We start from the raw sequence: 72,089 nt of genomic DNA, 5'->3' as shown, positions 1-72,089 counted from the left end.
ACCCCACTCTTAGGCATATACCCAAAGGATTCACATCCATGAAACAAAGATATCTGTTCAACTATGTTCATAGCAGGACTCTTTGTAATAGCAAGAACCTGGAAACAACCTAGATGCCCCTCAATTGAAGAATGGTTAATGAAGATGTGGCACATCTACACAATGGAATACTACTCTGCAGAAAAAACTAATGGAATCTTGAAATTCGCAGGCAAGTGGATGGCACTTGAAGAAAACATCCTGAATGAGGTAACTCAGTCACAAAAAGAGGAACAAAGTATGTACTCACTCATATATGGATTTTAGACCTGGATCAAAGATCACCAGCCTATAATTCACATCACCAGAGGAACTTTGATACAAGGTGTATTCTAAGTGATTCACATAAAGTCCCTCACAGAACTGGGAAGGGACAAGTCACCCAGAGCTCAGGAGAAGTGAGGGGGAGCAAATGGAGAGAGAAGTAGGAGAAAATGAGGGGGAGGAAAGGAAAACATGTTCGACCAGGAAGATTGAGCCAGGTTAGGAATAGAAGATAGGAAAGAGAGAGACAGAGACAGAGACAGAGAACATACAAGAGGGAGCCTATATTGGTTTGAAGATAAAATTGAACACAAAGAGAGGTCTAGAGAACTACAAGTCTGCTCCAACTAACAATCTGAGCTTCCGTGGAAAGGCTATCATAAATGCCCTTCCCGGATAGTGAGATCAACAACTAACTTCTCCATGGAGCCCTCAACTAATGCCTGTTGAAAACAGGATCAAACACCCATACATTAACACTGAGTCGAACTAAAACCCAGATGCAGATGGAGAGGACAAACCATGCTGCAGAAACACATACAGACAGCTTACCTGAACAAGGAGGAGCTAACGGCCACTAGAGAGGTAGCTGGGAAGCCAGCATGGGACTGACTCAGGCCCCCCTGAATATGGGTCTCATCCAGAAGGACTGAGCAGTCTAAGAGACCTCAGACAGAGGAGCCAGGATGTATCCTTGGTGTGCAAAAGGATTCTGCGAACATATCCCCCATGGAGGGATAACTGCCTTAATCTAGAGACAGGAGAGAAGCTCTAGTCCCTATTTCATGATCTGTCAGATCTACATGACCCCAACTGGATGGCATTCCCCTACATATGGAATTGGGGTGGGGGATGGGAGGGGAGAGTGGTTAGAGTGCATGTGAGAGGGAAGACAGGGTAAAAAGGAGGGAAGGAGGGAGATAGGGATGGAGGGAGGGAGAGCAAACTGGGATCGACATGTAAAATAATAAATTAAATTTAAAAAATGCTTTGACTCAAAAATTAAGTTCAAGGACATGTTACTGGGAAAAGGATTTCTATTATTTTTTCCACAGAAAATGAAAAGATGTGCATTCCTTCCAGACTAATGTGGTTTGATCAAGCCAGACCCACCTGATAGAAAATACCAGGTTATCCTACATTCAAAACAGGTGGACAAAGCAGCCTTACAGACTACAGCCAGGATTTCTGCATCTTCATAGAATCCCCATGACAGCGCACCTTACCAGCAGGAAGTAGTTTGGAAAGATCGACACATAAATCCCCAAATATTGTCTATAAATGTTTGTTATTATTTAAATGGACTTGGTTATATAAAATGAAAAAAAAAGAATAGAAGTGTTGATTGAAAAAAATCTTTATAAAATCAAAAATAAAAATGGGGTATAGAACAGAAGAAATAATTCTCAATAGAGGAAACCAAAAAAGCTGAAAAACACTTAAGAAAATGTTCAACATTTTTAGCTATCAGGGAAATGCAAATCAAAACAACTTTGAGATAACATCTTACTCCTGCCAGGATGGCTAAAATTAAAAACACCAATGACAACTTATACCAAAGAAGATGTGGAGAAAGGGAACATTCCACCACTGCTGGTGGGAGTGCAAACTCTACAGCCATTTTGGAGATAAGTATGGTGGTTCCTCAGGAAAATGGGAATTAGTTTACCATGCGACCCAGCAATCCCCCCTTAGACATATACCAAAATGATCCATATCCCGGCAACAACGACATCTGTTCAACTATGTTGATAGCAGCAAGAAACTGGAAACAACCTAGATGATCCTCATTTGAAGAATGGATAAGAAGATGTGGCACATCTACACAATGTAATACTACTCTGCAGAAAAAAAAAATGGAATCTTGAAATTCGCAGGCAAGTGAATGGCTCTTGAAACAACCATCCTGAATGAGGTATCCCAGTCAAAAAAGGTGAACATAGGATGTACTCGCTCATATATGGATTTTAGACCTAGAGCAAAGTATCACCAGCCTATAATTCACACAACCAGAGGAACTAGGATACAAGGTGTATTCTAAGAGATTCAAATAAAGTCGCCCACAGAAGGTTGATGGGACAAGTCCCCCAGAGCACATGGGAGGTGGGGGGGTCAATGAATGTAGAGAGAACTAGGAGAAAGGGAAGGAGAGAAATGAAATTGCGACTAGGAAGATTGAGTCAGGGTAGGAATACAAGACAGAAGAGAGAGAGACTGAGAGTGAGTGAAAGAGAGAGAGGGAGACAGAAAGAGAGAGAGAATAAAAGAAGGAGCCAGTATTGGTTTGAAGAGAAAAGTGAATCTAAAGAAAAGTCCAGAGACCTACAAGACTGTTGCCAACTAACAATTTGAGCAACTGTGAAAAGGCTACCATAAATGCCCTTCCTGGATAGTGAGATCAACAACTAACGTATTCACCATCATGGAGCCCTCCTATAGTGCTGTTGGAAACAGAAGCAAACACCCAAACCTAAACACAGAGTTTAACTAGAATCCAGATGCAGATGGACAGAACAAGAGCAGGTTGTAGAAACACACAGAGACAGCTGACCTGAACAAGGAGCAAATAACAGGCACCCAGACTGATAGCTTGGAATCCAGCAAGGTACTGACTCAGTCTTCTCTAAATATGGGTCTCAGCCAGAAAGGAATGAGCAGTCCTAGGGACTGCAGACAGTGCAACCAGGATGTATTCCTCGTGCACCAAAGGTCATTGCAGACACATTCCCCATGGAGGGTACTCCCTTAACCTAGAAACAGGAGAGAAGTCCTAGTTCCTACTTCAAATGACTTGACAGATCTACATGACTACACCTGGATGGCATTGTCATACATGTGGAATTGGCTTGGGAGTTGGGAGCAGAGGGTGGTAAGGGTGCATGTGAGGGGGAATAGCATGTAAATGGTGGGAGGGAGGGAGGGAGAGGGAAATGGGATCAACATGTGAAATAAAAAATAAATAACAAAATTAAAAAATAAAATAAAATAAATACTCCCAGGCCAGAATCTTACAGGCGGCTGGTAATACAGAATACCAGTGTAAACAGCACTAGGCTCCTCCTGGTACAGAAGCCCTAAGCCATGCTTATCCAGGATCCATGCTGGGATGCTGAAGGTCCAGGTGCATTGGGCCATGTGGTGGGCAGTCAGAGAGGAGAGGAGTTCTGAATCCCTAGGGGCTAATGACAGAACCAGCTCCTCGCCCAGCCCTCCTCTCCTCAGGTGGCATCACTGTGACCTTAGGGAAAGGGGTGAGTGTGAGAATGGGGAGGAGGATGATGAGGGGTGTTGGGGAGAACAACTTTGGTAAAGATTTTTGTGTCAACTAAAAAAAAAATAAAAATAACAAAATATATGGTAATTAGAAGTGATAGCTATATGCAGACTTCTTACAATCAGTCTGAAGCAAAGAAGACAAAATAAGATAACAGTGGTCTAGTAGACAGGTCAAGTGGCCTGCAGATTTATAGGTCAATGCAACTCATCAAAGCAGAACAGAGAACATCAGAAGGAACTTCATGTGTTACGAGTATGATTCCATTTCTCTGGGCAATAAAATGTAGAACAGGAAAAAGGATTGACAAGATCCAGAAGAGTGGAAAAGAGATAAAAATAAAATTATAATACTGAAAGATAACATAAAAGAAGATCTGGTGTAACCCAAAAAATCCATAAAAGGAGCCAACAGTTAAGAGAGCAGAGTGTACAGAGAGGCTCAGGGGAAAGCACCAATGTAAGAAGGTAGAGTCAGGAATTAAATAAATAAATAAGATTTCACTTCAGGCATGCATATCTGGGTAAGAGTCACTGATAAGAAAAAAGAAAAAGAGAAAAGGAGAGACATTTCTACGCTAGGGATGTCTGAGAAAATCGAGAGAGACCAAAGGTAACGTAAAAAGTTATGGAGGTTCAAAGAAAAGTCGTCAAATGTCGAGAAAGATGTAAACTGTTTGCTGTGGGCTCTCATATCTACAAATATAAATTTAAGATTAGTAATATGAGTTAAAATTTTTGACCATACCAGGTTAATGGTTTAAAAGTTCTGTTTATTTCTCTCAAGAAAAATATATGTACTTGCTAAAAAGTTCTGTCAGTGTTTCCTGTTAGAAACCTGTTTGTAACAAGAATAGAGCTAAAACAAAAATGGTTTAAACATATTTGATGTCTAATGATAACAGCCCCCAGCTCAAAATTTACCTCTGAGCACTGGTCATTAAATTCAGATTATCAGAAAATCAGATGTCCTTTTAATGTAGATGACATAAATTCTGTTTTATGTCGAAAGCTGTTAAAAATTGAAACTAGTTAAAAAGTTACAATTATTAACACTGTAAATTAACATAAACTTAACAGGCACTAAGGTGACAATGGGTTTAACGAAATAAAGGATGCTAAAATTATTTGATATTATAAGAAGTCAGTACAGGATGTTTAATTGGTTTATCAAACAGTTTTTTATATGTTTAAATTCAGAAGGTTACATTATATTTGTGCTTTATTACATTGTTAATATTTGTACTTAAATTAAAGGGCTAAAATTTAAGATCATAGCCATACACTGTATATACTAAGCAAAAGTTGAGAAGCTCATTTTTTTTATGATACAGATGGCAATCCATCCTTGTTTTTGCTAAATTTGGTAAGCATAAGTTATTTAGATAAACTGAATCACATAGCTGTTTTATGTTTTCCTAAAAGGAGTTTCAAATTAAAATCAGTATTTTTAAAGCTAAAACTGACAATGCAAAGTTCTAGTTTTATAAAATCTGGTAACTACTATAAAATGTTAAGAAACACAAGTTAACAGCCATCCTTATAGATTAACTTTTGGTTATAGTCAAACTAAGTATTAATGATTAATAACAGGAATAAACCTCACTCTGTCTCCTATACATATTCTAAAAGTTTAAGCTTAAATCGAGTAATTGAAAACCAAGTTGTCTATTAAGACCTACCTAGAAAGACTTCTAATACTACAGAGATCTGTGGAATAAGACATTTAAATATTAACTAAAAAACTGTAATAATTTCAGACAAAGAATCACAAAAACTAACAATGACCAAAGAAAGGTCTCTAAAGAACATTGTGGGGCAGCATGGATTGTGATGACACTGACCAGGGAGCAAGATGCTAAAACACAATACCTGCAGCACGATAGAACCCAACTTGGACTGTGTAGAGGCTGCAGGGTACTGGAAAATTGTCTACACCTTTGCCTGGACAAAATAAGTTCAGACTTTTCCAATTACAGGTTCCACAGTGGGGGGGAAACACCTCTCACATTATGTACTTGGTGAAAAATTTCTCCCCTCAATGCCATAGAAAATTGGATATGGCTAAGAATATAAGGAATGGTCACTGTGATTTTTTTAATAGATTCAAAAGTAACATATAGTTTATCCTTCTCAGATCTCTAATTCTATTGATGGCTTGGCTAACCAAAACTTTGTAAACTTGGCAATAAGGCAGACTTGATATGGCTCCTAAATAAGGATTTAAAAATATAAAGATATATAAGTCTTTTTTGAACATTTATTTATTAATTATGCATACAGTGTTCTGCCTGCATTCATGTCTGCTCACCCAAAGAGGATACCACATCACATTATAAATGTTTGTGAGCCATAATGTAGTTGCTGGGGATTGAACTCAGGACTTCTAGAAGAGCAGCCAGTAATCTTAACCTCTGCCACATCTCTCTTGCCCAAGACATATACTTCTTAAAGATATAAAAAATTAATTTACAGTATAAAAATTCAGAGCTTAACTTTTAATCAAGTTCTGATAAGCTAATAGAGCAGGGACTCCCAGCTGTTTAGTCACAAACTCAACTTTTTATGATTTATATTGGGTGTCATCAAAGTGTAAATATGAAGGATGTTTCATTAGGCCTAAGGCACCACTGACCAATCTATACATGGATTGCTCTTGACAGAAGAAAAACGTTCTACCCCAAATCTGTAAATTTTGATTGGACTCAAAGGCATAAGTACATTCCTGCTGTTTTATAGATACCCAAAACCTACTTTTTGTACAATTTGGATTTCAGCACAGATTGGTGATGATAATACATCTAAAACTTTTATGTCCTTTTATATAACACAGTTCATATAGGCTTCAGAGGGTCAAATGTCATAAAGCTTTTATCCACTTCTTACAGGTCAAAAGTACTGCAGATTAATACAGCTATCCTGAGGATGGAATTTTCTCCCTGGTCTTGATGTCTTTCTTGATCACCAAAGGTAAGGAACAAAGAGTTCCAATTAAATATATACATTTTAAACTTTGTTCCCAGTTTAAACATGTCTCAGACGGTTTGTGCTTCTGGCAGATGAGTATCAATTGCTGACTACAGCCTGCTCCTCTATATGCTCTCCCTCCTTACTGTGAACCAGCCCAGTCAAAGTGAATCTTCAACAGAGTCTACAAACCGATGCCTCTGATAAATGGTCCATTTCCTGAATCCCACATCCTTTTATTGGTATTGTCTAGCATTTTAGCCTACTTGCAGCTAAGAAAATTCTGCAAAAGTAAGCAAGAAGTAGTGCAGGCATGTTGCTGGCACAACAGTGTTTTGATTTTCAAATAGCTGTCACCTGGAGTTCTATAAAGCCTCCTTGAGCAGATTGTTACTATTATGCCTACTGGTTTCCTCAACTTCCAAGGAAGTGACTCCTGGCTGCAAAAGCAAAAGGTTTTTACTGGTAAAAATCAAACCAGATGGGAACTCACTCTGTCAGAAAAGTAAGGTAGTGGCTTAAAATTGTGAGGGGTTTATAACAGGGTAAACAGAAAGGGAAACTTGAGACCACTAATCTCAGTTCACAAGGTTTCCAAAATACAGGCAGTTCATAGAGTTGAAATTTATTTACAAGGTCAACATGGAACTAAGTTAATATTTTCAATCATTTGTTTAGGCAAGATTGATGAGCACACCTGAAAGGTTGGTGTTTTTTCTTTGTTTTTACTTCTTCTCCTGAGGATGTGGGTTCTGTACTCTGTAGTCAGGGATTTATCTATTGGCAGAAATTCTTGTACCCATTATTTTTTTCCGTCTTGCAATAAGCCGTAATTTTATAACATTTAGTTATTAATTTTTCCATCACATTTCCTCTTTGCAACAAACATTAGAGGCCCATTTTTGGGCCTCCAATTGGTAAAAGACTTCTGGTGTTTTTTGGTGTACAGGTTACTCACATTGCCTCCTATGTATATTAGTTTACTTTTATTTACTTTTGATATAGCATCTCAACCAGGGAAAAGGTGAAATGTATTCTTTTCCTGTACTACTTCCTGTTTACATTTGCAGTGTTTCTTGGGCATGAGATGGCTAAAATGCGATATAAAACCAATAAAAAAAGTATTAAAGGAGGGGGGCTTCAGCAAATTGCACATTTATCAGAGGCATTAGTTTATAGACCCTGTTGAAGATTCACATTGGCTGTGCTGGTTCACAGTAAGTCCAGAGCAGTATTTAGAGCAGAATGTAGTCAGTAACTGATGCTCATCTGCCAGAAGCACAAATCTGCTGAGACATGGTTAAATTTAGAACATAAGTTTGAGATATATTATCATCACCACTCTGTTCTGAAATCTATACTATAGAAAAAGTAGACATTGGTTATCTGTAAAACAGCAGGAATGTACTTATGCCTTTGAGTCCTAGCAAAACTACAGATTTGGGTTAAAAAATTGTACATTTATCTTCTGTCAAGAGAGAGCGATGTATAGACTGGTCCGTGGTGCCTTAGGCCTGAGGAAATATCCTTCATATTTACACTTCGATGACACCCAACATAAATCATAAAACATTGAGTTTGTGACTAAACAGCTGGGAGTTCCTGCTAGATTAGCTTTTCAGAACTTGATTAAAAGTTAAGCTATGAATTTTTATATCGTAAATTAATTTTATATATTTTAAGACGTATATTTCTTGGGCTAGAGAGATGGCTCATTGGTTAAGAGTACTGGCTGATATTCTAGAAGTCCTGAGTTCAATCAACAGAAACTACATTGTGGCTCACAAAAATCAATAATGAGATCTGACTACCTCTTCTTGTCTGCAGTCAAATGAAGGCAGAACACTGTACGCAAAATTAATAAATAAATGTTCAAAAATGACTTTTATGATTTTAGATCCTTATTTAGAGCCATATTAATGCTGCCTAATACTGCTAAGATGACAAAGTTATGGTTAGCCCAGCCATCAAAACTATCAGATGTGAGAAGGATATAGTTAATTAACTGTTCAATCTACTAAAAAAACTGACAGGGACCATTCTTTATATTTCTAGCCATAACCAATTGTGTATGGGATTGAGGGAGGGGTTCTTCACTAAATGCAAAATATGAGAGGCTTTTTGTTTGTTTGTTTGTCTTTTCTCTGTGGAAGAGAGACATGGAAAAGACTGACCTTCTTTTGTCTAGGCAAAGGTGGTGCAAATAATTTTTCAGCATCTACAAAGACTAAGCTGGGTCCTGCCTGGCAGTAGACATGGTATTTGAGCATCTTGCTCCCTGGTCAGTGTCATAACAATCCATGCTGCCCCATAATCTTCTTTAGAGGCCTAGGGTCATTGTTAGGATCTGTGATTCTTTGTCTGATATTATTACAGCTATTTAGTTAACATTTAAATGCCTTATTCTATACAGATCTCTATAATATTAGAAGCCTTTCTATGTGTATATGAACAGACAACTTTGTCTCAGGTACTTGTTTTAACCTTAATCATTTAGAACATGTATAGGCAACAGAGTGAGGTTTATCCCTGTTATTATTCATTAACATTTAGTTTGATTATAATCAACAGTTAATTTATAAGAATGGCTAGTAACTTGAGTTTCTTAACGTTTTACAATAGATGAAACAGCATTTACAAAACTAGAACTTCGTATTGTCAGGTTTAGCTTTAAAAATACTGATTTTAATTTGGAACTCCTTTTAGGGAAACATGAAACATCTATGTGACTCAATTTATCTAAATATTTTACACTTACCAAACTTAGCAAAAAACAAGGAAGCATTGCCTTCTGTATCATAAAAAAATGAGCATCTCAACTTTTGGTTAGTATATAGAGCTTACAGCTGTGATCTTATATTTAAGCCCTTTGATATAGCACAAACATTAACAATATATTAAAAGCACAAATATCCTGTAACCTTATAAATTTAAACATTTAAATATGTTTTCATAAAAAATTACACATCTGATAATGTCTTTTTGTGATATCAAAAATAAAGTGCCCTTTATGTCTTCAAACACATTATGACCTGGGTGACTGTTAAATTTATGTTAATTTCTAGTGTGACTAATTGTAACCTTTTAATTAGTTTCAATTTTTAACCCCGTTAGCCAAAAAAACAGTGTTAATATCATCTACATTAAAAGGATATCTGATTTTCTCATCATCTTAATCAGATGACCAGAGCTCAGAGATGAATTTTGACCTGAGGGCTGTTAGCATTAGACCCTAAAAACATTTAAACCCTTTTTGTGTTCTCTTTATTCTTGTAATAAAACTTAGGTTTATAACAGGAATCACAGATAGACTTTTATTTCAGTCCTTTAACATTTAGTAATATTTAAAGAAAATATTCTTTTATCTATCCTATCTTTATGAGTCTAAAGTCCTATATGTAACTTTAATTCTAACTAAGGAAAACTATAACCTTAACTATCAGTCTTCAAGTCCATCAAAGAACATAGAAGGATAATATATAAACTCTAGAATTGAAAGAGACAACTCCCCAGGTCAGTTCCAACATTCTTCTGTGATGTTCCATCTCCAGTCTATAGGTCATAGTGTGTCTGGCAGACTTCTCAGCAAAGCAAAACATTTAAAAATGTCCCACCTGTGTTGGCAGTTTGTCAGGCACTTTTCTCCACATCCTGCAGAATGTGTAGCAGACTCTTTCATGAAGAAGGAACTCTGTAGCAATGTCCACCTTGTATCAGAGTCTCTTTCCTGTGGGTTCTGCATGTCCAGTTCATAAAGCATAAAGTCAAACAGTACAGACAAGAACAGTATTTTGCGCAAATGGCTGGCCTTGCTGTATTAGAGGCAAACTCTAGAACTTTTTAACAAGTACATATAGTTTTCTTTAGAGAAATAAAAGGCATGTTTAAACAATTAACCTGGTATGGTCAAAATTTTTTACACATATTACTAATCTTAAATTTATATTTGTAGATATCAGAGCACACAACAGTTTACATCTTCCTATGAACTTTCTACTACTTTTCTTTGAACCTCTAAATCTTATTACATTACCTTTAGTGTCTTTCTCTGATTTTCTCAAACATCGTTATCATAGACAATACTCTCCTTTTCTATTTTCCTTTTTTCCTCTTATCAGTGACTCTTACTCAGAGGTGTGTGGCTGAAGTGAATATCGTATTTATTTATTTAAATCCTGAGTGTACCTTCTCAGTGTGGTGCCTTCCCCTGAATTTCTCTGCACCCTCTGTTCTCTTAACTCTTGGTTCCTGTTTCTGCTCATGTGTGTACATCAGCTCTCCTTTATTGATGTTTAATAATGTTCAGGAGAAACAAATAGGCTGAATAGATGTTTATTCTGGAGAAATATCGTACAATATAGAAAGAGGAATATGAGCAGGTTCCTTCCTGGTCCCAAGGATGCCTCCAGATGTACTCCTGTCCCCATGCTGCAAGCAATAGAGCTCTCTGAGCCCCTTCCTCAGACTTATTTCCCCCAGGTAATCTCCTGTTCTGTCTCCACAACAATGTGCATGTGAACAAAGTGAATACCTCACTACAGTTCCCCTTTTAGTCTAAGAAAAGATTTAGGCTTGATACAAAAACTATATAAAAAACAGTGAATAACAATTGTGCTCTAATAACTGACTGAACACTGGGAAGCCAGCATAGGACTGACTCAGGACCACCTGAATATGGGTCTCTGCCAGATGGACTGAGCAGTCTAAGGGACCTCTGTAACGAGTATGGGTTTTCCGCCTGCCGCCGCCCGGTCTTGTCCTGCTGCCTTGCCAGCCCCAAATGATACACAGAGGCTCTGTATTTGGTACAATACTGTTGGCCCGGTTACTTGTTTCTCATCAGCTAGCTCTGCCTTTAATTATTAACCCATTTCTGCTGATCTATGTATTTCTCTTACCGGGGAGCCGGCGGCATACTGCTTTCTCCAGACTCTCCATCTTGATTCCTCCTTCCTACTTCCTATTTCCTCCTTGTCTCCTAGTCCCTCCTATCTTCCTTTCCTATTGGCCAACAGTGCTTTATTATTAACCAGTATGAGAAACATATACAGAATGACATATCCCATCATCTCCTCTTTTCTGTCTAAATAAAAAGAAGGGTTTTAACCTTAACATAGCAAAATATATCACATAACAGTTATCAAATAAGAATCACAGTTAACAATATTTAGCCCATTAACATTTAGCAAGATTTAAGAAAATATTCCATCATCTATTCTGTCTTTGTGTGTCTAAAGTCTATACCATAACTATCTGTCTTCAACTCCTTCAAAAACCACAGAAGGATAATATATAAACTCTACAAATGACAGAGATATCTTGCCTTTGTCAGTCACCTGAAGTTCTTCTGTAATCTTCCATCTTCAGCCCATAGGCCATAGTGTGTCTGGCAAACTCTCCAGCAAAGCAGGAAGCTTTAAACTGTCTTCTTGGCACTTTGTCAGTCACTTTTCTCTGTGTCCTGCAGACTGTCTGGCAGACTCTTCCATGAAGCAGAACTCTGTAGCAATATGCGTCTTGAATCAGCAATCACTTTTCTGTGGGTCCTGCATGTCCAGTTTATATAGCACAAAGTCAAACAGTCCAGACAAGAGCAGTATCTTGTCCAAATGGCTAGTCTTGCCATATTGGAAGTAAACTCCATAACGAGTTTCTTCAATGTCCATCTTCTTTTCTGGTGCAGGTGGTATTGCCAAGAGCAATTATGTCTCACTGTCATGAAAACCCTAAACCATTTTAAATGCCATATTCTGTAGGTCTTTGAAAGGTTTGAAGAATTGCTATCTATCTTAAATAAATCTCTGTGTATCTTGAAAACCCTAACTTACTTAACTCTAAGCTTTGACTATCATAGGTAATTATCTATAATCTGTACTACATTATACAATATGTTTCTCAATGAACTATATAAACACAATACCTAAACAAAAGGAGAAATATACACATCACAAAATTGACCTTAAAATGTACCAATAAATGAAAATCCATTCCAAAACAAACTATGCATATCTATACCATAATTCCCTTTTTACCTTTAAAAATAATTGGCTGTGATCACTACCCATTTATCACCAAGTCCATTTAAATGAAACCAAACATTTATAAAAAATATTTGGGAATTTGGGCCCCACATCATCGTTTTCACTTGACTCAACATGATGCATCGGAACTACAAACATCACCCTAAAACCGGTTTGAGACTGTTTTGCTCGAGACAACTCATGACTAGCTAGCTGTAATGGTGCACCTTTTTATTACACCCTGGCCAGAGTTTCAAATAGAACTACAGTCAAGAATTTTCTGCCACACAGTGACTAACTACATATGTCACAGCCAGTTCTGTTGAGAAATTTGGTTGCTAAAAATTTTCTTCCTACAGGATCCATTGGAGCAATCATCGTCCCATTTCAGCAGGAAGTAATCTTAATATGACTACGCCCCCTACCCTTGGAATTTTGGGATAATAGTCATCGTCTTTGGGTTGGTTTTAGTTATTTGGGATTGGGTGAGGCTTACACTCGGGTTTATCTTTTAGACAGGAATAGGGAATGGTTGGTAAAGGTATGGTTTAGATGGGATATAGGTAGATTAGCCTATTTTCTTGAGAATTTGAGTAAGAATGAGATAGTATTTTACAGCTTACATTGTTGTGTATTCTTATGTGGTAAGCTATGTAAAATTAAGTTTATTTTTTGTTATATTGTGTTAAATGTTTCCACTTATAATATTTATGCACATTATTTTTTACCATATTCTATGTATGTATACTTTTCTTGTGTTCAAGACATTTTGTATATTGATACAATTTGGGATATTTATCTTGCTGCCCTTTATAGTTCTACCTCTTGTCTTGACACTTATACTCTACCTCTATTTTAGGGATTTACATGTAGGTATATGTAAATAGTTATATTGTTTAAGTATTTGTTCCTGCTTTACTCAGGAAAGTTTTAATCAGTCTTTTTAGCTAAGTTCCCGAGTATTACAGATTATCTTCACTCACATTTCCTGTATCTATGAGATTAGTCAGATATAGATGCTTAATCTTCAATCACTTCATAGACATGCAGAACATGGCATTTAAATGTTTTAATATTAGTACTCCATTGACATGAGTCACTGTTGCTCCTGACAGCACCATGCACTTTCCCGAAAATATGTTGGACACTGTTGTTGCTCCTGCTGGAGTTCAATCTCGCCTCAGCTAATGGCCTGTTGGGCATAGAATTGCCCCCACCTTGACCACTGATTTGGACATGCAGTCCTATGTGCTTGCAGGAGACAAATATAGAAGACTGCTTGACCTTGCCAAGTCAGTGTAAGACAGCCATTCTATTTCCCTGCTGTTTATGTGGTCTGTCAAGTTCTCTTGGCCTTAGCCAAATCTGGGTGTACCAACGTCACTGTGAGACCTACCATGACTGTTCAGTTGGCTTGCTGTTTCTGTCCTTGCTGCACCTTTTGGAAGTTGTCCATCCACCTTTCCTGTCTACTCTAGTATGGTTAATTTCCTTCTCAGGTCTTGATGAGGTTGAAGATTAAACTATCACAACTATTATTCTGTCTTCCTAGCTAGATATATTAGGTACTAGACTTATGTTTTCCAGCTTAGGACAACTCTATTGTAAACTCCATTATGCTCTCACCCTAGGACTAGATATGTAGGTCATTTTGTTTTCGATTTTCCTTTTCTTGGAGCACACTTGTTATTCACTGTTTTATATATAGTTTTGTATTAAGCCTAAATCTTTTCTTTAGACTAAAAGGGGAATTGTAGTGAGATAGTTCTTCTGTAGCACTGACCACGCCCATTTGGGGGTGGAGCTTGGCGGAAGTGACCTGTGGAAGGAGGTCAGAGGGGGCCAGGTCGGCGCTCTCTTTCTGGCGTGACTCGGAGAGGAGAGGATCGGGTTGAATTTCCTGGTGTTCATCTGTCTAGGTTGTAAGTTATTTCTCCCTGAATAAACATCTATTCGGCCTATTTGTTTATCCTGATCCTTATTTACCGCGATAGACCTCAGGTAGTGGAGCCAGGATATATCCCTGGTGCATAAATGGACCTTGCGAACACATCCCCCAGGGAGGGATAACTGCCTTCACCTAGATACAGGTTAGAAGCCCTAGTTCATATTTCAAATAACCTGTCAGATCCACATGACCCAAACTGGATGCCATTGCTCTACATATGGAATTGGGGTGGGGGGATAGGAGGGGAGGGTGGTTAGGGTGAATGTGAGAGGGCAGAGGGGGTAAAAGGGAGGGAGGGAGGAATGGAGGGAGAGAGGGAAGAAAAGGGAACTGAGATCAACATGTAAAATAATAAAATAAATAACAAGAAATTGTGCTCTATCAAAAGGAAAATTGAGAATATACAATCTTAAGACCTAACAATCTAGTCCTAGGGTGAAGTCAAAACAGTGTTTACAATAGAGTTGTCCTAAGCTGGAAAGAATAAGTCTAGAACCTGTTATATCTAACTAGGAAGAGAGAATTATAGTTGTAATAATTTAATCTTCAACCTCATCAGAGACCTGAGAAGGAAAATACCAATACTAGGGGAGGCAGGAAGTATGGATGGGCAACTTCCAAATGGTGCAGCAAGGGCAGAAACAACATGCTACATGGACAGTTACCAAAGGTCTCACAGCAAGGTTGGTACAGCCAGTTTTTGCTAAGGCCTAGAGTACTTGACAGACCACAACAAAGGCAGGGAGGTAAAATGGCTGTCTTACCCTGATTTGTCAGGGCTCAGCAGTCTTCTAAGGCCTGAAATCTATTCAGCATTTTGTCTTTGAGTGTATGATAATGAATCACATAACTTTCTAGAGACTTCATTGAATCAGTAAGTCCCTTGCTTTCTCCAACTACTAAAGAGTCCATATTTTTAATATTCTCATTCTTAGATAAAATCTGAATGAAATGTAAACTGCCTTCCAGACACAAAGTTCTATCTGCTAGCTTTCAATTAATCCTAAGACATGGAACAGATTCTGCTACTCTTTGCATCTGATGTTCCAGGTTTTAACTTTATTAGCAGCTCTGTTCAACCAGGAATCAGCTGTTCCTGTCAGCATGTTAATGCATTGCATTGTTTCAGTTTTGATTTTTGAAGCATTAGACATAAAAAAATTCTGGTTTCTAGTTGGTCTACCTGTCAGCTCTCTATTTGCATGTCTAATATTCTGAATCTTTTTCTCTAAGTATTGTATGTTTGTCTTCTAATTTTAAGCTCTCCATTTTCATTTTCAAAATTCTAAACAATTTTTTCCAAACATTGTATGTTTTCTGTTGTTTTTCATCCTTCTATTGCCATTTTCAATAGACTGAACTGTTTTTCTAAGCATTCTATGTTTTGCCTTCTAATATTGTCATTTTCAATATTCTAAACCTTTTTTTAACAGTCTAGGTTTTCATTCTAATTGTCAGCTCTCCATTGTCATTTTCAATATTCTGCATTTGGTTTTTTAGCTCCCTATTGTTATTTTCCATATTTTGAACCCCTGTTACTAAGTCTCTGTTGGTTTTTAAATTTTTCTTATTGTTTGCTTTAAGCTCAAACCATTTAGAATATCTTAATGTTGATACCCATTGCTATTACAAAAAAATGTATTTATTTGTTAAGGCATGATTTTTCTTATGTTAAAATACATTCTATATTTGAAGTAAAAGAATTTCTAAAGTCTTGCATCATAAGATTATCCACCCTATGTATGGAACAATTGGTCTCATATTATATCATCTTAAATGGCGAAGAATGTTGCAATTACCTTAGGTATAATTCTGGTGTCCTCGAACTTTGATGGTTTTACTTGTTGATCTCAATTTGTGGTGGTAGTGCCTGGCGGTGTCCCACCAAATTGCATCCAGCAGCAGACAATCCTTCTGATCGTTCTCCCTGTGGAATAGCTCTTAACAAACTAAGGCAAGTAAAATTTTGTTAAACTCATGAGTGAAAGGAGCTTTGTGCAAATTTCTAGGACCCCCAGGGCTAACAGGTGTTGCCACTTACTGGCACCTTTGGGCCACAGAAAACACACCAGCTGGGCAGGCACCATGTGCACCACAGCTGCAAATGCAAAGTGGGGAATAGGCAAAAGATGAGAAGCAGTGATAGCTTTCTCAGTGCCACAGTGGATGTAAAGTTGTAGGGCAGAGGCAAATGTCCCACAAGGTATGGTATATCCACCTGGTTAGGCAAGGAACCCTGCTCATTCAGGGATGGTGTGGGAAGCAAGCAGTGTCTGCCGACTTGGTGAAAACCAGGTCCGGTATAAATCCAGATTCTGCTTCTGACACCAGATATTGATGTTCGATAAGGATCAGGAGAAAAAATAGGCTGAATACAAGTTTATTCAGGGAGAAATAACTTACATTATAGAAAGACGAACACCAGCAGGTTCCTGGTCCCAGGAAGCTGTTCCTGTGCTGCAGGAAAGAGAGCTCTCCCAGTATCCTCCTCAAAATTCGTTCCCCCGGTCATATCAGGCCCTGTCTCCACCCCCCCATGGGCGTGGTCCATGCCACAGGCAGGGCCAAGGTGCTTATCTCACTACAGATAATGAATGCTCCATTTAATTCATGTCAGAATTTAGTCAACCAATGGTCGGTCAATGGCAGAGGTGTTCTATGAATATATATAAAGAGCAAATAGGAATTATTTCACCTAATACTAAAGACACTCCATAACTGCACATATTATCTATGTTAAGGAAACCCATACTTGCATGTATTCCCTGCCTAAAAGGTGTCTATAAGCCTGTATGGGCCCAAATATATTGCTTTTAAATAGGAGATAAATAACCAAAAACGACCAGACAACGTATGGTAGGAAAGATAATATCTTATGGACCACAGTTGTTATTTGAGCTCTCTGTACCCATAACAAGTTGGAATGGGTTCCCGTATAGGATTTCAGATGGGACCGGCAGGCAGAATGTGTTCCAGAACTGTCAAAGCCACTCAGGGAAGATTTATATGGAATTAGATGATGAGATCTGTCTTTAACTACTTGGTGGCACTGCGTTTAATATCACAAATAAGGAGGGTGCCAGTAATCAAAAATGAAATATATTAATAAAACAAAACATGTAATGAAGAATCAGATCCACCTTTATATGAGTCGCACCATCTGGTGGTCTACTGCATGTCTAAAGGGAATTGAAAGAGGAAGTTCTTCTTCTGTTGCTGCTTTCCCTAGCTATGGCTACCAAGTTTATTAGTTTGCTAGATTTAGAGCTTTCTTCTTTGGGCTTGGCAAATATAATGATGACCAGCTGAGACATGCACCCTGGTGAACTAAACAACTGCTGTAGTCTCCAGGTGCCCATTGTTAAGCAGCCATTTTTGGACTACCTGGACCAAAGCCTATGAGACATTATAATAAATCCATGTATTACATAGATGGAGAAATTCATCCTTCCATCCCTGTCCATGCAGAGAACCTTGAATAATGCAGTTAGTTTTTGCTTTCTTTTGTTTTTAACCTGCTACTGATCATGTGTTGACTAACAATATTGCTCACAAATACAAACTTCCTAGTTTCATTCCTCTCCAACTATTTCTAGGAAGACTACTGTTTTCATTACTATGCTTTTTCCAACCATTTTCTCTGAGTTTCAGGGATAAAACTCCTACATTCTTAGAGCCATCATCCAGCTTTCTAGGAGGAGAAAGAGCTACTATCGTGTTTGCCATCTGGAGCCCGCTTCTCTTTCCTGATTTTAAGTGACTGTAACAACCAGGTAAAGAGCAAGTTCAGTTCACCTAAACTCAATTTTAAGCTACATAACAATTATCTCTTTTTGTATCCCTAAATCTCTCTGTAGTAGTTTGGCTGAAAATCATGTAAAAGGAGAAACTCCTGATTAACAAAGTACCCCTAGGCCCATCCTCATATCATAGAAGAGGTCATTCTCAAGCTGCTTAAGGGGGAATTACTGGAATGGTCTGCCAGATGGTCAAGTTTTCTTCTAGAGAAAATCATAGTTCATCCAGATTGGCAAGATGAACCCAGAGGAGAACTATTTGAAAAAGTAAACACTGTTGTGTTGAGGGGTTGACTGAGCAAGCAAGACATCTGTTTAGGTCCTGACTCACAAAGAAGGAACATAGCTCTTTCTCAAACCTACTAATGAGCTTAGTAGAGCCAGTATCATCCTGGGCACCTAGATTTAGACACTCAGGTATTGAGAATGAAATAGATCCCTTCCTTTAACATAATGAACATGTTTGGAGAGAATGAAATTGTCTGAACCAGAGCCTTTGTGGTGAGGCTGTTTCATATCCTGTGAACACTACTATTCCCACCACATGGAGCTGTGGTTACTAGTCCCAAGTGTGCTGTGGGTTTAATCACTAAAGTTCCCCAGATGCACTGTGTTCTCCTCATGATGCAATGCTTGAGTAGTATTCTCATGAGCTGGTCTCATTGAAAGATAACTCCTACTGAATTCCTAAAATCTCCCATTTTTTTTCCATCTCCCCCTGAAAGGAGAGAACAGTAAGCTATTCCTCATAAGAAGCGTACTTAGAATAAGACATAGGTTAAGCAAGACGTCCCTTTCACAGGTTTTATCTTTAATTTGTTCTGCCTTTCCTCTTTTCCTCATGTTCTGGTCCTCCACTCCAAGCCCTGTCAGTGGAGTGTGAACCTGTGTTTTATGTTACTCATGTATTATTAAATAATTATAGTACTAATTTTTCTGTTGAAAACTTTAATTGCATTCCTGGCCTTACTTCCTGTTTCTTATTACTACTTAAATTCTTCAAAGTGTCAGTTGTAATCTGAACCTGGAAGAACTTAAAAATGGCAGTAACTTTGTAATGCTAAAGTCTGTTTTAGGACCCAGGTTGTGGTGGTGCTTGCCTTTAAACCCAGTACTCAGGAGACACAGGCAGGCAGATTTCTGTGAGATTCAGACCAGTGACATAAACACAGGTAGTCTCACTACAACTAAGGCTTTTGCTCAGGGAAACCCTGTCTCAAAATCTCCCAACACATCTGTTTTAGGCTCTGTCCCCTTTGCCCATTAGCTAGAAAAGAATGCATGCTATCATTACAGAGATATTCTTTACATATCTCTTAAGTCTATGGAGTTATTTCTCATTTGAAAGGCAAATATAGAACAGCTGCTCTTCCAGTTTTTCAGAATTAGGTTTCTGAGACAGGCTCATTCTTTTTGATGTAGGTGTCCTTGATCCCAGTTTGTTGCTTCCAGGGCAATGTCCTTGCTGATCTCTTGATTATCCCTTCTTAAATAAGTGAATGTATTCCTTCAGTACCTGTTTGTGGACCAAGCATCTTAAACATTTTATATGTGGATACCAATTATTTTTACAGAAATATTTAATAAGCAGAAATCATTAATCTGTAACACTGCAATTTGATTTAAAATATAAACCACTCCAAAATCACAAATGATGTAAAGATATCAGAAGATGAAAAATTATGTCCATCATGTTTTAATTGTCCATTTATATCATGGACATCATGGAGTCAACCATGCATTGCACTTACAGGAAAAAAAAATCATGTGTAGCATGCTTTATTTCTTCAGACTAGAGTATAATGAACAGTTGTGTGTGTGTGCGTGTGTGTGTGTGTGTGTGTGTGTGTGTGTGTGTGTTTCAAGGGGAATCAGGGTAGGTAGTCAGCTGCTTAAGTTACTATCATGAAAAAGGCCCTGCTTCAGGAAATATGATGGTTTGAGTGAGATTGGGCAGATGATGTCATAGGGAGTGGTACTATTAGAAGTTGTGGCATTGATGCTATTAGGTTGGCATCTTGGGAAGAAGAGTTTAACTGGTTTCGGGCTGTCAGGGTTTCCATGTGCTGGATATGAGCAAATGTGTGTAAGATGACATACTGTGGCCTGTGTATCAAGATCAAACCAGCATGACATTCTTCTTCAAATCATTTTTTCTCTTATGATGACAATGGACTGGACCTCTGAAACTGTGAGTCACTCCAATTAAGTGTCTTCTGTATAAGATCTCTCATGCATAGAATAGTGGTGAATATCTCATTCCTGCCTGTCATTAGTTAGACCGGGGTTGGATTCCCTGACTGGGAGAGGATTACTCAGGAGGCAGAAGCAAGCAGATCTCTGTGAGTTCGAGACGAGACTAGTATATGAGACTAGTTCCAGGACAGACTCCAAAGCCACAGAGAAACTCTTTCTTAAAAAACAACAAGACTTGTGAAATTTTTTTGTGTTTATACACAGCAATAAAAAAAATCTTAACTAATTAATATTCAGTGATTTTTTTTTTTAATCCTCAGGGTGTATTAATGCATGTCACATGAATGAAGACAGACTTGATTTGTGTGATCAAAATTTTGGAAGGTTATATTTAGCTGGGGCATGACATACAGGGTTAGGTATGAAAATTGCGTGGATCACATTTTATTGTGCCTGTACTATCCTGTGCTGGGAAGAAACTACTGCATCCTTCAGCATGAGGCTTTGGGTGTTCATTGAGAAGCAAATACAGATCATTTATTGACTGTTTACCAAACACTGTGGCTGGTATTGGGGACTGCAATTAAAGAGAGGAATATGAAAGAATTGAGTTCATTTAAGAACTTTGATTTTGCTGTAAACACTGTGCAGAAAGAAGTGGGAGACAGAAGGAACATGAGCAATTTCGTGCTTTCCATCGGTGGAAATTAGCATTGTGGAAACTGTAATCAATTTTAGATGATTTGCAAAATGCCTGACTGGGAATTTCTTGGTGATAATGGACAGATGTTTTCATGAAAAGAAATTGCAGGCTCTCTTGTAGGAGCTCCCATGTAAACCACTGCCACACAGCATGTTCAGTGTCTGGGATTCTGTGCAGGAAGAGCAGCTCTGCCTAGCTGTAATTGCTGCTGGGATTGTGAGGGACCATGTGACTTGTGCTGCCCAGGGCCAATGGCCCTTGTGCTCTGAGCCTACCTGTATATATGTTCCCTGAGGAGAGTGAGATAGCTGTGATATCAGTATCCATACTGGTCTGTGGTGCTGCAAAACTGTAATCCAAGCACTTGGGAGGTAGTGCCAGACAGATCACTATGAGTTCTAGGCCAGGCTGACTGAGTGTTAATAGCACTCTGGTCACGTATTGCTGAAGGAAGATCCCCATCACCTCTTTTTAGCGGTTTCTATACTTTGAGTAAATCATGTAAGAAAACCTGAATGTTGAATGAGATTTTCATAATTTCCAGAAGCCAAACTTACAGTTTACCAGTGAATGTTCCCACAAAACACAAAAGCAACCCTGTGATGCACAAACATGTCACCTGGTCTCAAGTTTTCTTTCTGGCAGACATAATTTTCTGTAGAGGAAAACTGTGATTGTTGAAAGTGGATTTATTGGGCTGTCTCGGAAGCTGAGGGCCACATACTCTAACAATGCCTAACAACGGAAATTTGAAGCCTGAAGCTGTTGGCTGGAACTCCTTTCCCCAAGGCTGTTTTGGAACTCTTCCCATTTTTATAACACACCTCAGGACACACATCTCGTAGGGAGGAGCTCAGCCTAAAATTCCTGTAATTTTCCATTTTGCTGTAAGTTGGTATTTAAGACCATTCTTTCCCCTCAATAAACTGCATTCGGCATTGCCATTGAATGAATGACCCCCTGTCTTGTCTTTATTTCAATCTCTAGGCCATCACCTGATTTGTGGAACAAATCAGGGCACAAGCAATACCAGTGGATCTTGCCCACCAAGATTTGGAAAGAAAGGATAACCTAAGAAATCACCCTCGGAGGCCGGCCAGCAAAATTAAGTGAATGAGGGTGTATGAAGGATGGGTTCCTGTGACCCTAAAGAAAGTCTCAGTGGACTATTAGTGGCCCTATTGAAAAGATAGGGCAATAGGATTAAATAAAGACAGCTAAAGAATTCATTGCCACAATTAAAAAGAAAAATGGGAGAGATGAATAGGACTTTTGAGGAATTACAATATCTATCAGGGGACAAGAGGGATCCCAACTAGGATATGATAGTCATGCTGTAACTGATGAACTGGATACTTTGGAATCAGAAAATGAAGCTGGCGAGCCCATATTTCAACTCCCAAGGCACAACCACTTTTGTGATTCTGCTTCCTTTTGTAGGGCCTCTGCACCTCGAGGGTTAGATGAAGAGGCCAAAGATTTAATAACCAAGGTAGAAGTGTTAGAATAGGAAAGACAAGTGTTTCCAGTGATTGAGACAGTGGATCCGCAGGATAACAGAGTGAGGGAGCACAGCCCATTAAATTTTAAGAATATAAAACAGCTTAAAGAGGCTGTCACTGCTTATAGGCCCCATGCTCCTTTTACTCAGACAATTTTTGAGTCTTTCGCAGGATTAAATTGTATTGATTGGATGCAGCACTGTAGAGCCTTGCTGAGTAGGGGTGACTATTTGCTATGGAAAGACAAATTTCAAGAATTTTGCAAGGAAACCATACAAAGTAATGCTATTGCTGGATTTCCTGCTAGGTATTTAGATATGCTCGCAGGCACTAGGCAATATTCTACACTTGTAGCTCAAATTCTTTTTGACCCAGCAGTCCATGCACAAAATGCTGTTGCTGCTACTAGAGCTTGGAAAGCCCTGCCTATTAAGGCTGCAGGAGATAAACTATCTAAGGTATTGCAGGGACTGTCTGAGCCCTATTCAGATTTTGCAGACTGCCTCCTACAGCTGCCAGGCCACATTTTTGGTGATGATGGAAATGCCATGCCCATAGTTAAACAATTGGCATTTGAAAATGCAAACAAGTATTGTAAAGAGGCTTTACATCTCCATAAGGCCAACGGTCTTAATGATTATATACTTATATGTCGGTACATAGATTGTCATCACATTATAGTCCAGATTATAGCTTCAGTTATTAAAAGAGGTGGGGACAATGGAGGAGCCAGGCCAAAGACATGCTGTTGGTGTGGACAACAAGGACATGGTTGTGGCTCCAGAATGTAGTACTCAGTTTCTTAAATGGTCAGATAATGAAGGACATACAGGTCTTTTTCAGGCTTTTGTGTTAAGTCATATCCCTGTTAATCTTTGGGGGAGAGATGTGCTTCAGGCCATGGGAGTGGTCCTTACAACTGAGCCTGTTAAAAATATGCTGGCTAACCAATGTTATGTACAATGAAAAGGACTGGGTAAATTCATACAAGGTGACCCTCAGTCTGTTGTATCTAATAATTTAATTATCATAATAGCCGGAGATCACACTGGGCTGTGAAATTTTCTTCTCTTAATTTTAAAGAGCCCTATAAGAGTTATCTATGGGTGGTGTTGCCTCAAGGAATGGCCAAGAGTCCCACTATTTGTCAAATTTATGTATCATTGGCCATTGCCCCCATTAGAGAGAAATTTCAATCCCTCTATATTTTACATTATATGGATGATATTATTTTAGGCGACCCAGATTCTAAGGAAATGAATGAGGATTTTGGGGAATTGCAACATCATCTTCAAGTAGCTGGCTTAAGAATAGCCCCAGAAAAGGTGCAACAAGAATTTTCTATCAATGCTGGTCATCAATTGTTAAAGACTACTTTAAGGCTGGATAAACTGACCACCTTTAATGATTTTCAAAAATTATTGGGAGACATAAATTGGGTTCGATCTAGTGTAACCCTAACCACTGGGCATCTTAGACCATTATTTGATATTTTACAAGGGGATTCTTATCCCACTTCTCCACACACCTTAACACATGCTGTGTGGAAATGCATACAGCTTGTGCAAAAACGCCTCCAATCTGCACGTTTAAATTATATTGACTATTCTAAGAACTTGATGTTATTAGTTTTTGCTTCAGCATATTCCCCTACTGTGGTATTTTGGCAAACTGGTCCTATAATGTGAGTGCATGAACATTCATCCCCAAGAAAGGCAGTTAAATCTTATCCCCAGGCAAAGCTTTCTATTATTCAAAAGGCATACAAAATGAACCTTCAAGTTTTTGGCATGATGCTGGATGTAATTGTTAGTCCCTATACCCAACAACAAATAAAATGGCTTCAACAGTTTGATGAGGATTGGGCACATTGCTTGTGTTCCTCACCCTGCCACTTTGATAGTTATTTTCCTTCCAGTAAGTTAGCTCATTAAAAAAAAAATCACCCTGTGTGTTTTCTCAAGGTTATTTCCCAAAATCCTCTGAAGAGGACCCACAATCTATTTACAGATGGCTTTTCAAATGGTTGTGCAATAGCTATTTCTTTTCCCATTATCAAACGCTCTATACTTAAAGTGAAGTCTGCACAATTTGTGGAACTATCTGCAGTACTATTAGCCCTTCAACATTTTTCTAATCAGCCATTTAACTTATACACAGACAGTAAATATGTGTATCATATATTGGCTCCCTTAGAAACTTCTGCTTATATAGCTCCAGTCTCTCATGTACAAGAACACTTACTAGACATACAAAGCCTACTATGGAGGCGCTCTCCTCCAATTTCTGTAGGACATCTCCAAGCAAATTCTGATTTAGCCCACCCTTTAAGTGAAGGAAATGCCATTGCTAATTTTAATATTAAAACAGATAATGCCATCATGATGATGAGAGAGTCTGGTTTTGAAGCAGACTGCACAGCTCATACAACCTTCCAATTAATGCAGGGTCACTTAAGTTCCATTTTAAAATTGCTAGATAACAAGCTATTGATATAGTTAAGAATTGTCCCCTATGTGCAGAGTTCTTACCTTTTCCACACCTTGAAGTTAACCCCCGTGATGTCACACCTAATGATATCTGGCAGATGGATGTTACCCATGTTCCTTCCTTTGGTCGACTACAATTTGTTCATGTATCTGTGGATACACATTCTCATCTCATATTTGCCTCTGCTCATACTGGAGAAAGGCTTAAGGAAGTTAAAAGCCATTGTTTATAAGCCTTTGCTTATATGGGAATGCCCAGACAATTAAAAACTGATAATGGCCTTGCTTATACTAGTCAGAGTTTTAACTCTTTTTGCAAATTTTTTTTTTATCCCACATAAGATGAGTATCCCCTAATATCCTCAGGGTCAGGACATGGTGGAAGGTGCTCTTTGCACAATTAAAGCCTACTTCATAAAACAAAAAAGGTGGAGTTTACAGGGTCTTCTCATAGTCACCTTTCTCTTGTCCTTTATATTTAAAAATTTTTAACTATTGATGGTGCTGCTCGATCTGCAGCCAACAGTCATTGGCGCCCTTAGTCATCTGACTATGGTTTAGTTATGTGGAAAACTGTCCCTACTGGAAAACTGTGCGGCCCCAACCCAGTTCTAGTTTGGGCCTGAAGGTCAGTTTGTGTCTTTCCACAAGATGCAGATAACCCTGTTTGGGTGCCTGAGTGGCTGATTCGCCATATGTGGAGGGACAGTGATTGTAACAGCCAGAACGAAGGTCTGATGGGTCTTCAAGAATCTACCCATCCTGATGCCTGTGGGTCTGAGTAGCCATATGTGGCATTTTTTCCTGACTATTAATTATAATTTGGATCCAGTGGCTATAAATTTACACTTTGATCCAAAGGACAAGAATTTCACCTTTATCTCAGGCATTGTACTCTGGTTCCGTTCTTTTTTGTAACTAATGCTACTAATTTTGGAGAAAGTTTCATTTTTCTCAGCAGGTCTGCCAACTATAAAAGCTGTCGTGGGCCATGTACCCAGGTGTGCAGCAGAGAGGAAAGGAGATTTTATGATCATGACTGCTAGTGCTGCCTTCACCACTGAAGCAACAGTTTCTACCATAGCCCTCTCCCAATCTGTAAATACTGCAAGCACTGATCAACTATCAGGTGATTTGGGTTAAGCCTTAGCCACCGAAATCACACTTATTATCTAGTACAAATTGGCATTTTTAAACTAAATTTACAAACTAACCTCTTGTAGGAATACTTGAATTTTTGTGAGGAGCTCATATGGCTTCTTGTTCTCTGTCTTTTACACATATCTCTGTTAATGCATCATTTTTCTCCAGAAATACTGGAGTGATCAGTTTTTAAGTTATACACATGCTTTACCCATGCAGATCATTAACATCTATGAAACCTGAGTGCCACTTGCCAATGCAGAAGGCCTTTTACAAGACTTCAACATGTGAGCAGATCATTGGGGTTTGTAGCCCTTGCACTTGGTGCTACTTTGCCACAGCATTAGAGAGGCCCACGACAACTTTCAAACAACACAGATACTGTCTTTGGCTCAAGAGAAAATGCCTCTGCCCACTTGTGTCTGACAAACTATTCCCCAGTAATGGGTAAGGCAGAGGGGGCAAATATCCAACAAAGACAGGTAGGTTACGGGCCTGGGTGACCTCTCCAATGATGGGATGAAAGGCCCTCCAGGAGTGTCTTCCCTCGGGAGAGACCCCGTGCTCAAGTATCAGTCGAGACCACTCGTGCGGATGCAATCAGCAAGAGGCTTTATTAGGATACACAGGTATCTGGGGTGACAAGATCTCCTTGAAGACTTGCGCGCTGACAGGCTGGGGAAAGGGATTTTTATAGAGACAGGGGAGCAAATGCGCAGGTACAGAAGCGAGATGCATGGTTACAGGGATGCCATTGGTCAATTCAAATGAGGCCAGGGTTATTCTGAGGACAAGTTCCCTTAGTACATAGTAACCAGGTGAATAGCAACCAGATGAATAGCAACCAGATGAATAACAACCAGATGAATAGCAACCAGATGAATGGCTCTATCTAGGGTACACAGGGTGTTTTTCAGGTACTTTCTGTTCCTGGCTGGCACAGATATCCTGTTTGGCAGCCCTAGCTTGCTGACCCTGTCCTGAACCCGGGGCTATGTGCACAAATGTTCCTTCATAATGGTGCTGCAGCAGCTAAGCTAAGCTAATACAATATGATTGGCGGGGGTCTTTCATTCCCCCATTTCTCTTCTGGCTTTGAATGGAATCTTCCATTCATGTGGTCTATGTTAGTTCTATGAAGTCAGGGTCGGATTGGTCTATTTGTTTTAATCGCTGATACTGTTGGGTGAGAACCAGAGCCTGGATGACAGAGAGTCTATCCTTCATGAATTGGACCAAGCGGTTGAGGATGCAAGGTCCAAACAGGAGGATTAGGAGTAGGATGATCAAGGGACCCATCAAAGAGGACAATAGGGTGGTGAACCAGGGGGACCTATTGACCCATCCTTCAAACCATCCTTGCTGAGATTCGAATAGCTTTTGTCTTTGTTTTAATCTTTCCCTAAGTTTTGCCATGTTGTCTCTTACTAACCCGGTGTGATCTGCGTAGAAACAGCATTCCCCCTTGAGTGCCCCGCATAATCCTCCCTCTCGTAAAAATATCATATCTAATCCTCTCCTGTTTTGTAGGACCACCTCTGAGAGGGAGGTTAACCGATTCTTCCAGTGCCTTGATGTTAGTGTGCATGGCAGCCTGCAGTTGTTTAAATTGGCCGGTTTCTATAAGAGCAGCAGTGCCTGTACCCACTCCTGCCGCTATTCCCCCCATGGTGATACCTCCCAGTAACAAGGCCAGAGTTAGAGATACTGGTTCTCTCTTAAATCGGGGTTTCCCTTCAAAATGACTGTAAATGTGTTCTGGATCATGGTATGTTATTTTGGGCCATAATTCAACCAGAATACAATAATCATTGTATTCAGTACTTGAACAGACACACATAGGGTCAGGCCGGTGCTACATGCCCAGTAAGTCCCATCGGGGGCTGCTAAGTAATAGGCTCCTGTGGACATATGTTGGGTTGTTTTACATAAGGCCTGGTGGGTTTTGGGAACAGTCCCTATACAGAGTCCCTGCCCAGATGCTTCAGATAGGGTCAGCTTGTGTTGGGGGGGTGGAAATGCAGCTGGTGGGTGTGGTGGAGTGGTTGGTGTAATTACCTAGAATGGCCATCCCTTCATAATAGGGAGGTCTTGACAACAGACATAGCCAGCAATCTTGTGTCCTGTCGGATCTGTGAGGTTGAGAGCCAGATAGTCTCCTTGTATCAAGTTGAGTAGTCTATCCCAAGTCCCAGGTTGGCGGGGAGCCAAGGTAGTGGTAGTAGGGGTATGCACACTAGGGATGCTATTGCTGGCTAAGGAGGCTGTTGGGGCAACAGGGGGTAATAAGGGGGGCACAACTGGGGCCGGCTGGGAGGGTGGTTTTTGGTCTGCTATGACCATATTGGGTCCGATGGAATGGGTTGCTGTGTTCACTTTAAGTTTAATTTTGAAAGTGACACCTTTGTCTGTCCCTGGGAGATACCATCTGAGACCCCAAGTGTACCCCTGTTGCCATCCAGTGGCCTGCCGTCCTGGCCTTGTGAATGCGATCCTGAGAGGTAATGACAGTGGTTTCTTCCAATTGGCATTTCCATCAGTTCCTCTCTGGTAATAACAAGTGTGTCCATCAGAGTCAGGTAGAGTATATTTTCGTTTGACTGTGATCAAATCCCAGGAAGAGGAGGGGCCACCAGTAGGCGTCCCCAGTGGTCTCACAGCCCCATTCATAGCAAAAGTATGCCTCATATCCCCCACATCGGTAGGCTGTGGCTCGATCTCTATTATCTCGGGGGCAAATATAAAAACCGAATTGGGCTAATGTGCATCTAGCGGTGGGGCTGCTGCATCCATGGGCCGTCATCTGTTGGGGTCTGGCTCCCATGTATGATGATTGTAAGTTATGGGGACCCATAGTTGGGATAACCCAAGTGTCCAGGCCGGCAGCCAGTTGGCAAAAGTAGGGGGTGAATGTAGGCCACCAGGTGTTAAGCACATGGTTGCCCTGAATTTCCCAAACAACCTGCCAGCTCTGGGACCAAACTTGCCATGTCAAAGAGTACACTTGGTGAGGGCTTCCTTCCTGCATCGCAATTCCTAGTCCCAACAAGGCCCATAAAATGGTTAAGGGGCCCCACTTGTAAATCTTAGCTTTAGCGGGTTTTGGGTGCGCTGAATTCTCCATGGTGAGGTCGTGGTCAGTTTCTTCTCTCCCGTGGTGTGGTCGGCCTTGACGTGGGAAGTGTGGATTCAGGCTGCGATGCCGTCAACCTTTAGTGCCGTCAGGGTAGTCAAGAGGACAGTGTATGGTCCTTTCCACCGGGGTTCCAGGTTCTTAGTCTGGTGTCTGCGTACCCATACAGTGTCTCCTATCTGGTAGGAGTGTGGTACCACCGGCTTATCTAGCTGCTCCCGATAGGCTGCTGCAAGTGGTTTCCAGACTTCTCTCTGGACAATCTGTAATGCCTGCAAATGAGCTTCCAGAGAATGACTATTAGCAAAATCAGCAATGTTGGAATCCAAGAAATTCATAAATGGGGGCGGGGCCCCATATAATATTTCAAATGGGGTGAGTCCATATGGGCCCGGTGTGTTTCGGGCCCTGTATAAGGCTAAAGGCAGGAGGAGCACCCAGTCTCTAGAGACAGTTGCAAGCGTTAATTTAGACAAAGTCTCCTTAATTGTTCTATTCATGCACTCTACCTGTCCTGAACTTTGGTGTCTGTATGCACAATGTAATTTCCAATCAATGCCCAAAAGCTTAGCCACCAACTGACTTACCTGGGAGACGAAGGTGGGCCCATTGTCAGTACCCAGGATCTGGGGCATCCCATACCTGGGGAAGATTTCTTGCAAGAGTTTCTTGGTCACAGTCTTTGCCATTTCATGTTTTGTGGGGAAAGCTTCTACCCATCCAGAGAAGGTGTCTATGAACACCAGTAGGTATCTGTATCCATATAATCCAGGCTTTAACTCTGTGAAATCGATTTCCCAATGGGTACCGGGATGGTGTCCTCGAACTCAGATCCCTGGTTCGAGCTTAGTCCTGCCTGCATTTACCTGGGCGCAGTCTTTGCATTCATCAGTTACTTTTTGTATGGCCCCGTCTCTATTTAGGAGGTATTGTCCCATCTCCTGGCATTCTAGGAGAGTCTTCGTCTTTTTGGGGCTCAGATGGGTTAGTTTATGTAAACAGTCTATCAATTCGTAGGTTTGTCTCATGGGTCTAACGATTGTTCCTTTGAAAATCCAATGTCCCTTTTTGGGGTCATAAGTGGCCCCCATTTTATTTAGGAGACTTATGCCCTCTTGGCTATATGACAGGGAGCGTCTGAGTTCCTGATTCTCCCCTGGGCACGTCAAAGGAAGGGCTCGGGTGGTGCTGAGGGAGTTTAGGGCAGCCTCCCTTGCAGCTGTGTCTGCTAGTCGGTTCCCTTTTGCCTCCGGGCTATTGCCTCTTTGATGGCCAGGGCAATGCATAATGCTCAATTTCTGAGGCAGAAACAAGGCTTTTAGCAGTGCCAGGATCTCAGCCTTGTTTTTAATTTCTTTTCCTTCTGAAGTTAATAGTCCTCGCCTCCGGTAAATTTCCCCATGTATATGGGCAGTGGCAAAGGTGTATCGGCTATCTGTATAGACGTTCAGTCTCTTACCTTCTGCCATCTGAAGGGCCTGGGTTAGTGCGATGAGCTCAGCTCTCTGGGCTGAGGTGCCTGCCGGAAGGGCTTTTGCCCAGACTACCTCCGTCTCTGTGGTCATGGCTGCTCCCGCCTTCTGCTCCCCGTTCACCAGGATGCTGCTGCCATCCGTGTACCAGGTGTAGTCTACATCTCGGAGGGGTTGATCCCTCAGGTCCGGTCTGGTCCCGTGCATTTCTGCAAGGATCTGGAGACAGTCATGCAGTTCTGGCTTTCCCAGCAGGGGGAGCAGAGTGGCGGGGTTAAGTGCAACCACTGGACTGAATTGGACTCGGTCCGCATCCAGGAGCATGGCCTGGTAATGAGTCATGCGGGCATTGGAGAGCCAGCAGTCTGGAGGTTGTCTAATCAAGGCTTCTACTGCATGGGGTGCTAGGATAGTTAAAGGCTGACCCAGAGTTAATTTGCCGGCATCCTTGACAAGGACTGCAATGGCTTCTATCATTCGCAAGCAGGGTGGCCAGCCCGACGCTACTGGATCAAGTTTCTTGGATAAGTAAGCTATTGGACGCTTCCAGGGGCCCAGTTTCTGAGTGTGAGTACTCCTTTAGCATAGCCCTGCCATTTGTCCACAAACAATTCGAAGGGTTTGGTGGTATCAGGGAGGCCCAACGCTGGGGAGGCCAGCAAGGCCTTTTTAATATCCTGGAATGCCTTCTGTTGTTCCTCTCCCCAATTAAACAGAGTCCCTTTTTTGGTGAGAGGGTATAGGGGTGCAGCCATCTCCGCAAACCCTGGAATCCAGAGGCGGCAGAACCCTGCAGTCCCCAGAAACTCCCACAGCTGGCGGGGATTTTTAGGGGCAGGGATGTCAGTAATAGTCTGTTTACGTGCCTCAGTCAGCCATCTCTGTCCATCCCTTAATTGATAGCCTAGGTAGATGACCTCTTTTTGGCATATTTGGGCCTTCTTTGTTGATGCCTGATATTCTAATTGTCCTAGTGTCTGCAAGAGGGCTTCTGTGCCCTCCCTGCACTCCTCTTCTGATGCTGCTCCAGCATTAGACATATTGGAGCAGTAACAGGGCAGGATGCTGCACCCTGAAATCTGCCAGATCTTGATGCAAAGCCTTGTCAAAGAGGGTTGGGCTGTTCTTGAACCCTTGGGGAAGCCTGGTCCAAGTTAATTGGCCTGAGAGCCCAAGATCTGGTTCCTTCCATTCAAAGGCATGCAGCTGTAGGCAGAAGAAAGCATCCTTTAAATCAAATACAGAGTACCAAGTGTGGGAAGGTGGCAGTGTGCTCAGTAGATTATAAGGGTTGGGGACCGTAGGGTATATGTCTTCTACCCTCTTGTTGACCTCTCTTAAATCCTGCACTGGCCGATAATCCCCAGTACCAGGTTTCTTTACCGGCAGTAGGGGAGTATTCCAGGTTGAGCGACAGGAGGTGAGGATGCCCTGGTCCAGCAGCCTCCTTATATGAGGTTTTATTCCCTGATACGCCTCATAAGACATGGGGTATTGCTTAATGGAGACGGGGGCAGCTGTAGCCTTTAGTTGTATTATGAGCGGAGGCTGTCGCAGTGCTAATCACATTCCCCCAGTCTCGGCCCATGCCAGTGGGAATTTATCAAGCCAAGGAGTCATGTCAGGTCCCTGGGGTCTTTGAGTTTCATAAAGTCTATATTCATCTTCCAGATGCAGTGTGAGAATCTGGAGGGGGGCCCTTTGGGGCCCATTATGTTAGCCCCTCTATCTTCAAAGTGAATTTGAGCCTTTAATTTAGTGAGGAGGTCTCTTCCTAATAGTGGATAAGGGCAATCCGGGACATGCAGAAAAGAATGTGTCACCTTACCCGTAGCCAGCTGTACTTTTCGATCCGTCGTCCATCGGTATCTCTTACCACCTGTAGCTCCTTGGACCCAGGCCGATCGGTCACTGAGTGGTCCCGAGGTATGGGTTAGGACTGAGTGCTGGGCTCCGGTATCTACTAGGAAGGTGACTGGTTGCCCCCCAACATTGAGAGTTATCCTGGGCTCAGGGGGGGGGCTGCTGGCCCCGACTGTCCTAATCCTCCAGGGTCAGAAGGGAGGTCGGGGGCCTGGCTTCTTCGGCCCCCTGGGTCGCTTTGGACAGTCCTTTACCCAGTGTCCCCATTCCTTGCAATAGACACATTGGTCCTTCTCAACTCGGGGTCCCTTCCAGTCTCCCCCTGTCTTAAGTCCTTTTCTATCCTGACCTGAAACGACGGTGGCCAGCAGTTTGCTAAATTCATTGTTCCGTTTCCGTTCCCTAGCATTCTCTCTCTCCTCAGCTCCCTTTCTAAATCTCTCCTCTCTCTGTTCTGACTCCTTACACAGCCGTTCCTCTCTTTCCTCAATTGTCTCTCTCTTATTAAAGATGCATTCTGCTTCTTTTAATAAATCCTGTAGGGAGCTTTCCTTGAGGTTATCAAGCCTCTCTAATTTTTTTCTGATATCAGGAGCTGATTGCCAAATAAAAGACATAGAGACATTGGTAGCCTGTCCTGGATCCTCTGGATCATAGGGAGTATACATACGATAGGCTTCTTTAAGTCTTTCTAAAAATGCTGACGGAGTTTCCTCCGAGCCCTGTATGACTTGCTTTACCTGGGCCAAATTGGTGGGGTGGCGTGCTGCCCCGTGGAGACCCGCTATGAGCAACTGGTGATAGAGGCGCAGGTGGTTCCTACCTTCAACCGTAGTGAAATCCCAACCAGGGCGTTCCAAGGGGAAGACAGCATCAATTTCATTAGGCAATAGCGTGGGGCGGCCATTTTCACCGGGAACGTCTTTCTGAGCCTCGAGGAAGACCCGCTGTTTCTCTTCAGAGGTCAGCAGGGCCTGCAGCAACTTCTGGCAATCATCCCAGGTGGGTTGATGAGTAACTAGAATGGACTCGATCAAAGAGGTTAGGGTGGTGGGGTCTTTGGAAAAGGAAGGGTTATTATTTTTCCAATTATAGAGGTCAGAGGCCGAAAAGGGCCAATACTGAGGTTGGCCATTCGGCCCTGTCCGGAGTGGGAGAGCGTGAGAAGTGGAATCTGGCGGGGGCTCCCGCCGACCTCTCAGTCGCCCAGCCATCGGCGAAGGGGCAGGCGCTTCCGGGGTCGGGGGTCGCTCGGGAGGCCCACAAACTGCAGCCGCAGCTTCTCCTTGTTGTTCAGGTCCCGGACCCTGGTATGGGGGAGGTTCATCAGAGAGTAAGTCAATAAGAGGAGAGTCAGGATTGGGCGGTAACACCTCAGTGGGTGCTCTTTTGGACTTCTCCTTGTCTGCCTTAGAGCTTCCCAAAGGTTTCCCTGTCACTGTACTCTTTGTGAGGGTGGGATAAAGGGAGGATGTGGTCGGGGTGGTAAGAGGAGGGGGAGGTAAGGAAGGAGCGGTAGGAGTCAGGGAAGGACGTGCGGGGGTTGTGAAAGGCTTAACCCAAGGTGGAGGGTCAGAAGCCAAGGCTTCCCAGGTGACGATGTAGGCAACCTGGTCCGGGTGGCCATGTGGCCCTGGATCCATCACTCTGGCTTTCACCTGTGAAATAGTATCAAGGTTAAATGTCCCGTCTTGCGGCCAGGCAACATTAAAGGTTGGCCACTTGGACTAGCAGAGAGTAATCCATTTCTTCTTTCGGACATCCAATGACTGGTTGTTGGCTGTGTCTTGGACGTCGCCCCAGTGCTGGAGAGTGAGACTTAAAGGGGTTGTTATAGACTGTCCCATCCCTTCAGAGAGGAGGGTGTCAAAGATAATGCCACCAAACAAGAGACAGAGACAAACACAAAACAAATGCGCAGCGCGGCTCCGGCATAAAACCGAAAGCAAAAATACAGACGGAGACTCTGAAGAGGGTCCGGATCCCTCGCCTCCCAGAAGAACCATATGCCCCTCGGAAGAGGGCTGTGCCCCAACGAGTCCCACTCTGGTAGTGGGTTCATATAGATGAGTCCCAAAAAGTTGGGCCCCAGATACCCCTGGAACGTCTTGCAGGGCTGCAGGAGAGAAGTCCGAGTTCGTCAACTCCTTCTCTATTCCGCCAGAATACTGACCGACTCAGCTGAATCGTACAGAATTCAGATTCGCAGTGCCATAGACGAACAAATGAACAATGAACACGAACGAAGTGCTGGCCAGCTTAACTCCCGATGGTGGGTCAGTGGTCCCTGGGTGAGGGTCTCCTATCTCGGAGGAGCCCCCAAATGAAAGACCCTCAAGGAGTGTCTTCCCTTGGGAGAGACCCCGTGCCCAAGGATCAGTCGAGAGAACTTGTGTGGATGCAATCAGCAAGAGGCTTTATTCAGATACACAGGTACCTGGGGCGACAAGATCTCCTTGAAGACTTGCGCGCCGACAGGCTGGGGAAAAGGATTTTTATAGAGACAGGGGAGCAAAAGCGCAGGTATAGAAGCGAGATGCATGGTTACAGGGATGCCATTGGTCAATTCAAATGAGGCCAGGGTTATTCTGAGGACAAGTTCCCTTAGTACATAGTAACCAGGTGAATAGCAAACAGATGAATAACAACCAGATGAATAGCAACCAGATGAATGGCTCTATCTAGGGTACACAGGGTGTTTTTCAGGTACTTTCCGTTCCTGGCTGGCACAGATATCCTGTTTGGCAGCCCTGGCTTGCTGACCCTGTCCTGAACCCGGGGCTACGTGCACAAGGGTTCCTTCATAATGGTGCTGCAGCAGCTAAGCTAAGCTAATACAATATGATTGGCAGGGGTCTTTCAGGGAAAGGAATTATGCTGATGTCCTCTGCCACCTAAGGCAGGTGTTAGTTTACATTTGAAAAAAGGGGAGGACCTGTAGGGCCCTGCATGGACCCCTGAGGTGCCTTGAGCTAGCCTGAAGCTGTTGGCAGGAACTCCTTGCCCCAAGGCTTTTTTGGTACTCTTACCATTTTTTGATGACACACACCTCCTGACACGCACCTAGTGACAATACACACCTATTACGGAGGAGCTAAACCTAAAATTCCTGTAATTTTTCCACTATGATTTAAGTCAGTATTTAAGACCATTCTTTCCCCTCAATAAACTTCATCTGGCATTTGGTATTCCAACATTGCCATTGAATGAATGACACACTGTCTTTTTTTTTTTTAATTTCAATCTCTAGGCCTTTACTCAATTCATGGAAGCGATGATAGTGCAGACACTACAAAAAGTAAGTTGGTGTTGAGTACAAAGACTTTTCTACACAAAGACTCCTGATTGAAATGCTTTCCACAAGTGCAGACCATAGACTGAACTATTCATAGGTCAACATCCAGAACTGGGGTGTTGCTAGGACCACATGTGACCTCACAGAATATGGTGACAGGTTCCCAACAAGCTTGCAGGAGGCCCTGCCAAACTGTCTACTATGACCTCCCTATTTTCAGGTAACATCCTCTCATTCACAATGCTGTGGCTTCTGCACTCTTCCATGCTCAGAATTCTTCACAGCAACAATCAACACAGAAGTCAGTCCAATGGTGCCTGTTCTGCTATAAAACCAAGCCTGTAGCATGTCTCCAGGGAGTGTCCTGCAAACCCTGAGACTTGGAGGGTGGCCTTGATGCCCCTGATTGGCTAGTGAAGCTTCAGTGACAAGAGCACTTCCTCCAGGGTTAGAGTGTTCTTAAAGTCAAAGCACAGGGGTCACTGACACTGGCTTCTACTGCAGACCTACACTTTTAGAGATCTTCAGATCCGCAGAGACGCTATTCTATTCTATTCTATTTATTTATTTATTTATTTTTCATGTTCTGAGACAGGTTTCCCTTTGAGAAACCTGCTGTCCTTTAATTATCTCTATAGACCAGGCTGGAATATTGCATCCCAATTATTATAATTATTGTAATTACTGTTGTTGTTTTCAGTAGATTTTCTCTTTAATTGAATTATTTATTTATTTTTGGTTTTTATACACAGTTTTCCACAGTGTCCTGGTCCTTGGTCTCTAAACCTGGCTGGCCTTGAAGTCACAGAGATCTGCCTGTCTCTACCTCCTGAGTGCTGGGATCAAAGGCATGGGGCACCCCCACCTGGCCCATAAGGAACTTTAATGTCACTTTCTTGTCTGCAATGATGACCCAGCTCTTTTCCTGCAGTGCACAGGTTCACATTCTCCTTCGTCCTCCACACAATATGAAGAGCTTTCAGAGATGATTATACAATGCAGACTGGAATGCTTCTCTTACTTAACAGATTGAAAATGTGCTCAAGAATATTAAAAACTAAAGAGAGATTTTAGAACACCAAAAGAAGATATTTAATCTGTGGCTTCTTGCTTAGGTTAGGAGAAGTCATGGTACCTGGTTGTCACAGGCCCTTTGGACAAACATTAGAAAAATGCAGGAACCATAGCACAAACAAGACGATAAATCTTTCTCCTGCCAGAAGACTGGATGATAGGTCCATTGCATTGGGAATTTATTCCTGAAATTCTGCACAACTTCTTGAGAAATTAATAACAATAAAAATTGTTGTCTCCATGGTTAGTTGAATACTTGTAGAGAATGGGGCTGGGAAGAAAGCCTCTATGAGAACTATGGTGAACCAGCACAGCTTCCTCAGTGGGCAGATGAGAAAACATCTGCATTATTCAGTGTTCTCTACTTGAACAGGACTGGGTTCATATTTCTAAAGCAATGCAGCCTTCACCCAGCCTTCTGATTGTATAAACACGGATTTTCTTCTTTGAGATCTGGTTTTTGTATTTCTACCTTGTGAGTCTGAAGTCCAAGTGAGAACCAGGCAACAAGTACCTTTAGTTCATGTGATTTCAGTGTGAAACTACAGAATAAATATCTCCTGTTGTGTCCTGGAATCCTCTTAATTTGGGACAGGGAATAATCACTTCAATAACATTGTTTACTGTCCTGTGCAAGCTAGCTAGCCACATTGTATCCAGAAGGAAGAAAAGAGTACAGGAAGATACCAGGGTTTGATTTTGGAGTCTGGAACAAGTGCTATATAAATGCATATCTCTGCTGAACTAGAAAATATATTTGTCTGGGGTGGAAGACAGTGTCAGGAATCATTGTACTGTGTCATTAAGGACTGTGTAACCTTTGTCACTCAGGCCTCAATATCCAATCAGGCCCTTCAGGTAACCTGTCATTATGAATATTTTAGGGCATATTTTTGTTTGTATGGTTTTTGTTTTGTTTTGTTTTGTTTGTTTTTGTTTTTTGTTTTTTTGTTTGCTTGTTTGTTTTTTTGTTTTATGAGCCAGGGTTTCTCAGTAGCTTTGGAGCTGAAAGATCCACAGAGCACATATACACCCATGCCCCAACTCAGCCCCTGACAAATCACTCATGAGAAGCGGTCTTGATGAAAAATCACGAGGTTTCTTATATTTCAAGAGCATTGGGGCCTGCAGCCATATTCCATGAGGCAGTAGAGGACTGGGGGAATCTTGGGTACACAATTGAGACAGCTTTTATAGGGTTACAACAAAGCCCACGCATCCTAAACCAATAATCTCATAGCATCCAGTGCAGACCGATCAATTTGAACTATCCAAGACCGTGCTTAACCCAGGAAGTGGGTGGGGTGACAAGGCTCATTTCCTGTATTCACTCGCTCACAGGTGATGTCTTAAACAGCCCTGTCATAAACAGTTAAGAATGTGACCTTTTGCCTACTCCTGTGGTCAGTGGAGAGTTAGGATAAATTTTTCCATCCTTACAGAGTCTCTTCCCTAGAAGTAACTCTGTAGACCAGGGTGGCCTCAATCTCACAGAGATGCACCTTCCTCTGCCTCTCCAGTCCTGGGATTAAAGGTGTGTGTCTCCAACTGGTACAAGTCCCATCTCGGTGCCAGTTTCACGTTTGTCTCTGAAATGAAGCTGGTACAATGTTTTGTTTCTGGTGTGCTTAAATTACTGCCACAGGGAGTTGACTGGATATATTGGAAGAGCTGCTAACCATGACATGGTGAATGAGGTGCTGCTGTTCCCAGTTGGGGAGGGGCAGATCCTGACATTCCTGAACCAATTTGAATCTGAATGGGAAACTGCAGCCAGTTTCACTGTCCTGTGATGTATCACAAGGTCCTTGCAATTTGCTGTGCCCAGGTGTAGGCCTCTGAATCACTTCACTCTGTGGGATGAATGTGCTCAGAGCATTGGGAGCAGGGAACTGTGTGTTGCAATATGTCTCTACTCAACATCAATCTGTTTTAGTTGCATCCATGGAAAGGTTGCCAACCTTGGAGAGGCCTCATTTCTCTAGTATCTTCAAGACATTTAGCACTTTGCATTTTACATTTATTTGTTGTCATGCATTACTGTGGCTGTTGTAAAAGACTTCCCTTTTGTTCAGTGTACTCTACTTACATGCCATGATGTAGATGAGTAAAATTGTTTGTATAAATGATTTACCAAATGTTGGAAATAAATAGTAAGTCTCACAAGGTAGATTTTTGCTTACAGACGACTGCCTCTAAGACACTCCAAAAACAATTGTATAATAACCAGTTCTGTTAGAAATCAGGATGGTAGAATACACATTTATTTAAGAGGATTGTCTAGACATTTGGGTCCAAACTGTTACAAATGAGCCACCGTTGATTTATAATCTGCTACTATGCCCATTGTTCTATGAAAAACAGGCCTCTAACAAGGTGCTCAAGGAGGCATTACACTGTCAAAAGCAACCTTAAAGCCAGTTGTGCCATGAAGTTACAGTGTTCTTCTTGAGACAAGCATTGTTATTCCAGGTGGGCAATAGGACACCAGGTGAAAACTATTTGAGAATCAAATCATTGTCATTTTAAGGACTTGCCCTCTCATGCAGTTCATCACATGGCTTTCATTTAGGCACTCATTCAGGGAGGAGGAACATTCTTGGGAAGCTTCCCTAAGGGCCTAATATATTGACAAAAAAAGCAGAGCTTTCTCTAAAACCAGGAGTGTGCTTGGTAGAGCTGGTAATGGTCTGCAGTCACAGCTTTCATGGAGGGTTTGCTTTAGATCCTGAGAACCTAAGCTTTCCAACCATGTAGAGCTGTCATTATTGATGGAAGTGCCATCTTGGGCTTAGTCAGTAATGTTCTTGAGATACCCTGTATTCCTCTTGTATAGTGTTATTTGAGTAGCTGCCTCCAGAATTTGTCCCATGGTCTGATGCTTCCTGCTACTTCATAGAAGTCCCCTATTTTCTTCTATTCCTCCCACCCCCCCCCCCTTGGAGTAGTATACAAAATGCTATTCTGAAGAAGCTTAAATCCCTGCACTCTTTAGGCAGAGGTTGGCAGATCATAATGAGTTCAAGACCATGTCAATTGTGTATTTAAGAAATTACTCTAGGATGTTTCAATGCCATATGATCCTCCCATATATCTCAGTGCTTACAATTATAAGTTCCCTGCCTCTCTTTAATTTGTTCAAAGTGTAACTTGGACCATGGACCCAAAAGACATTTAAGGAAGATTGTGTATGTGGAATGTGAATGTATCTAATCTGGGTCTACTTTGAGCATTAGCTAGAGATGTATGCATGCCATCATTAAAGAGATTTTTCTTTATTAATCTCCCAAGTGTGTGAAAGGATTTCTCCCTAGGAAGGGAGAACAGCTGCATTTTCATCCTGTTAGAAAATAATGTTGCTGAGGCGAACTCTCCATGTCGAATCAATTGGCTTTGACACAAGTCTGTTACTCTCCAAAACAATGAACATCTGTGCTATATATTACATCTCCAAATTTCTTAAGTAACTATTCCACATAAGAGATTTAAAATTTTCCACTTTCCATCATGAAGTCATACACAATGTGGTCATAGGAAAACAATTCACTTGTAGACCAATTTTTTTTCTGCCTCCACGCAAGAGTAGGAGGCATGGTTTATTGTGTACACTGTAGGAAAAATTGAGAAAAAATTCAGGTGATTTATTAATCTTTATGAGAAAGGACCAGACTGTGATAGGGGTAGTGATTCTGTAATTTTTCAGCAAGTTTTTATCCCTGTCATGTGTATGAATGCAGATCAGTTTGGTTGTACAATTTTGGAAGGTTATTTTGAGGCAATTAATATTTAATTGGCAATGAGGAGACTGTCATGTGTCCAATCCTGCTTGACACAGTTATGTCAGGACAGAGGTTTGAGAAACAGATCATTGATTGTAAATGTATGTGTCAGGTTACAGTTCTCAGACAACATCTACATATGGGCAGCATCAATCTATCTATTTGTTTCTTTGAGACAGGGTCTCTGTAGTTTTGGAGCTGGTCCTGGAACTCTATAGACCAGGCTGGCCTTGAACTCATAGAGATCTGGTTTGGAACGGTGCTAACTGTACCTTGCCCAAACCACATTCTATGACCCCTCAAGGAACAGGATGGCAGCTAGGAGAAAAGTTCTTCACCCACACCTTAGATAATCCATGATCAATGGATTATTGTTCCATGATGTTTGAGTCAAGAATTTTAGACCATTTAATATTAATTATGAAATTAAATTATTTACATTAATCGTGACAGCATTGTTCACAAGTCTGGTTTGGAGCCACCTTAGGGAAGGGGTGATGTTACATGAACACATTATTTGATTATTTAATTATATAAAACAATGATTATATCATCCTTGACACCTGGAATTTGGTGCCACCTTGTGGGGCCAAGTGCAACAGATCATCTAATTACATAATTACAGTATTTAAATTGACAATTGTTGTTAACACCCAAGGCAATGTATTTGTATTATTATGTAAACCAATAATCCTCTATTCCATGAAGAGTCCTGTAAAGCTCCCTCTTGTGGAATTAATGTGCAATACCATCACATTTTATGATTCATTGTTACCTTTGATGATGTTGACATCCTTCACGACTGGAGTCTGGCCATTCTCCCCTGCCAGTTAAATGCTACATCACATATTTATTGTGACAGTTAGCTATTACCAACTTAATTATTTAATTCTTTAAATTATTTAAACGACAGACAATGCCATCACCGATTACAATCAGGGTGCAAATGTCTGTCAAGGATAAGTTTAGGAAGGCTTTAGACATGGACACAGCAGTTTCTGAATGATCTATGCATCACCCCGAGTACTAGGGATGCTGGGTGATTGATGCCAGTAGATTCCAGGGTGCCCTCCAAGTAGTACAAGGACTTCACTAAGGTAGGCATGGTGGTCTGGCTGTTTGACTCCCTGCTCTTCCTCCACTTCTTCACATTGGTTGTGATCTACCATTAGAAGAAGTAGTGACACAAAGAGGTCAGCACCATCACCAAGACCTCACAAAAGGATGACGACTGAGAACACAGAAGAGCATCTCTCTCTCAGCTCTGCTGGTGAGGCCCCTGCTGCAGCCATCTTTTCAGCTGATAGCAACATTTTTAGCTACTACTGCTATGCCAGGTTTGGTCCCATCATATCAGGTCCTTCTGCAGCACAACAGAGAATCAGGCACTGGTGATGATGTCAGGCCAGCAGAGTTCTTCAAGCAAGACAGAATGATTATCTGATTACTGACCCAGGGAATTTTAAAACTCCGTGATGACAGCGTATATTATCATGTCTGGCATGTCTGCCCAGAAATTGATGATACAAAAAATTTCAACCACTTACATAAATAAAGATGTAATTCTTAAATTGTTTCATTATATAAACTGTGAACCCTGAAGTTTGGCGCCACCCTGTGCCATTCAATTGTGACAACGATCTAAATATCTGATTATTTCATTTCTCCAATCTGTCTTCTTCTACTCCAGGAAGAGTGAAGTCTGGATCTACCTTGTTGGTGTTAATTGTCTAATGTGATTTAATTAAGTAATTAATTATTTAAATCAATTGTGATATCATTATGTTATCTCTCTATGAGTGAAGTATGAGAAGTTATCTCATAATTAATTCTATTTTTTCTTTTTCTTTTTTATTTTTTTATTTATTTTTATTTATTTTTACTTATTTGTTATTTTTTATTTATTATTTTTATTTTTTTATATAATTTTTTATTTAATTTTATATAACAAAGTCCAATTAAATGGAAACAAACATTTATACACAATATTTGGGAATTTGGGCATCGTTCTTTCCAAACTACTTCTGCTGGTAAGGGGCGCTGTCTTGGGGGATTCGAAGAAGATTCAGATATCCTAGCTGTAGTCTGTAGGGCTGTTTTGTCCAGCTGTTTGAATGTAGGATCAGCTTGTACTCTGTTTCAGGCGGTCTGGCGTGATCAAACCACCTTAGTCTGGAAGTAATCCACATCTTTTCATTTTCTGTGGAAACAAAAATAGAAATCCTTTTCCCCAGTAACTTGTTCTTCAACTTAAATTTTGGAGTCAAAGCGTTTTTATTTTTTATTTTTTAATTTATTATTTTACATGTCGATCCCAGCTCCCTCTCCCTCCCTCCTTCCCTCCCCTCCAGCCCTTCTTCCCTCCTTCCCTCCCTTTAGCCCTCTCTGCCCTCTCACATGCACTCTAAACACCCTCGCTTCCCAACCCCCCACCACAATAACAAATGTAGGGGAATGCCATCCAGTTGGGGTCATGTAGTTCTGACAGGTCATGTGAAGTAGGGACTAGGGCTTCTCTCCTGTCTCTAGATAAAGGCAGTTATCCCTCCATGGGGGATGTGTTTTCAAAGTCCTTTTGTGGTCCAGGAATACATCCTGGCTGCACTGTCTGAGGGCACTTAGACTGCTCAATCCTTCTGGCTGAGACCCATATTCAGGGGGGCCTGAGGCAGTCCCATGCTGCCTTCCCAGCTATCAGTCTGGTGGCTCTTTAGCTCCTCCTTGTTCAGGTAAGCTGTCTCTATGTGTTTCTGCCGCCTGGTCTTGTCCTCTCCCTCTGTATCTGAGTTCTACTTCGGCTCACTGTTTATGTATGGGTGTTTGCTTCTGTTTCCAACAGGCATTAGTTGAGGTCTCCATGGAGAAGTTAGTTGTTGATCTCACTCTCCGGGAAGGGCATTTAGGATAGCCTTTTCATAGAAGCTCAAATGGTTAGTTAGCAGCTAACCTGTAGTTCTACAGACCTTGCTTTGTGTTCAATATTATCTTCAAACCAATATTGACTCCCTCTTTTATGTTCTCTCTCTGTCTCTGTCTCTCTCTCTCTCTTTCCTGTCTTCTATTCCTAACCAGGCTCAATCTTCCTGGTCGCACATCTTTTCCTTTCCTCCCCGTCGTTTTCTCCTACTTCTCTCTCCATTCGCTGCCCCCCCACTTCCCCTGAGCTCTGGGGGACTTGTCCATTTCCAGTTCTGTGAGGGACTTTACGTGAATCTCTTAGAATAAACCTTATATCCTAGTTCCTCTGGTGGTGTGAATTATAGTCTGGTGATCAATTGATCTAGGTGTAAAATACATACATGTGTGAGTACATACTGTGTTCCTCTTTTTGTGACTGGGTTACCTCATTCAGGATGTTTTCTTCAAGTGCCATCCACTTGCCTGCAAATTTCAAGATACCATTATTTTTCTCTGCAGAGTAGTATTCCATTGTGTAGATGTGCCACATCTTCATTAACCATTCTTCAATTGAGGGTCATCTAGGTTGCTTCCAGGTTCTTGCTATTACAAAGAGTGCTGCTTTGAACATAGTTGAACAGATGTCTTTGTTTCAAGGATGGGAATCCTTTGGATATATGCCTAAGAGTGGGATTGCTGGGTCCTGTGGTAAACTAATTCCCATTTTCCTGAGGAACCACCATGGTGATCTCCAAAATGGCTGTATGAGTTTGCACTCCTAACAGCAGTGGAGGAGTGTTCCCATTTCCCCACATCCCCTCCAACATGAGTCATCATTGTTGTTTCCAATTTCAGCCATTCTGGCAGGAGTAACATGGTATCTCAAAGTTGTTTTGATTTACATTTCCCTGAAAGCTAGGGATGTGGAGAATTTTCTTAAGTGTCTTTCAGCCTTTTTGATTTCCTCTATTGAGAATTCTTTCTTCAGTTCTGTACCTCATTTTTAAATAGGGTAATTTGGTGTTTTGTTGACTAGTTTCTTGAGTTCTTTGTATATTTTGGAGATCAGCCCTTTTTCAAATATAGGATTGGTGAAAATCTTTTCCTAGTCTGTGGGCTGACGTTTGTTCTTGTCTACTGTGTCCTTTGCCTTACAGAAGCTTCTAAGATTGAAGAGGTCCTATTTATTAATTGTTTCTCTCAGTGTCTGTGCCCCTGGAGTTATGTAAAGGAAGCAGTGTCCTATACCAATTTGTTCAAGGGTACCTCCTACTTTCTCTTCTAAGAGGTTCAATGTGGCTGGATTGATGTTGAGGTCTTTGATCCATTTGGACTTGAGTTTTGTGCATGGCGACAGACATGGGTCTATTTGCACTCTTCTACATACCCTCATCCAATTGTGCCAGTACCATTTGTTGAAGATGCTGTCCATGCCCCATTGTATAATATTAGCTGTTTTGTGGAAAATCAGATTTTCATTCGTGTGTGGGTTGATATCAGGATTTTCAATTTGATCCCATTAGTATACTTCTGTATTTTTATGCCAATACCAGGCTGTTTTCAGAACTATAGCTCTGTAGTAGAGCTTAAAGTCATTAATGCTGATGTCTCCTAAGTTCTTTTATTATATAGGGTTGTTTTGGTTATCCTGGCTCTTTTGTTTTTCCATATAAAGTTGATTATTAACATTTCAAGGTCGGTGAAGAATTGTGGTGGGATTTTAATGGGGATTGCATTGAATCTGTAGATTGTTTTTGGCAATATTGCCATTTTTGCTATGTTTATCCTACCTATGAAAGAACATGGGAGATCGTTCCATTTTCTGGTATCTTCTTTAATTTCTTTAGAGCCACAAAGTTCTTATTATTAGGTCTTTTACTTGTTTGGTAAGTGTTACACCAAGATACTTTATGTTGTTTGTGGCTTGTGGCTATTGTAAAGAGTGATGTTTCTCTGATTTCTTTCTCTGTAGGGCTACTGATTTTTTTGAGTTTATCTTGTATCCTGCTAGTTTGCTGTAGGTGCTCCCTGGTAGAGTTTATTGGGTCGCTTATGTAAACTATCATATCATCTGCATATAGAGACAGTTTGACTTCTTCCTTTCCAATTTTGATCCCCTTTATCTCCCTTTGTTGTCTTATAGAATTATCTAGAAATTCTAGTATGATATTGAAGAGATATGGAGAGAGAGAGGGCAGCCTTGTCTTGTTCCTGATTTTAGAGGAACTGACTTAAGTTTCTCTTCATTTAGTTTTCTGTTGGCAGTTGGTTTGCTGTATATTGCTCTTATTATGTTTAGGTATGTTTCTGTTATTCCTGACCTCTCGAAGACCTTTACCAAAAAATGTCCAGGGCCAGCTCAATTCAATGCAGAATTCTACCAGACAGTCAAGGAAGAACTAATACCGGACTCCTCAAATTGTTTCACAAGATAGAAACAGACGGTTCACTGTCAAACTCTTTATATGAGGCCACAATAACCTTGGTACCCAAGCCTCACAAAGACCCAACTAAGAAAGAAAATTACATACCAATATCCCTGATGAACATCGATGCAAAAATACTCAATAAATTACTGGCAAACCGAATTCAAGAATACATTAGCGAAATCATCCACCATGACCCAGTAGGCTTCACCTCTGGAATGCAGGGATGGTTTAACATATGAAAATCTATCAATGTGATCCACCATACAAACAAACAGAAAAAGAAAAACCATATGATTATCTCCCTAGATGCAGAAAATCCTTCGAAAAATTTCAACACCCTTTCATGATAAAGGTCTTGGAGAGATGAGAGATAACAGAAACATACCTAAACATAATAAGAGCAATTGACTTTAGTCTTAATAATAAAATTTATTCATGTGGAGATTATCTGTTAGTAAGTTCACTAGATAGAATACAAATGATATATTAGGTAGTATTGGGGAGCAACTTACACGGATGATAATAAAGAACTGCGGAGATGTTCCAGCTTAGAAGGATGCAGTCCCTGCCCTTCTGATTTGATCTGCAACATAGTAGAGAGAAGTGAGAGACATAAATGTGGAAAGGGAGTGAGAAATAGATGGTGGGGGAGTGAGAGAGTTACAGACAGGTTGCGACCGAGAGAGGTTTACCCCAAGGTTCTCAACCTTCTGTTCATATACACAGAACCAAAGGCACTACGTAAGAAATAAATTCATGAGATGATCTGAGCAGAAAACCTGGATTTACAAGAACACCCCCCCTCTAAATGGTGGGTCCACTAGAGGTTCTTAGTGGTTCCTATAGCCTAAGAGACAGGACCAGGCAAGCAGAAGATACACAGCTGCTTGAGAGTGGGATTTGTAAAATGGTAACCAAATAATCCCACCTTTTGTATACACATAGAAGCCCACAGGGCTTTCACCTAAATTACCCTGAGGCCCTGATTGTGGGGGCATTGGTCTGAGTCTGGCTTCTTTTTGCTGGCAATGGACAATGTGCGGTGGAGGTTAAATGTGTTGGTGGACTCAGCAGGAGGTGTGCATAGAGAAGTTTTCTCTTAGCTGACAGGTTGGAGACCTTAGGCATGTGTTCCTTGAGTAGGTGGATAAGGTGGGTTGAGTGATGCTTCAGCCATAACAGTGTGTTGCAGGTAGCACCATTCCGTTCCACAACCTCAATGTACCTAATGCAAACCCTCATCTGAATTCACCTAAGTTTAGTCTTCCCTGAAAAAGCTGTCATTAGAGTCTCGACCGGGATGTGGAGCAGATGCAAAGGCATCCACTTTTAGATCCACCACATGATTCCTTGTTTCCTTTTCTCCAGGGCAACCCAGGACAGTTAAGCTCTGATTAAGTATGGATTCATTATTTCAGTATTATTAAAACATTGCATCAGAAACTCTTGGTTACAGTTTTCCTTTCCACTCACCAGGACTTTTAAGTGCACAGGGAGGCTTTGCTCTTGTTTTCCTGCCCAGACAGCAGAACTAATACAATATTCTTGATCCTCCTTGGAATCTTTGATCTCACATTTCACCACAGTCAAGTAGTCCAGCCCTCCAGATATGAGAGAGTGTATCCATTGTGTTGTACTTTCAAATTGATTTTCTCACTTCTTTCAATTAGTCACTCAATCTCTCCTGCTCTAAAAAGCTTACACCTTTGGAGGTGCCTACCTGCCTCCAATTCCTTTGCACCACTACTCTCTGGAATATAATCCCAGATACTTCTCTGAAGCTCTTTGTCTCTGTCCTCCATAGTGTAGGAATGAGCTGCTGAGTCAGATGATTAGTTTCAGCTTACATCTCTCCCACTTTTAGCACAAGGAGACCCAGAAGATGGAATGAGCTCCTGACACAGCAGTTACTGCTGGCAGTTTAGGAATTAAGTTCATACCTACTTTGCAGCCACTCTGGTGTTTGACTTTGTGTCATTACTTATTGGAAAAATCAATGGCTGGGTTTGTTTTCTAGATGCAACAGCTTGTTAGCCTCTAATCAACCTATAAGACTCAGGCATTATTGTAGCCTGACTCTGTTACATTGGAGAATGCACTGAAGAATTTTCTCTCCTCTGCCTAGAGTTACTTGAATACTAGTGTGCACACAGAGGCAGAAGTCCCATTTAAAAAGCAGACCTTGCCCACTTACACTCCCTCCCTCTTCTCTCTTTCAGGCTCTTTGTTCTCTTGCTGATATTTCTGCTCTCTCTCCTCTCTTCTCTTTCTGCTCATTTCTCACTATTCTCTCCTGTCACCTCTCTGTGTGCCTGTTTCTCTTTATATTTTTTTTTTCTTTTCAATTCCCTGTCTTTCCCCTTCTGTAATAAAACTTCTCACTCAAGTTCTGGCTGCCTGGCATGTTTATACCACACCTTGGTCACCTGCTCTTTCCATGGAATCTGCAATGGCTGTCCATGCAGGACCAACATTTAGGTTTATCTTAATATTGATGCAAGAGGACATTGTGATGAGATATCCACCCTACCAGTACCCAAAGATAACTGAGTGGACACCACTGAATTTACATAATGGTGGTTCAGCTGTAAAGTGGGTCAATATATTTCTCCATTATATCTGTCTTTGTCAAAAGTCAAGTTTTAGCAGAGGGAGGATGTGGGGATTCAACTCTTTTCCTGACTGATATCCAAAGTGCTGACCTGAATTTTAAATTTTCTTTTACTTCTTGTTTTGATGACATGGCTGGGCTGGAACTCCTGGTATAAAGTAGCCTACTGAAATGTATTAGTCTCTGTGGAACCAGGGATTGCTGGATCATGGTTAGAGGTACCCCACTACCCAGTTGTAAACTGAACTTGTAGGCAAAGGATGCCACTTGTCATATACATGTCAGGGTTAGGCTTTCATTTTTTTATTCAATGTTTTAGAGGATGTCTCTATATATGAGTGTGTATATATGTTACATATGCTTTTGTTATTGTTTAAAGATGACATTGCAGCTTTATTTTTTCAGTCAGAAAATACTCTCCGATTTGAAATATTTTTATGTTTTCAAAGTATGTAAGTAACAGCTTGCTAAGCTATAGTGACTAACTATAGGTATCAAAATGATAAGGTTATGCTTTGTTCTTTTGTTGTTGTTGATGATGTTTTTTGTAATGTTTGTGCCTGTCTGTATGTTTTCCTTCCATAAACAAGATTTCTTATAGTGAACACTCATCTTGCTCTCTCTTTCAGAAAAAGAGGAACTTGCAGTCCTGATAATCCAGCCTCTACCTCCTAAGTGCTGGGGGGACAAGTGTGTTTCACTTAGTTTCTCAATCTCATCATGCTTTTTACGTTGTTTTTTTTTTTTTTTTTTAAGACTCTTTCTATTTTGCTTAGACTTGCCTCAAATTCTGGCTGTCTTCCCTCATTAGCCATCTGAGATTGCAGTTACAGGCAGTTTGAGCTTGAGCTACGAGAATCCATGGATGGCCACATTTTTAAACAAAACATCACAGAGAAGTGTGGCAGTGACCTACAGTCTAGACAAAGCTGCTTAACCAATGTGCTCTGGAACTTTACTAATGTTACTTAATTTGTGGATTTCTTTTTAATCAACAGGAAAAGGAATGAACATAAAAAAGAATTTAGTAGCCAGGCATTGCTAGCACTTGCATTCAATCCCAGAACTTGGGAGACAGAGGCCATTGGATCTTTGTTAGTTTGAGGGAAGCCTGATCTATAGACAAAATTTTTGAACAGTTTACAAAGCTAAAAGGAAACCCTGTGTCGAAAAACAATAACAACACAAAACAAAAATTCATCTAAGAAGTAGTGGTTCAAGACTTTAAATGAAGCACTCCTGATACAGAGGGGGTTGGATCTCTGAGTTTAAGAACAGCAAGGGCTACAATGATAAAACATATCTCTGTGTGTGTGTGTGTGTGTGTGCGTTTGTGTGTTTAATACTTTAAATTATGTATACATATGTAAATACATATGCAAGTACTCATGGAGATCAGGAGAAACCATATACTCTAAGTGCTGCATTTACAGATGGTTTAGAGACACACGGGTTGGGGACTACAAGTAGAAATCCAGTCCTCTGGAATAGGAAGGAGTCCTCTTAACCTAAACTATTATGCTAGCCCAACAAAGTCACTACTTACAGTAATTCTGCAGATTATTATTATTTTTAATTGTTCTTGTCATACTTTGCTGAAGTTTTAATGAAAGAAACTGGATCCAAAAAACTCAACCAACCTCCAGGAGTTTATTGGGATGGAGAGTGAAGGAAGGAATAATTGTTAAACAATTGGGTGCAGAAATAGAAAGAGAGAGAAAACTGGCAGAAGGTGCTTGATTATAAAGAGGAAGGGGGCAGTTTAGAACCAGGGTCTGAAGTTGGGGCCATTGAAACTGGAGTTATGGGGGTTCCATTGGCCCAGGTCCTCGTGGACTTAGCATGCATGCACTTTATGCAGTCACTTAATGAATGCATGGATTAGCCATCCAAACTTTGAGAACCTTTGAGATGTCAGTGTAAAGTGGTCATCTCTGAATGACATATCCAGGAGGGAAGGGAAGGTCACCTGTGGCAAGCAGAGAAGATAGACTCCAGTGCATGGAAGGAACCTGAGCATTAGAGTGCCATGTGACCTGAAAAAGTTCCCTAAGAAGAAAACACAGGCCCTGGAGAGGACTTGTGTGGGATGATAGTCAGGTGCTGAGGAGAAACCACCAGGACAGGAAGAAGAGTGTTTGGGAGCAGGAAGAGGGCCAAGTTGCCCACAACCCCTCAGGAAGTAGAACCCAATAATACTATTATTATTAGGTAGCACATACATTTCTGTGTGATATTATTTCCCTTGTTAATTACAAAACATTGAAATCATAAAAAGCTACAAGGGACACTAGCTGTATGTGGAGTGACACAGGCCTTTTCATTCCAGCAACCAGGAGGCAGAGGGAAGTCTTTCTATTTGAGGCTAGTTATGATTTCCAGGACAGCCTGGGATTCACAGATAACCCAAGTCTGGAAAAGCAAACAAAAGACCCCTGCAGCAAATACATTTTCATTTATACCTCAAAATGATAAATAAAATACCCCATGTGACCTAATTGTCTTCCTACACATCAAGCCTTGCCCTAAGGGAATTCTTTTGCAATTTTTCCCAGGGGAAAACTTGTTTGCAATATGTCTTTCATGTACAACAATTTGGAGATGGGCTTTTCTCTTTTCTGACTGGTGATTTCTTTTCTCCAACAAGGAGTATTTGTGGTGCACAGTGTTATTAAACTTTAATAAACAACACTCAAGGTTTTTTCAGCTTGTTGGGTGTATTCACACTCCCAGAGGCTGTGTTTGTGTGTGTGTGAGTGTGTTTGTGTATTTGTTTGTGTGTTTATTTGTAGACCAGAAGACAACATTTGGAGCCTATTCTCTCCACCATGAATCTCAGACATTTAACTCAGGTCCTCTATACTGGCTCTGAAAATAATTTTATCCTCATTACCCTTTCAAATCTTGCCTTATTGTATTTTGATACTTTGTTGAGTTCATTATTTAATAACTTTTTAATACAAATATTTGCTTTCCTTATGTGAATTTTGCATACAATGCATGTGACTGCTTGCAGCAGCCATAAAAGTGCACTGGATTACATGCAGCTGGAGGTATACGAGTTTATAAGCCACTAGGCATGGATACTGGGAAGTGAACACACGTATTTGACAATAGCAGTAAATACATTTTGCCTCTGATCTAGCTCTACTGCTCCTAATTTAAATTTTTAATTGAAAGATATTTTCTTGTGTAGTTTAATTACATGTGTAGTTTTTTATTTATTTATTTATTTTTTTGTGATCAAGCACATGCCTGTACACATGTGCTATCATAGAGATTTAAAAAGGAAACACTGAGCAGTTGTTACTAGCCACTTGGGACAGTGGAATTTAATTCATCTTGTTCAATTGAGTATAAAGTGCCACTTCCCAATGACATACCTCAATAAGTATTAATTTTAAATTTTAGTTTTAGTTTAAATACAGAATATTGGGTTCCATCGTGGAATCTTTATATACTTGTGATTATGTGCTTTCCTTGTTTGTTTTCTTCTCACACAACTCTCCCATTTGACCCTCCCCATCTCTAGCTGATTACATTTCTTGTAGCTTTTAGTTCTAAAATGTATTTACTACTCTTTACAAGAAAGCTTCTTGAGTGTTTTTCATATCTACCAATATAGGGTTCAAACAAAAATTAATTAAAAGAAATTGGGAAGAACAATTCATATTCAAAGGAAAACAAAAATATGACATGTTAATTCTTAATATCGATGTCCCAAACACATGATCAGGAAATGTACCCAAGAGGAATAGACAGGAAGATACTATTGAATCATGGTTCAAAATAACAAACAAGAAATAAAGTAAAAAAATTATTGAATGAAAAATATATTTGACTTTTGTGAGAAAATCAACCATACCGACAAAACATTATCAAAACTAAGGAACAGACAGTATATAACAATTAATAAAATCAGAATTTAAAAGGAGACATGAGCCACCTTATGGAAGTTGATGATATTACATCAACTCCTTATTTGATTATTTAGTTATAGAAAACAATGATTATATCATTCATGACACCTGAAATTTAGTGCCACGTATTGGGATCAAGTGCGACACATCATCTAATTACATAAATTATTGAAATTGACAATTCATAATAATACCTAAGATAAGGTAAATATTTGTATAATTATGTAAACCAATAATCCTCCATTTCATGAAGAGTCCTGTAGAGCTCCTGATTGCAGAGTTAATATGCAATATCATCACATTTTGTGATTAATTGTTTAAATTGATGATGATGACAACCTTCATGACTGGAGTCTGGCCATGCTTCACTGCCAGTTAAATGCTACATCACCTATTTATTGTGACAGTTAGGTATTACTGACTTATTAAATTCATTAAGATATGTAAACGACCGACAATGACATCACCCTTTACGGTTAGGGTGCAAATATCTGTCAGGGACAAGGTTAGGAAAGATGTAGACATGGGCAGAGCATTTTCTGAATGATCTATGCATCACTCAGAGTACAAGGGATGCTGGATGATTGAGTCCAGAAGATTCCAGGGTGACCTCCAAGAAGTACAAGGACTTCACCAAGGCAGGCATGGTGGTCTGGGTGTTTGACTCCCTGCTCTTCCTCCACTTCTTCACATTGGTTGTGATCTATGATTAGAAGAAGTAGTGGCACAAGGAGGTCGGCACCATCAGTGAGAACTCGCCAAAGGATGATAACACAGAACACGAAAGAAATGCTCTCTCTCAGCTCTGCTGGTGATGCCCCTGCTGCAGACATTTTGTCAGCTGATAGCAATATTTCAGCTACTACTGCTATGCCAGGTATGGGCATATCATCACAGGTCCTGCTGCACCATAACAGAGATTAAGGTGCTGGTGATGATGTCAGGCCACAGAGTTAATCAGGCAAGACAGTATGATTATCTGATTTTTAACTTATGTAATTTAAAAATCCGTGTTGACAGCATAATTTATCATGTCTGCCCATGAATTGATGATACAAAAGATTTCAGCTATTTTTATATTTAAATATGTAACTATTAAATTATTTCATTATAAAATCTGTGAAACCTGAAATTTGATGCCTCCTTGTGTCATTCAACTGTAACAGATTATTTCATGTATCTGATTATTTCATTATTCAAATCTTTTTCTACTCCATGAAGAGTGGAGTCTGGATCCAACTTGATGGTGTTAATTGTGATTTCATTATTTATTTATTTAAATCAATATTGATATCATTTTGTTATCTCTCTAGGGGTGAATTATGAAAAATTATCTCATTAATCATTCAGTTTTTGGTTCAAATATATAATTAAAAACTCAATGATCTCTTCAGTTTTGAGCAATCTTGTAGGAGTCAGGTATAAAACATCATCGACTTGTTTAATTTTTATTCACTGAATTATGAAAATATGTCCTTATTTATTCAGTGATCACTGGAGTTTTGAGCCTCCTTTTAGGAGTCAATCATGCCACACCATCACATCATCTAACACTACACTTACTTATTTAACTGTAAAATTAGGAAATTAAATAACAATTCATCTTTTAAGACATATTTAAAATAAGGATGATGTTATGGACTATAAGTCCATTTGGAATCAGATTTTGGGAGTGAATGATGTAACATCGTCACAGTACATGATTGTTTAGCTATTTAATGGATCATTGCACCAGCCATAGATTTATGACTTTGTTGCAATCTTGTCAGAGTTAATATAAAATGCCAACTAATTAATTATCAATTAATTTTTTTAAATAAATCATTATTCCAGGAAGAGATCAGTCTGATTTCTCCATGTGGGACTTAAGTATGTACCACCATGTCATTATTTATTTATTTTAATTATATATTAATTGTTTAAATCGAAGAGGGTGTTGTCCTTCATGACTGGAGTCTGACAATTCCTCCTTTGGAGATAATCGTGTGGCATTATTTAATTATCTAATTATTACTTCCTTGAAAATCACTGGAGTTTGGTATTCATCACAGGAGAAGTCCATCAACACAACGTCTTAGTTCTGAACATCTATGCCCCTAATAGAAAGTCACCCACATACGTAAAAGAAACACTACTAAAATTCAAAGCTCATATAAAACCTCACACACTTATAGTGCCAGACTTCAATACACCACTCTCAACACTAGACAGGACCACAAATCATAAACTCAACAAAGAAACAAAAGAACTAACATAATGTATGTCTCCACTGGGGTTAACAGACATCTATAGAACATTCCATCCAAACACAGAAGAATATACCTTCTTCTCTGCTCCATATGGAACCTTCTCTAAAATCGACCACATACTAGGTGTCATAACAATCCTCAACAGATACAAGAGAATAGGAATTGTCTCCTGGATCTGATCAGACCACCATGCTTTCAAAGTGGAATTCAACAACAACACAAATATCAGAAAACCTGCAAACTCATGGAAACTGAACAATGTGCAATTGCACCACTCCTGGGTAAAAGAAGAAATAAAGAAAGAAATTAAGGACTTTCTAATATTCAATGAGAATGAAGACACAACATACCCAAACTTATGGGACACCTTGAAAGCAGTGCTACGAGGGAAGTTCATTGCACTAAGTGCCCGTATGAAGAAAACAGGATAGTCACATAAGACAATAAACATCTCAGTTGAAAGCCTTAAAACAGAGAGAAGCAAACTCACCCCTTAGGAGTAGACACCAGGAAATAATCAACTTGAGGGCTGAAATCAACAAAATAGAAACCAGGAACACAATACAAAAAATCAATGCAACGAAGAGATGGTTTTTTGAGAAAATCAACAAGATAGGCAAACCTCTATCCAAATTAACGAAATAGCAGAGACAGAACATGCAAATTAACAAAATCAGAAACAAAATGGGGAACATAACAACAGACACAGAGGAAATCCAGACGATTTTCAAGTAATACTTTGAAAATCTGTATTCCACAAAAAATGAAAATTCAAAGGAAATGGACAAGTTTCTAGATAACTATCACTTACCAAAGTTAAATCAAGAACAGACAAACAACTTAAATAGACCTATAATACGCAATGAAATAGAAGCAGTCATAGAAAGCCTTCCACCCAAAAAAAAGTCCATGGCCAGATGGATTCAGCACAGAATTCTACCAGACATTTAAGGAAGAACTAGTACCACTACTCCTCAAACTGTTCCACAAGATAGAAACAGAAGGTTCATTGCCAAACTCTTTTCTGAGGCCACAATAACTTTGGTACCCAAACCTCACAAATACCCAACTAAGAAAGAAAACTTCAGACCAATATCCCTGATGAACATCGATTCAAAATACTCAATAAAATACTGGCAAAACGAATTCAAGAATACTTCAGAGAAATCATCCACCATGACCAAGCAGGCTTCATACCTGGAATGCAGGGATGGTTTAACATACGAAAATCTATCAACATGATCCACCATATAGACAAACAGAAAAATAAAAACCATATGATTATCTCCCCAGATACAGAGAAAGCCTTCGACAAAATTCAACACCCTTTCATGATAAAGGTCTTGGAGAGGTCAGGGATAACAGTAACATACCTAAACATAATAAGAAGCAATATAGAGCAAACCAACTGCCAATATCAAACTGAATGGAGGGAAACTTAATTCAATTCTTCTAAAATCAGGAACATGACAAGGCTGCCCTCTCTCTCCATATCTCTTCATTATCATACTAGAAGTTCTAGCTAATGCTATAAGAAAACAAAAGGCGATCAAGGGGATCCAAATTGGAAAGGAAGAAGTCAAACTGTCTCTATTTGCAGATGATATGATAGTTTACATAAGCGACCCAATAAACTCTACCAGGGAACTCCTACAGCTGATAAACACCTTCAGCAAACTAGCAGGATACAAGATAAACTCAAAAAAATCAGTAGCCCTACAGAGAAAGAAATCAGAGAAACATCACTCTTTACAATAGCCACAAGCCACAAGCAACATAAAGTATTTTGGTGTAATGCTTACCAAACAAGTAAAAGACCTATATAATAAGAACTTTGTGACTCAAAAGAAAGAAATTTAAGAAGATACCAGAAAATGGAAAGATCTCCCATGCTCTTGGTTAGGTAGGATTAACATTGTAAAAATACCAATCTTACCAAAAGCAATCTACAGATTCAATGCAATCCCCATTAAAATCCCACCACAATTCTTCACCGACCTTGAAAGGATAATAATCAACTTTATATGGAAAAACAAAAGACCCAGGATAGCCAAAACAACCCTATACAATAAAAGAACGTCAGGACGCATCACCATTCCTGACTTTAAGCTCTACTACAGAGCTATAGTTCTGAAAACAGCCTGGTATTGGCATAAAAATAGACAGGTAGACCAATGGAATCGAATTGAAAATCCTGATATTAATCCACGCACCTATGAACACCTGATTTTCAACAAAACAGCTAAAATTATACAATGGGGCAAAGACAGCATCTTCAACAAATGGTGCTGGCACAATTGGATGAGGGTATGTAGAAGATTGCAGATAGACCCATGTCTGTAGCCATGCACAAAACTCAAGTCCAAATGGATCAAAGACCTCAACATCAATCCTCTAAGAAGAGAAAGTAGGAGGTACCCTTGAACAAATTGGTATAGGAGACTGCTTCTTGAACATAACTCCAGGGGCACAGACACTGAAAGAAACAATTAATAAATGGGACCTCTTCAAACTTAGAAGCTTCTGTAAGGCAAAGGACACAGTTGACAAGACCAAACGGCAGCCCACTGACTGGGAAAAGATTTTCACTAATCCTATATCCGACAAAGGGCTGATCTTGTAATACACAAAGAACTCGGGAAACTAGTCAACAAAACACCAAATAACCTATTAAAAATAGGGTACAGAACTGAAGAAAGAATTCTCAATAGAGGAAATCAAAAAGGCTGAAAGACACTTAAGAAAGTGCTCCACATCCTTAGCTATCAGGGAAATGCAAATCAAAACAACTTTGAGATACCATCTTACCCCTGCCAGAATGGCTAAAATTAGAAACACCAGTGATGACTTATGTTGGAGAAGATGTGGAGAAAGTGGAACACTACTCCACTGCTGGTGGGAGTGCAAACACTTACAGCCATTTTGGAGATCAGTATGGTGGTTCCTCAGGAAAATGGGAATTAGTTTACCACAGGACCCGGCAATCCCCCTCTTAGGCATATACCTAAATGATCCACATCCATGCCACAAAGACATTTGTTCAACTATGTTCTTAGCAGCACTATTTGTAATAGCAAGAATGTGGAAACAACCCAGAAGCCCCTCAATTGAAGAATGGTTAATGAAGATGTGGCACATCTACACAATGGAATACTTCCCTGCAGAAAAAAGTAATGGTATCTTGAAATTCGCAGGCAAGTGAATGACACTTGAAGAAACCATCAAGAATGAGGAAACCCAGACACACAAAAAAGGAAAATAGTATGTACTCACTCATATATGGATTTTAGACCTAGAGCAAAGGATCACAAGCCCTTAATTCACACCATCAGAGAAAGTAGAATACATGGTTTATTCTCAGAGATCCATATAAAGTCACTCACAGAAGCGGAAAGGGACAAGTCCCCCAGAGCACAGGGGAAGTGGGGGGTCAGCGAATGGAGAGAAAAGTGGGAGAATGCGAATGAGAGGAGAGGAAAATATGTGCGACTAGGAAGATTTAGCCCTGTTAGGAATAGGAGAGAGAGAGAGAGAGAGAGAGAGAGAGAGAGAGAGAGGACATATAATAGGAAGCCAGTATTGGTTTGAGGATAAAATTGCACACAAAGAAAGGCCTAGAGAACTACAAGACTGCCACCCACTAACAGTTTGAAGTTCCTTTGAAAGGCTACCATGAATGCCCTTCCTGGATATAGAGATCAACAACTAACTTATACATGGAGCCCTCATCTAATTCCTGTTGGAAACAGGAGTAAACACCCATACATAAACACTGAGTCAAACTAGAACCCAGATGCAGATGGAGAGGACAAGACCAGACACAAACACATAGAGACAGCTTACCTGAACAGGAAGGAGCTCATGGGCCACCAGACTGACAGCTGGGAAGCCAGCATGGGACTGACTCAAGCCCTCCTGAATATGGGTCTCACCCAGAAGGACTGAGAAGTCTAAAGGACCTCAGACAGTGGAGCCAGGATGTATCCCTGGTGCACAAAAGGACCTTGAGAGCACATCCCCCATTGAGGAATAACTGCCTTAACCTTGAGACAGGAGAGAAGCCCTAGTCCCTACTTCACATGACCTGTCAGATCGACAGGACCCCAACTGGATGGCATTCCCCTACATATGGAATTGGGGTGAGGGGATGGGAGGGTATGGTGGTTAGAGTGCATGTGAGAGGGCAGATAGGGTTAAATTGAGGGAAGGAGGGAGGAAGGGACATAGGGAGGGAAGGAGATGAAACTGTGATCAACGTGTAAAATAATAAATTAAATAAAAATGATCACTATTACAAATATGTTCAACAATTTCTCTTAAATTATCTAGTACAAATCACTTATTCAATTTTAATAGGAATTTTTGGGGTTAATGGATTGTCTTAACTATAGTGTACTTAATTTTTTAATTGAAATTTTAAAGGAATTTCAAATTTAAAACAGCATTGTGCAGTGAGTTGACTTGTCTCAAACCCTATTAAAAAGGCATTTCAAATTAAATAAGGAAGTCTCTTGCACTCCAAACATGTCTTTTCTAATGCCTCACATGCTGCATTTATAGAGAACAGACTATGTACTTTGCTTATCATGAATTAACATTTTTAGTAAGCCAGCAGGTGGAGCCATAACATGCCTAAAATAGAAATCATACTGCAAATGTCTTTCCTCAGACACCAAGTTTGTTTTAGTTTCTTCACTAAACTCTATAAATAAAGGAAATAACACCTTCAAAAATAAAAAAAAGAAATTTACTGAAATCAAAGCAAAAATATCTGTTATATGTGTGTGTCTGTAATGTAACTGCAAGTTTTCAGGCAATGCCATTTGTTTGTAGACTGGACGTCAACTTTGTGCGATCTATTTTGGTCTACAACTAGTGAAACACGGGAATCATGAAATTATAATTTTCTCAGGAAACTCATTGTGGAAAAAGACTCATGTCTTCCAAATGAGAACGTCTGTAATAAAGAAACATTGACTTCTTATCTGACTACATTATAGGAAAAACAGGAACTGAGAATGTGGGAGGGTTTTAAATATGGGGAATATTCACTATTTGGCTTACTTATATTATTTAGTTTTGCATATATTTGTCTTCTTTCAAAGTCTGTTTGGACCCTTTGGATGAATTATTAACATATATTTTCTTTATTGTTCCAAATTATTCAAACAAAATAAATATGATTTAAAATGATATTATTTTGTCATTTTCCTTTTTGTATTAATTATTCTCTTCTTTTTAAGAATAGTGTTACTGTGACTCCCTACATGGCCCAGAACACACCAATATAGATGTAAGATTTCCTAGGAGATCAGAGAGATCTGCCGATATTGACTACAGAGTGCATGTCATTACATAAGTTGATTTAATTAATTGGCTTACTGAGGATGAGTGACTGACCATCACCAGTTAGGGTAACCAGGGCACAGGCTCTGGTGGTCACTCTAGCAACAGAAAAAAATTCTTATCAAATACATCATTTTTGCCTCAAAGTTCACTGATTTCCAAATATGAGAAATATTATCTTGCTCACCATTGAGTCTGTTTTAACTCATCAAAGTTCCTGGGAAAAATACTGCCTCATCCTGCAAATATTGAAACCAAGGCTGGCAATGCTACATCACCTATTTATTTTGACAGTTAGCTATTACTGAGTTATTTAATTCTTTAAATTATGTAAGCGACAGACAATGCCATCACCGATTATGATTAGTGTGCAAATATCTGTCAGGGACAAGGTTAAGAAAGATGTAGACATGGGCAGACGATTTTCTCAATGATCTATGCATCTCCCATAGTAAAAAGGATGCTGCATGATTGAGTCCAGAAGAATGCTCAGGTCCATTGGAGAAGTACAAGGACTTCACCAAGGCCGACATGGTGGTCTGTGTGTTGACTACCTGCTCTTCTTCCACATCTTGACATCGGTTGTGATCTACCATGAGAAGAAGTAGTGGCACTAGGAGGTCGGCACCATCTCCGAGACCTAGCAAAAGGATTACGACCCAGAACACGGAAGAACATCTCTCTCTCAGATATGCTGGTTATGTCCCAGCTGCAGCCATCTTTTCAGCTGATAGCAACTTCTTGGTTACTACATCTAAGCCAGGAATGAGTCCATTATCTCAGATCCTGCAGCACCACAACAGAGATTTAAGTGCTGGTGATGGTGTCAAGCCAACAGAATTCAACATGCAAGACAGTATGATTATCTGACGATTAAATTATGGCATTTTAAAATCCTTGATGACAGCATACATTTCCATATCTGTCAAGTCTGCGCAGGATTTGAAAATACAAAAAAAGGTCAACGACTTACATATTTAAACATGTAATTATTAAATTCTTTCATTATATAATCTGCAATCCCTGAAGTTTGGTGCCACCTTGAGTGATTCAAGTGTGACAGACGATCTAACTATCTGACTATTTCATTATACAAATCTGTCTTTTTCTACTCCAGAAAGAGTGGAGTCTGAATCCACCTTGTTGGTTTTAAATTGTCTCTTGTGATTTCTTTCTTTCTTTCTTTCTTTCTTCCTTCCTTCCTTCCTTCCTTTTTTTAAAATCAATGTTGATATCTATTTGTTATCTCTCTAGGGGTTAATTATGAGAAATTATCTATTTATTTATTCATTTTTTGTTCATATCTATGATTAAGAACTCAATGGCCCTTCAGTATTGAGCAATCATTTAGGCTAAATGCATAAAACACCATTCACTGGTTTAAAGTTTCTTCATTTAATTATGAAAATCTTTCATTATGTATTCAGTGATCACTGGAGTTTTGAGCCTCCTTAGGGGAGTCCATCATGCCAGATCATCACATCATCAAATACTACACTTACTTCCTTAACTGATAAACTAGGAAATTAAATGATAATTCATCACTTAATTAATGAATTTAAAACACAGGTAATGTTATGGACCATAAGTCCCTTTTAGTGTCAGATTTTGGGAGTTGATGTAACATCATCTCATTACTTCAACATTTAGCTATATAAAGAGATCTTTACATCAGAGATATGTTTAGGACTTTGGTGCCATTTCGTCAGTGTTAATATAAAATGCCTACTTATTTATAATCAATTTAATTTATTATCAATTTAATTTATTATCAATTTAATTTTGGCCCTAGCCGTGGCCCTGGCCCTGGCCCTGGATGTTCTGGACCAATGCAAATCTAAACAATGCCGACAAACCATAGAAAGCTCCTATAAAAGGGAGAGAATGAAGAGGGATTATTTTCTTTTCAAAAATGAGAAAAGGTTAATGGTAGAGGCGATTAATTGTATTGTATCTATTCTATGAATTGGAAAATTGAAGCATAGAAAAACGGTTTAAAATACTCATCATTGTACTTGAATGGCACAATGATGCTTTCGTTTTCATGCTTATGTCACTATAGGCATGTTGTAGCTTGAGAGACGTGTAAATATGTAGAACCCAAAAGAAAGAGCCCTGCTTTGTTTTTGTGAGAAACTCAGTGAGGCTGTAAGGTTAGTTCATCTTTAGGTATGCTCCTTTTAGCATGTGGGAAGGGCACTAGAATGTGACAGAATGTTGGTTCATAAATGTTGCCTGGCAACCCTGCTTGCATTCTGTATCCTGGTATCATGGGCCAAGTACCAGAGAGCAGCTTCGAGAAAGTGTTTTCATGGGACATAACAGTCTCCCAAGATAACTGTCTCCTAAACTTTCAATGACAGCATTTGATTCGCCTAACCAAGTCATAGCCAAATCTCTGAAAGTTTGCCTACAACTTTTACTGGTGACCAAATTCTAGATTACCTAATTATCAGAGAACATTCAATTTCTTCTGTTTATGAATTCTCTCTCTCCTAAGAATTAAAACTATGGAAACAAAGATAATAAGACTCACAATTATTCATCAAAAGGTGAGTTTGTCATTGTTAACTTCCTTCAGAATGGTGATAATACATTTGTTAGAGTAGACTTAGGGATTATTGGATTGCAGTCCATCTCTATTGAGGCAGCCGTCCAACATGAAATATGTAGGATCGTCTAAAAACCATGCATACACAATGACATTTCAGCATTTAAACATTTCACGACACTGCTCTCTGATTAAATAAGGGATGGACCTGGGAGTTTCCAACAATTGTGTAGGAGTCAGTGAGAGTCAATTGTGTCGAGTATGACAGACCATTTCATCATCTGATTATGTTGTTATTTGACTATTAAAAAAGGACATTAGATAATCCATGATCACTGGATTCCACGATGTGGGAAGAAATCATTATGCTCCATCAAAATATCAATTTTGTAGTTAAAATATTTAAATTGATCATGACAGCATCGTCCAAGAGACTGGTTTGGAGCCACCTTAGGGAAGTGGATGATGTTACATGAACTCAGCGTTTGATTATTTAACTAATATAAAACAATGATGATATCATCCATGACACCTGGAATCTTGTGCCACAGATCATCTAATTACATAACTAAAGTATTTAAATTGACAGTCTGTGTTAACACCCAAGATAATGTAAATATTTATAAAGTTATGTAAATCAAAGATCCTCCATGCCTTGAAGAGACCTGTAAAGCTTCCTCTTGTGGAGAGAATGTGCAATATCAGCACATTTTATGATACATTGATTCAATTGAGGATGATGACATCCTTCATGACTGGAGTCTGGCCATGCTTCCCTGCCAGTAAAATGCTACATCCCCTATTTATTGTGACAGTTAGCTATTACTGAGTTATTTAATTGTTTAAATTATGTAAGCAACAGACAATGCCATCACCGATTATGATTAGTGTGCAAGTATCTGTCAGGGACAAGGCTAGGAAAGATGTAGACATGGGCAGAGCATTTTCTCAATGATCTATGCATCTCCCATAGTAAAAAGGACGCTGGATGATTGAGTCCAGAAGTTTGCTCGGGGCCATTTGAGAAGTACAAGGACTTCATCAAGGCCGGTATGGTAGTCTGTGTGTTCACTACCTGCTCTTCCTCCACATCTTCACATCGGTTTGGATCTACCATGAGAAGAAGTAGTGGCACTAGGATGTCGGCACCATCACCGAGACCTGGCAAAAGGGTGACGACCCAGAATACGGCAGAAAATCTCTCTCTCAGATATGCTGGTTATGTCCCAGCTGCAGCCATCTTTTCAGCTGATAGCAACTTCTTGGTTACTACATCTAAGCCAGGAATGTGTCCATTATCTCAGATCCTGCAGCACCACAACAGAGATTCAGGTGCTGGTGATGATGTCAGGCCAACAGAATTCAACATGCAAGACAGTATGATTATCTGACGATTAAATTATGGCATTTTAAAATCCTTGATGACAGCATACATTTCCATATCTGTCATGTCTGCCCAGGATTTGAAGATACAAAAAAAGTTCAACGACTTACATATTTAAAGATGTAATTATTAAATTCTTTCATTATTTAATCTGTGATCCCTGAAGTTTGGTGTCACCTTGTGTGACTCAAATGTGACAGACGATCTAACTATCTGACTATTTCATTATACAAATCTGTCTTTTTATACTCCAGGAAGAATGGAGTCTGGATCCACCTTGTTGGTTTTAAATTGTCTCTTGTGATTTCTTTCTTTCTTTTTTTCTTTCAATCAATGTTGATATCGATTTATTACCTCTCCAGGGATGAATCATGAGAAACTATCTCTTTATTCATTGATTTTTTGTTCATACCTATGATTAACACTCAAGGACCATTCAGTATTGAGCAATCATTTAGGCTTCATGCATAAAACCCCATTCACTGGTTTAAAGTTTATTCATTTACTTATGAAAATCTGTCATTATGTATTCAGTGATCACTGGAGTTTTGAGGCTCTTTAGCGTGTCCATCATGCCCGACCATCACATCAACGAATACTACACTTACTTCCTTAACTGTTAAACTAGGAAATTAAATGATAATTCATCTCTTAATTAATGAATTTAAAATACAGGTAATGTTATAAACCATAAGTCCCATTTGGAGTCAGACTTTGGGAGTTGATGTAACATCATCTCATTACTTCATCATTTAGCTATATAAAGAGATCTTTACATCAGCAATATGTTTAGGACTTTGGTCAGTGTTAATATACAATGACTAGTAATTTATTATCAATTAAATTTATTATCAATTTAATTGTGGCCCTGGCCCTGGCCCTGGACCTGGCTGTCTGGCCCTGGCCCTGGCCTTGGCCCTGCCCCTGGCCCTGGCCCTGGCCCTGGCCCTGGCTGTCTGGCCCTTGGCCATGCCCCTGGCCCTGGCCCTGGCCCTGGCCCTATTACTGGCCCTGGCCATGACACTAGCCCTGGCTCTGGCTGTTCTGGCCCAATACAAATCAAAACAACGCAGAGAAACCAAGGGATCAAGCTACTCTAAAGTTCAGAGAATGAAGAGGGCTTATTTCATTTTCAAAAAAGAGAACAGGTTTATCGTAGAGGAGACTAATTGTATTGCTTCTGTTCTAGGAAATAGAAAATTGAACCATAGGAAAAATGTTTAAAATAATCATCATTGTACTTGAAAGGCATAATGATTCTTTCATTTCATGCTTATATCACTATAGGCATGTTGTAGTTGGAGAGTCAGGTAGGTATACCTCAAAAAAAAAAAAAAAAAAAAAAAAAAAAAGAGCCCTGCTTTGTTTTTGTGCCAAATTAGTGAGGCTTTAAGGTTACTCCTTCGGTGGGTATGCTAATTATGGAATGTGGGAGTGCACTAGTGTGAGAAACTCAGTGAGGCTCTAAGGTTAGTTCATCATCGGTGGATACACTCCTTTTAGCATGTGGAAGGGGCACTAGATTGTGACAGAATGTTGGTTCATAAATGTTGCCTGGCAACCCTGCTTGCATTCTGTATCCTGGTATCATGGGCCAAGGACCAGAGAGCAGCTTCGAGAAAGTGTTATCGTGGGACATTACAGTCTCCCAAGATAACTATCTCCTAAAACTTTTAATGACAGAATTTGATTCGCCTAAACAAGTCATAGCCACACCTCTGGAAGTGTGCCTACAGATTTACTGGTTAACAAATTCAAGATTACCTAATTATCAGAGAACATCGTCTATGGAGAAACAGTTCAAAGTCTTTTGTTTATGACTTCTCTCTCTCCTAAGAAAAAAAACTATGGAAACAAAGATAATAAGACTCACAATCATTCACCAAATGGTGAGTTTGCCATTGTTAACTTCCTTCATGGTGGTGATAATCCATTTGTTAGAGTAGACTTCGGGATTATTGGATTGCAGACCATCTCTTTTGAGGCAGCTGTCCAACATGAAATATGGGATAAATTCTAAAAACCCTGCATACACAATGACAGTTCAGCATTTAAACCTGTTACTACTCTGCTCTGCCATTAAATAAGGGATGAACCTGGGAGTTTCCCACAATTATGTGGGAGCCAACTGAGAGTCAATTGTGTGGAGTATGGCAGACCATTTCTTCCTCTGATTGTGATGTTATTTGATTATTAAAATATGACACTAGATAATCCATGATCAGTGGACTGTGTTGAAGCAATGTTGGAGGCAATTATTAGAGACCATCTTAATATCAATTATGTAGTTAAAATATTTAAATTAATCACGACAGCATCGTTCATGAGCCTGGTTTGTAGCCACCTTAGGGAAGTGGATGATGTTACATGAACTCATTATTTGATTATTTAATTATATAAAACAATGATTAAATCGTCAATAACACCTGTTATCTGGTGCCACAGATCATCTAATTACATAATTAATGTATTTAAGTTGACAAACTGTGATAATCCCCAATTTAATGTAAGTATTTGTATAGTTATGTGAACATCAATCGTCCATTCCATGAAGAGACCTGTAAAGGTCCCTCTAGTGGAGTTCTTGTGCAATATCATCACATTTTATGAATCATTGACTCAATTGATGATGATGATGACATCCTTCATGACTGGAGTCTGGCCATGCTTCCCTGCCAGTAAAATGCTACATCCCCTATTTATTGTGACAGTTAGCTATCACTGAGTTATTTAATTGTTTAAATTATGTAAGCGACAGACAATGCCACCACCGATTATGATTAGTGTGCAAGTATCTGTCAGGGACAAGGCTAGGAAAGATGTAGACATGGGCAGAGCATTTTCTCAATGATCTATGCATCTCCCATAGTAAAAAGGATGCTGGATGATTGAGTCCAGAAGTTTGCTCGGGGCCATTTGAGAAGTACAAGGACTTCATCAAGGCCGGCATGGTAGTCTGTGTGTTCACTACCTGCTCTTCCTCCACATCTTCACATCGGTTTGGATCTACCATGAGAAGAAGTAGTGGCACTAGGATGTCGGCACCATCACCGAGACCTGGCAAAAGGGTGACGACCCAGAATACGGCAGAAAATCTCTCTCTCAGATATGCTGGTTATGTCCCAGCTGCAGCCATCTTTTCAGCTGATAGCAACTTCTTGGTTACTACATCTAAGCCAGGAATGATTCCATTATCTCAGATCCTGCAGCACCACAACAGAGATTCAGGTGCTGGTGATGATGTCAGGCCAACAGAATTCAACATGCAAGACAGTATGATTATCTGACGATTAAATTATGGCATTTTAAAATCCTTGATGACAGCATACATTTCCATATCTGTCAAGTCTGCCCAGGATTTGAAGATACAAAAAAAGTTCAACGACTTACATATTTAAAGATGTAATTATTAAATTCTTTCATTATTTAATCTGTGATCCCTGAAGTTTGGTGTCACCTTGTGCGACTCAAATGTGACAGACGATCTAACTATCTGACTATTTCATTATACAAATCTGTCTTTTTATACTCCAGGAAGTATGGAGTCTGGATCCACCTTGTTGGTTTTAAATTGTCTCTTGTGATTTCTTTCTTTCTTTTTTTCTTTCAATCAATGTTGATATCGATTTATTACCTCTCCAGGGATGAATCATGAGAAACTATCTCTTTATTCATTGATTTTTTGTTCATACCTATGATTAACACTCAAGGACCATTCAGTATTGAGCAATCATTTAGGCTTCATGCATAAAACCCCATTCACTGGTTTAAAGTTTATTCATTTACTTATGAAAATCTGTCATTATGTATTCAGTGATCACTGGAGTTTTGAGGCTCTTTAGCGTGTCCATCATGCCCGACCATCACATCAACGAATACTACACTTACTTCCTTAACTGTTAAACTAGGAAATTAAATGATAATTCATCTCTTAATTAATGAATTTAAAATACAGGTAATGTTATAAACCATAAGTCCCATTTGGAGTCAGACTTTGGGAGTTGATGTAACATCATCTCATTACTTCATCATTTAGCTATATAAAGAGATCTTTACATCAGCAATATGTTTAGGACTTTGGTCAGTGTTAATATACAATGACTAGTAATTTATTATCAATTAAATTTATTATCAATTTAATTGTGGCCCTGGCCCTGGCCCTGGACCTGGCTGTCTAGCCCTGGCCCTGGCCTTGGCCCTGCCCCTGGCCCTGGCCCTGGCCCTGGCCCTGGCTGTCTGGCCCTTGGCCATGCCCCTGGCCCTGGCCCTGGCCCTGGCCCTATTACTGGCCCTGGCCATGACACTAGCCCTGGCTCTGGCTGTTCTGGCCCAATACAAATCAAAACAACGCAGAGAAACCAAGGGATCAAGCTACTCTAAAGTTCAGAGAATGAAGAGGGCTTATTTCATTTTCAAAAAAGAGAACAGGTTTATCGTAGAGGAGACTAATTGTATTGCTTCTGTTCTAGGAAATAGAAAATTGAACCATAGGAAAAATGTTTAAAATAATCATCATTGTACTTGAAAGGCATAATGATTCTTTCATTTCATGCTTATATCACTATAGGCATGTTGTAGTTGGAGAGTCAGGTAGGTATACCTCAAAAAAAAAAAAAAAAAGGAGCCCTGCTTTGTTTTTGTGCCAAATTAGTGAGGCTTTAAGGTTACTCCTTCGGTGGGTATGCTAATTATGGAATGTGGGAGTGCACTAGTGTGAGAAACTCAGTGAGGCTCTAAGGTTAGTTCATCATCGGTGGATACACTCCTTTTAGCATGTGGAAGGGGCACTAGATTGTGACAGAATGTTGGTTCATAAATGTTGCCTGGCAACCCTGCTTGCATTCTGTATCCTGGTATCATGGGCCAAGGACCAGAGAGCAGCTTCGAGAAAGTGTTATCGTGGGACATTACAGTCTCCCAAGATAACTATCTCCTAAAACTTTTAATGACAGAATTTGATTCGCCTAAACAAGTCATAGCCACACCTCTGGAAGTGTGCCTACAGATTTACTGGTTAACAAATTCAAGATTACCTAATTATCAGAGAACATCGTCTATGGAGAAACAGTTCAAAGTCTTTTGTTTATGACTTCTCTCTCTCCTAAGAAAAAAAAACTATGGAAACAAAGGTAATAAGACTCACAATCATTCACCAAATGGTGAGTTTGCCATTGTTAACTTCCTTCATGGTGGTGATAATCCATTTGTTAGAGTAGACTTCGGGATTATTGGATTGCAGACCATCTCTTTTGAGGCAGCTGTCCAACATGAAATATGGGATAAATTCTAAAAACCCTGCATACACAATGACAGTTCAGCATTTAAACATGTTACTACTCTGCTCTGCCATTAAATAAGGGATGAACCTGGGAGTTTCCCACAATTATGTGGGAGCCAACTGAGAGTCAATTGTGTGGAGTATGGCAGACCATTTCTTCCTCTGATTGTGATGTTATTTGATTATTAAAATATGACACTAGATAATCCATGATCAGTGGACTGTGTTGAAGCAATGTTGGAGGCAATTATTAGAGACCATCTTAATATCAATTATGTAGTTAAAATATTTATATTAATCACGACAGCATCGTTCATGAGCCTGGTTTGTAGCCACCTTAGGGAAGTGGATGATGTTACATGAACTCATTATTTGATTATTTAATTATATAAAACAATGATTAAATCGTCAATAACACCTGTTATCTGGTGCCACAGATCATCTAATTACATAATTAATGTATTTAAGTTGACAATCTGTGATAATCCCCAATTTAATGTAAGTATTTGTATAGTTATGTGAACATCAATCGTCCATTCCATGAAGAGACCTGTAAAGGTCCCTCTAGTGGAGTTCATGTGCAATATCATCACATTTTATGAATCATTGACTCAATTGATGATGATGATGACATCCTTCATGACTGGAGTCTGGCCATGCTTCCCTGCCAGTAAAATGCTACATCCCCTATTTATTGTGACAGTTAGCTATTACTGAGTTATTTAATTGTTTAAATTATGTAAGCGACAGACAATGCCATCACCGATTATGATTAGTGTGCAAGTATCTGTCAGGGACAAGGCTAGGAAAGATGTAGACATGGGCAGAGCATTTTCTCAATGATCTATGCATCTCCCATAGTAAAAAGGATGCTGGATGATTGAGTCCAGAAGTTTGCTCGGGGCCATTTGAGAAGTACAAGGACTTCATCAAGGCCGGCATGGTAGTCTGTGTGTTCACTACCTGCTCTTCCTCCACATCTTCACATCGGTTTGGATCTACCATGAGAAGAAGTAGTGGCACTAGGATGTCGGCACCATCACCCAGACCTGGCAAAAGGGTGACGACCCAGAATACGGCAGAAAATCTCTCTCTCAGATATGCTGGTTATGTCCCAGCTGCAGCCATCTTTTCAGCTGATAGCAACTTCTTGGTTACTACATCTAAGCCAGGAATGATTCCATTATCTCAGATCCTGCAGCACCACAACAGAGATTCAACATGCAAGACAGTATGATTATCTGACGATTAAATTATGGCATTTTAAAATCCTTGATGACAGCATACATTTCCATATCTGTCAAGTCTGCCCAGGATTTGAAGATACAAAAAAAGTTCAACGACTTACATATTTAAAGATGTAATTATTAAATTCTTTCATTATTTAATCTGTGATCCCTGAAGTTTGGTGTCACCTTGTGCGACTCAAATGTGACAGACGATCTAACTATCTGACTATTTCATTATACAAATCTGTCATTTTATACTCCAGGAAGAATGGAGTCTGGATCCACCTTGTTGGTTTTAAATTGTCTCTTGTGATTTCTTTCTTTCTTTTTTTCTTTCAATCAATGTTGATATCGATTTATTACCTCTCCAGGGATGAATCATGAGAAACTATCTCTTTATTCATTGATTTTTTGTTCATACCTATGATTAACACTCAAGGACCATTCAGTATTGAGCAATCATTTAGGCTTCATGCATAAAACCCCATTCACTGGTTTAAAGTTTATTCATTTACTTATGAAAATCTGTCATTATGTATTCAGTGATCACTGGAGTTTTGAGGCTCTTTAGCGTGTCCATCATGCCCGACCATCACATCAACGAATACTACACTTACTTCCTTAACTGTTAAACTAGGAAATTAAATGATAATTCATCTCTTAATTAATGAATTTAAAATACAGGTAATGTTATAAACCATAAGTCCCATTTGGAGTCAGACTTTGGGAGTTGATGTAACATCATCTCATTACTTCATCATTTAGCTATATAAAGAGATCTTTACATCAGCAATATGTTTAGGACTTTGGTCAGTGTTAATATACAATGACTAGTAATTTATTATCAATTAAATTTATTATCAATTTAATTGTGGCCCTGGCCCTGGCCCTGGACCTGGCTGTCTAGCCCTGGCCCTGGCCTTGGCCCTGCCCCTGGCCCTGGCCCTGGCCCTGGCCCTGGCTGTCTGGCCCTTGGCCATGCCCCTGGCCCTGGCCCTGGCCCTGGCCCTATTACTGGCCCTGGCCATGACACTAGCCCTGGCTCTGGCTGTTCTGGCCCAATACAAATCAAAACAACGCAGAGAAACCAAGGGATCAAGCTACTCTAAAGTTCAGAGAATGAAGAGGGCTTATTTCATTTTCAAAAAAGAGAACAGGTTTATCGTAGAGGAGACTAATTGTATTGCTTCTGTTCTAGGAAATAGAAAATTGAACCATAGGAAAAATGTTTAAAATA

At 40.1% G+C, this 72,089-nt stretch overlaps 1 protein-coding gene across 1 annotated transcript; it reads right to left on the bottom strand.

The window, feature by feature from the left end:
* Positions 1 to 30,301: 30,301 nt before the first annotated feature.
* On the bottom strand, positions 30,302 to 34,452 carry LOC127217611 (uncharacterized). The gene is given in 4 exon segments (XM_051178588.1): positions 30,302 to 31,513; positions 31,516 to 31,981; positions 31,983 to 32,656; positions 32,659 to 34,452. Coding segments are annotated over 4 exon segments (4,146 nt in total).
* Positions 34,453 to 72,089: the final 37,637 nt, after the last annotated feature.

Source organism: Phodopus roborovskii, unplaced genomic scaffold, assembly GCF_943737965.1.
Source record: "Phodopus roborovskii unplaced genomic scaffold, PHOROB, whole genome shotgun sequence".
NCBI classification, from domain to species: Eukaryota; Metazoa; Chordata; class Mammalia; order Rodentia; family Cricetidae; genus Phodopus; species Phodopus roborovskii.
The sequence above is the reverse complement of the archived record's forward strand: the minus strand, read 5'-3'. Positions and strand labels throughout refer to the sequence as shown.